Source organism: Oncorhynchus keta, chromosome 28 (genome assembly GCF_023373465.1).
Source record: "Oncorhynchus keta strain PuntledgeMale-10-30-2019 chromosome 28, Oket_V2, whole genome shotgun sequence".
In the NCBI taxonomy this organism is placed as follows: domain Eukaryota; kingdom Metazoa; phylum Chordata; class Actinopteri; order Salmoniformes; family Salmonidae; genus Oncorhynchus; species Oncorhynchus keta.
The window spans coordinates 394,646-466,734 of NC_068448.1; the positions used below are offsets into that span (position 1 = coordinate 394,646).

The 72,089-nt window shown below is 43.1% G+C and overlaps 1 protein-coding gene and 1 long non-coding RNA gene across 10 annotated transcripts; one reads left to right on the forward strand and one right to left on the reverse strand.

Annotated features, from left to right (window-relative positions):
- The first annotated feature begins 17,043 nt into the window (after positions 1 to 17,043).
- On the forward strand, positions 17,044 to 22,266 carry LOC127913044 (uncharacterized). Of its 9 annotated transcripts, none has more exons than XR_008084430.1 (6): positions 17,044 to 17,747; positions 17,892 to 18,272; positions 18,366 to 18,596; positions 19,210 to 19,401; positions 21,446 to 21,685; positions 21,878 to 22,266. It is a non-coding gene; the product is annotated as an uncharacterized LOC127913044 (long non-coding RNA). The 9 variants fall into 9 exon arrangements; XR_008084433.1 differs by having other exon boundaries at positions 19,258 to 19,401; XR_008084435.1 differs by having other exon boundaries at positions 19,306 to 19,401.
- A 2,945-nt stretch (positions 22,267 to 25,211) lies between these two features.
- LOC118376551 (potassium voltage-gated channel subfamily A member 3) lies at positions 25,212 to 59,682 on the reverse strand. Its single transcript, XM_035763260.2, has 4 exons — positions 59,217 to 59,682; positions 42,477 to 42,720; positions 26,501 to 26,968; positions 25,212 to 26,051 (listed from the first exon to the last, which is right to left on the reverse strand). The coding sequence occupies exons 1-4, from the start codon at positions 59,558 to 59,560 to the stop codon at positions 25,446 to 25,448; spliced, it is 1,662 nt and encodes a 553-aa protein (XP_035619153.1). The 5' UTR covers positions 59,561 to 59,682; the 3' UTR covers positions 25,212 to 25,445.
- Between the last annotated feature and the right edge of the window lie 12,407 nt (positions 59,683 to 72,089).

The window sequence follows — 72,089 nt, forward strand, 5'->3', positions numbered from 1 at the left end:
TCTGTCTGTCTCCTCTCTCCAACAGTTCTCTGTCTGTCTCTTCTCTCCAGCAGTTCTCTGTCTGTCTCCTCTCTCCAGCAGTTCTCTGTCTGTCTCCTCTCTCCAGCAGTTCTCTGTCTGTCTCTTCTCTCCAGCAGTTCTCTGTCTGTCTCTTCTCTCTAGCAGTTCTCTGTCTGTCTCTTCTCTCCAGCAGTTCTCTGTCTGTCTCTTCTCTCCAGCAGTTCTCTATCTGTCTCTTCTCTCCAGCAGTTCTCTGTCTGTCTCCTCTCTCCAACAGTTCTCTGTCTGTCTCTTCTCTCCAGCAGTTCTCTGTCTGTCTCCTCTCTCCAGCAGTTCTCTGTCTGTCTCCTCTCTCCAGCAGTTCTCTGTCTGTCTCTTCTCTCCAGCAGTTCTCTGTCTGTCTCTTCTCTCTAGCAGTTCTCTGTCTGTCTCTTCTCTCCAGCAGTTCTCTGTCTGTCTCTTCTCTCCAGCAGTTCTCTGTCTGTCTCTTCTCTCCAGCAGTTCTCTGTCTGTCTCCTCTCTCCAGCAGTTCTCTGTCTGTCTCTTCTCTCCAGCAGTTCACCTGTCTGTCTCTTCTCTCCAGCAGTTCTCTGTCTGTCTCTTCTCTCCAGCAATTCTCTGTCTGTCTCCTCTCTCCAACAGTTCTCTGTCTGTCTCTTCTCTCCAGCAGTTCACCTGTCTGTCTCTTCTCTCCAGCAGTTCTCTGTCTGTCTCTTCTCTCCAGCAGTTCTCTGTCTGTCTCCTCTCTCCAGCAGTTCACCTGTCTGTCTCTTCTCTCCAGCAGTTCTCTGTCTGTCTCTTCTCTCCAGCAGTTCTCTGTCTGTCTCCTCTCTCCAGCAGTTCACCTGTCTGTCTCTTCTCTCCAGCAGTTCTCTGTCTGTCTCTTCTCTCCAGCAGTTCACCTGTCTGTCTCTTCTCTCCAGCAGTTCTCTGTCTGTCTCTTCTCTCCAGCAGTTCTCTGTCTGTCTCCTCTCTCCAGCAGTTCACCTGTCTGTCTCCTCTCTCCAGCAGTTCACCTGTCTGTCTCTTCTCTCCAGCAGTTCTCTGTCTGTCTCTTCTCTCCAGCAGTTCTCTGTCTGTCTCCTCTCTCCAGCAGTTCACCTGTCTGTCTCTTCTCTCCAGCAGTTCTCTGTCTGTCTCTTCTCTCCAGCAGTTCTCTGTCTGTCTCCTCTCTCCAGCAGTTCACCTGTCTGTCTCTTCTCTCCAGCAGTTCTCTGTCTGTCTCCTCTCTCCAGCAGTTCACCTGTCTGTCTCCTCTCTCCAGCAGTTCACCTGTCTGTCTCTTCTCTCCAGCAGTTCTCTGTCTGTCTCCTCTCTCCAGCAGTTCACCTGTCTGTCTCTTCTCTCCAGCAGTTCTCTGTCTGTCTCCTCTCTCCAGCAGTTCTCTGTCTGTCTCTTCTCTCCAGCAGTTCTCTGTCTGTCTCTTCTCTCCAGCAATTCTCTGTCTGTCTCCTCTCTCCAACAGTTCTCTGTCTGTCTCTTCTCTCCAGCAGTTCACCTGTCTGTCTCTTCTCTCCAGCAGTTCTCTGTCTGTCTCTTCTCTCCAGCAGTTCTCTGTCTGTCTCCTCTCTCCAGCAGTTCACCTGTCTGTCTCTTCTCTCCAGCAGTTCTCTGTCTGTCTCTTCTCTCTAGCAGTTCTCTGTCTGTCTCCTCTCTCCAGCAGTTCTCTGTCTGTCTCTTCTCTCCAGCAGTTCTCTGTCTGTCTCTTCTCTCCAGCAGTTCTCTGTCTGTCTCCTCTCTCCAGCAGTTCACCTGTCTGTCTCTTCTCTCCAGCAGTTCTCTGTCTGTCTCTTCTCTCCAGCAGTTCTCTGTCTGTCTCTTCTCTCCAGCAGTTCTCTGTCTGTCTCTTCTCTCCAGCAGTTCACCTGTCTGTCTCTTCTCTCCAGCAGTTCTCCTGTCTGTCTCTTCTCTCCAGCAGTTCTCTGTCTGTCTCTTCTCTCCAGCAGTTCACCTGTCTGTCTTTTGCTTCAAGAACGTCTGTCACTACATTGTTTTTCTCCGTATCACTGAAAGCCATCTTATAGCCTTGAGTGAGCAGCAAGCTGTGTGTTATCAGTCCTCCTCCATTGTCTCCTGCTTCTAGATGGATACAGGTGTAGAACTGTGTCATCACTGTGAGACTATATGAGAGAGGACATTAAAATGTTGAGGCTGGTTACCTCCAAGTCCCAGGCCATCTGGAAGGTTACCCAGGAAACAGTAGTGCCATGGCAACCGTGGCTGGGGTTACCCAGGAAACGACCGACCGTTGCCAAGGAGACTGCTTCACGGCGGGCAAACGGCGGGCAATATTGGAGGCATCCAGCGGAAGCCGTGTTCCGTCTCTGATCTCGGCTGTGTGTGTGTGTGTGTGTGTGTGTGTGTGTGTGTGTGTGTGTGTGTGTGTGTGTGTGTGTGTGTGTGTGTGTGTGTGTGTGTGTGTGTGTGTGTGTGTGTGTGTATCCTCTACGTTATGCTAAATCTCATACAGTAGGTCTCTCCTGATCTGATTCTAGTCCACATAATAAAAGCATCGCTTCTATAGGATTCTATTCCCTTTGGGTGTTTAGTACACAGCTATAGAACAGCAGGAGAACAGCAGGAGAACAGCAGCAGAACAGCAGGAGAACAGCAGGAGAACAGCAGGAGAACAGCAGCAGAACAGCAGGAGAACAGCAGGAGAACAGCAGGAGAACAGCAGCAGAACAGCAGGAGAACAGCAGGAGAACAGCAGGAGAACAGCAGGAGAATAGCTACTGAACAGCAGGAGAACAGCAGGAGAACAGCAGCAGAACAGCAGGAGAACAGCAGGAGAACAGCAGGAGAACAGCAGGAGAACAGCAGCAGAACAGCAGGAGAACAGCAGGAGAACAGCAGGAGAATAGCTACTGAACAGCAGGAGAACAGCAGGAGAACAGCAGCAGAACAGCAGGAGAACAGCAGGAGAACAGCAGGAGAACAGCAGGAGAACAGCAGGAGAACAGCAGCAGAACAGCAGGAGAACAGCAGGAGAACAGCAGGAGAACAGCAGCAGAACAGCAGGAGAACAGCAGGAGAACAGCAGGAGAACAGCAGGAGAACAGCAGGAGAACAGCAGCAGAACAGCAGGAGAACAGCAGGAGAACAGCAGGAGAACAGCAAGAGAACAGCAGGAGAACAGCAGCAGAACAGCAGGAGAACAGCAGGAGAACAGCAGGAGAACAGCAGGAGAACAGCAGGAGAACAGCAGGAGAACAGCAGGAGAACAGCAGCAGAACAGCAGGAGAACAGCCACTGAACAGCAGGAGAACAGCAGGAGAACAGCAGGAGAACAGCAGGAGAACAGCAGGAGAACAGCAGGAGAACAGCAGGAGAACAGCAGCAGAACAGCAGGAGAACAGCAGGAGAACAGCAGGAGAACAGCAGGAGAACAGCAGGAGAACAGCAGGAGAACGGCTACTGAACAGCAGGAGAACAGCGGGAGAACAGCAGGAGAACAGCAGGAGAACAGCAGGAGAGCAGCAGGAGAACAGCAGGAGAACAGCAGGAGAGCAGCAGGAGAACGGCTACTGAACAGCAGGAGAACAGCAGGAGAACAGCAGGAGAGCAGCAGGAGAACAGCAGCAGAACAGCAGGAGAACAGCAGGAGAACAGCAGCAGAACAGCAGGAGAACAGCAGGAGAACAGCAGGAGAACAGCAGCAGAACAGCAGTAGAACAGCAAGAGAACAGCAGGAGAACGGCTACTGAACAGCAGGAGAACAGCAGGAGAACAGCAGGAGAACAGCAGGAGAACAGCAGGAGAACAGCAGGAGAACAGCAGGAGAATAGCTCCTGAACAGCAGGAGAACAGCAGGAGAACAGCAGGAGAACAGCTCCTGAACAGCAGCAGAACAGCAGGAGAACAGCAGGAGAACAGTAGGAGAACAGCAGGAGAACAGCTCCTGAACAGCAGCAGAACAGCAGGAGAACAGCAGCAGAACAGCAGGAGAACAGCTCCTGAACAGCAGCAGAACAGCAGGAGAACAGCAGGAGAACAGTAGGAGAACAGCAGAAGAACAGCAGCAGAACAGCAGGAGAACAGCAGGAGAACAGCAGGAGAACAGCTCCTGAACAGCAGCAGAACAGCAGGAGAACAGCAGGAGAACAGTAGGAGAACAGCTCCTGAACAGCAGGAGAACAGCAGGAGAACAGCAGGAGAACAGCTCCTGAACAGCAGCAGAACAGCAGGAGAACAGCAGGAGAACAGTAGGAGAACAGCAGAAGAACAGCAGCAGAACAGCAGGAGAACAGTAGGAGAACAGCAGGAGAACAGCTCCTGAACAGCAGGAGAACAGCAGGAGAACAGCAGGAGAACAGCAGGAGAACAGCAGGAGAACAGCAGGAGAACAGCAACAGAACAGCAGGACAACAGCAGCAGAACAGTAGGAGAACAGCAGGAGAACAGCAGGACAACAGCAGCAGAACAGTAGGAGAACAGCAGGAGAACAGCAGGAGAACAGCAGGAGAACAGCAGGAGAACAGCAGGAGAACAGCAGCAGAAAAGCAGGAGAACAGCAGGAGAATAGCAGGAGAACAGCAGGAGAACAGCAGGAGAATAGCAGGAGAACAGCAGGAGAACAGCAGGAGAACAGCAGGAGAACAGCAGGAGAACAGCAGGAGAACAGCAGGAGAACAGCAGGAGAACAGCAGGAGAACAGCAGGAGAACAGCAGGAGAACAGCAGGAGAACAGCAGGAGAACAGCAGGAGAACAGCAGGAGAACAGCAGGAGAACAGCAGGAGAACAGCAGGAGAACAGCTACTGAACAGCAGGAGAACAGCAGGAGAACAGCAGCAGAACAGCAGGAGAATAGCAGGAGAACAGCAGGAGAACAGCAGCAGAACAGCAGGAGAACAGCAGGAGAACAGCAGGAGAACAGCAGCAGAACAGCAGGAGAACAGCAGGAGAACAGCAGCAGAACAGCAGGAGAACAGCAGGAGAACAGCAGGAGAACAGCAGCAGAACAGCAGGAGAACAGCAGGAGAACAGCAGGAGAACAGCAGCAGAACAGCAGGAGAACAGCAGGAGAACAGCAGGAGAATAGCCACTGAACAGCAGGAGAACAGCAGGAGAACAGCAGGAGAACAGCAGCAGAACAGCAGGAGAACAGCTGGAGAACAGCCACTGAACAGCAGGAGAATAGCAGGAGAATAGCAGGAGAACAGCAGGAGAACAGCAGGAGAACAGCTACTGGACAGCAGGAGAACAGCAGGAGAACGGCTGCTGAACAGCAGGAGAACAGCAGGAGAATAGCAGGAGAACAGTAGGAGAACAGCAGGAGAACAGCAGGAGAACAGCAGGAGAATAGCAGGAGAACAGCAGGAGAACAGTAGGAGAATAGCAGGAGAACAGCAGGAGAATAGCAGGAGAACAGCAGGAGAACAGCAGGAGAATAGCAGGAGAACAGCAGGAGAACAGCAGGAGAATAGCAGGAGAACAGCAGGAGAACAGCAGGAGAACAGCAGGAGAATAGCAGGAGAACAGCAGGAGAATAGCAGGAAAACAGCAGGAGAACAGTAGGAGAACAGCAGGAGAATAGCAGGAGAACAGCAGGAGAATAGCAGGAGAACAGCAGGAGAACAGCAGGAGAACAGCAGGAGAATAGCAGGAGAACAGCAGGAGAACAGCAGGAGAACAGCAGGAGAACAGCAGGAGAATAGCAGGAGAACAGCAGGAGAATAGCAGGAAAACAGCAGGAGAACAGCAGAGAACAGCAGGAGAACAGCAGGAGAACAGCAGGAAAACAGCAGGAGAACAGCAGCAGAACAGCAGGAGAACAGCAGGAGAACGGCAGGAGAATAGCAGGAGAACAGCAGGAGAACAGCAGGAGAATAGCAGGAGAACAGCAGGAGAATAGCAGGAGAACAGCAGGAGAACAGCAGGAGAATAGCAGGAGAACAGCAGGAGAACAGCAGGAGAATAGCAGGAGAACAGCAGGAGAACAGCAGGAGAACAGCCATAGAACAACAGCAGTACAACAGCAGGAGAACAGCAGGAGAACAGCAGGAGAATAGCTACTGAACAGCAGGAGAACAGCAGGAGAACAGCAGGAGAATAGCTACTGAACAGCAGGAGAACAGCAGGAGAACAGCAGCAGAACAGCAGGAGAACAGCAGGAGAACAGCAGGAGAACGGCTACTGAACAGCAGGAGAACAGCAGGAGAACAGCAGGAGAACAGCAGCAGAACAGCAGGAGAACAGCAGGAGAACAGCAGGAGAACAGCAGCAGAACAGCAGGAGAACAGCAGGAGAACAGCAGCAGAACAGCAGGAGAACAGCAGGAGAACAGCAGGAGAACAGCTACTGAACAGCAGGAGAACAGCAGGAGAACAGCAGCAGAACAGCAGGAGAACAGCAGGAGAACAGCAGGAGAACAGCAGGAGAACAGCAGCAGAACAGCAGGAGAACAGCAGGAGAACAGCAGGAGAACAGCAGGAGAACAGCAGGAGAACAGCAGGAGAACAGCAGGAGAATAGCTACTGAACAGCAGGAGAACAGCAGGAGAACAGCAGCAGAACAGCAGGAGAACAGCAGGAGAACAGCAGGAGAACAGCAGGAGAACAGCAGGAGAACAGCAGGAGAACAGCAGGAGAATAGCTACTGAACAGCAGGAGAACAGCAGGAGAACAGCAGGAGAATAGCTACTGAACAGCAGGAGAACAGCAGGAGAACAGCAGCAGAACAGCAGGAGAACAGCAGGAGAACAGCAGGAGAACAGCAGCAGAACAGCAGGAGAACAGCAGGAGAACAGCAGGAGAACAGCTACTGAACAGCAGGAGAACAGCAGGAGAACAGCAGGAGAACAGCTACTGAACAGCAGGAGAACAGCAGGAGAACAGCAGGAGAACAGCAGGAGAACAGCTACTGAACAGCAGGAGAACAGCAGGAGAACAGCAGCAGAACAGCAGGAGAACAGCAGGAGAACAGCAGGAGAACAGCAGGAGAACAGCAGGAGAACAGCAGGAGAACAGCTACTGAACAGCAGGAGAACAGCAGGAGAACGGCTACTGAACAGCAGGAGAACAGCAGGAGAACAGCAGGAGAACAGCAGGAGAACAGCAGGAGAACAGCAGGAGAACAGCAGGAGAACAGCAGCAGAACAGCAGGAGAACAGCAGGAGAACAGCAGGAGAACGGCTACTGAACAGCAGGAGAACAGCAGGAGAACAGCAGGAGAACAGCAGGAGAACAGCAGGAGAACAGCAGGAGAACAGCAGGAGAACAGCAGCAGAACAGCAGGAGAACAGCAGGAGAACAGCAGGAGAACAGCAGGAGAACAGCAGCAGAACAGCAGGAGAACAGCAGGAGAACAGCAGGAGAACAGCAGCAGAACAGCAGCAGAACAGCAGGAGAACAGCAGGAGAACAGCAGGAGAACAGCAGGAGAACGGCTACTGAACAGCAGGAGAACAGCAGGAGAACAGCAGGAGAACAGCAGGAGAACAGCAGGAGAACAGCAGGAGAACAGCAGGAGAACAGCATTCATCTAATCAGAAACATCTATTGTTATCTATATTATATATTTATATATTTTTTTAAATGTAAAGGATGGTGTTACAGATCATGATCAGTGTGTGATCAGTGTGTGTGTGTGTGTGTGTGTGTGTGTGTGTGTGTGTGTGTGTGTGTGTGTGTGTGTGTGTGTGTGTGTGTGTGTGTGTGTGTGTGTGTGTGTGTGTGTGTGTGTGTGTGTGTGTGTGTGTGTGTGTGTGTGTGTGTGTGTGTGTGTGTGTGTGTGTGATCAGTGCAGTGTGTGTGATCAGTGTGTGTGTGTGTGTGTGCGTGTGTGTGATCAGTGTGTGTGTGTGATCAGTAAGGAGCTACACTGAATGCTCTTCCCTTTGCAGATGTTTATTGGTACACAGATTAGCAGATGTTATATCAGGTGCAGTGAAATGTTCCCACCTCCAACAGCGCTGTAACACCTAACAATACACACATCATCAAAACAGAGTTAAATAAATACATGAAGAAATATCAGAAGGAGCAAAGTCCAGAATATAAATCTATATAATGGTAGTGGCATAGACAGGATGGACAGTAGTTAAACAGGATCAAATCAAATCAAATTCTATTTGTCACATACACATGGTTAGCAGATGTTAATGGTCACATGGTTAGCAGATGTTAATGGTCACATGGTTAGCAGGTGTTAATGGTCACATGGTTAGCAGGTGTTAATGGTCACATGGTTAGCAGGTGTTAATGGTCACATGGTTAGCAGATGTTAATGGTCACATGGTTAGCAGGTGTTAATGGTCACATACACATGGTTAGCAGATGGTATTGGTCCTCATACATATGGTTAGCAGATGTTAATGGTCACATACACATGGTTAGCAGGTGTTAATGGTCACATACACATGGTTAGCAGATGTTAATGGTCACATACACATGGTTAGCAGGTGTTAATGGTCACATACACATGGTTAGCAGATGTTAATGCGAGTGTAGCGAAATGCTTTGTGCTTCTAGTTCCGACAATGCAGTGATGACCAACAAGTAATCTAGGTAACAATTCCAAAACTACTACCTTATAGACACAAGTGTAAGGGGATAAAGAATATGTACATAAGGATATATGAATGAGTGATGGTACAGAGAAGCATACAGTAGATGGTATCGAGTACAGTATATACATATGAGATGAGTAATGTAGGGTATGTAAACAGTATAGTGTGCATTGTTTAAAGTGGCTAGTGATACATGTATTACATAAGGATGCAGTAGATGATATAGAGTACAGTATATACATATACATATGAGATGAGTAATGTAGGGTATGTAAACATGATATTAGGTAGCATTGTTTAAAGTGGCTAGTGATATATTTTACATCATATTTTACATCATTTCCCATCAATTCCCATTATTAAAGTGGCTGGAGTTGAGTCAGTGTGTTGGCAGCAGCCACTCAATGCCCAGTCTGTGGACCTATTTGGGCGGTAAGCAAATTGGAGTGGGTCTCGGGTGTCAGGTAGGGTGGAGGTGATATGGTCCTTGACTAGTCTCTCAAAGCACTTCATGATGACGGAAGTGAGTGCTACGGGGCGGTAGTCGTTTAGCTCAGTTACCTTAGCTTTCTTGGGAACAGGAACAATGGTGGCCCTCTTGAAGCACGTGGGAACAGCAGACTGGTATAGGGATTGATTGAATATGTCCGTAAACACATTAGCCAGCTGGTCTGCGCATGCTCTGAGGGCGCGGCTGGGGATGCCGTCTGGGCCTGCAGCCTTGCGAGGGTTAACACGTTTAAATGTCTTACTCACCTCGGCTGCAGTGAAGGAGAGACCGCACAAGTTATTTAGTCTGCCTGGGAGCAAGACATCCTGGTCCGTGACGGGGCTGGTTTTCTTCTTGTAGTCCGTGATTGACTGTAGACCCTGCCACATGCCTCTTGTGTCTGAGCCGTTGAACTGAGATTCTACTTTGTCTCTGTACTGACGCTTAGCTTGTTTGATTGCCTTGCGGAGGGAATGGTGTGTATAGACAGTAGTTATAAAGGATGGTGTGTATAGACAGTAGTTATATAGGATGGTGTGTATAGACAGTATAGACAGTAGTTATATAGGATGGTGTGTATAGACAGTATAGACAGTAGTTATATATGATGGTGTGTATAGACAGTAGTTATATAGGATGGTGTGTATAGACAGTAGTTATATAGGATGGTGTGTATAGACAGTAGTTATATAGGATGGTGTGTATAGACAGTAGTTATATAGGATGGTGTGTATAGACAGTAGTTATATAGGATGGTGTGTATAGACAGTAGATATATAGGATGGTGTGTATAGACAGTAGTTATATAGGATGGTGTGTATAGACAGTAGTTATATAGGCTGGTTTGTATAGACAGTAGTTACATAGGATGGTGTGTATAGACAGTAGTTATATAGGATGGTGTGTATAGACAGTATAGACAGTAGTTACATAGGATGGTGTGTATAGACAGTAGTTATATAGGATGGTGTGTATAGACAGTAGTTATATAGGATGGTGTGTATAGACAGTAGTTATACAGGATGGTGTGTATAGACAGTATAGACAGTAGTTACATAGGATGGTGTGTATAGACAGTAGTTATATAGGATGGTGTGTATAGACAGTATAGACAGTAGTTACATAGGATGGTGTGTATAGACAGTATAGACAGTAGTTACATAGGATGGTGTGTATAGACAGTATAGACAGTAGTTACATAGGATGGTTTGTATAGACAGTAGTTATATAGGATGGTGTGTATAGACAGTAGTTATACAGGATGCTGTGTATTGATAGTAGTTATATAGGATGGTGTGTATAGACAGTAGTTATATAGGATGGTGTGTATAGACAGTATAGACAGTAGTTATATAGGATAGTGTGTATAGACAGTAGTTATACAGGATGGTGTGTATAGACAGTAGTTATATAGGATGGTGTGTATAGACAGTAGTTATATAGGATGGTGTGTATAGACAGTATAGACAGTAGTTACATAGGATGGTTTGTATAGACAGTAGTTATATAGGATGGTGTGTATAGACAGTAGTTATACAGGATGATGGTGGTAGACAGTATAGACAGTAGTTATATAGGATGGTGTGTATAGACAGTAGTTACATGGTGTGTATAGGATGGTTATATAGTGTATAGACAGTATAGACAGTAGTTACATAGGATGGTTTGTATAGACAGTAGTTATATAGGATGGTGTGTATAGACAGTAGTTACATAGGATGGTGTGTATAGACAGTATAGACAGTAGTTACATAGGATGGTTTGTATAGACAGTAGTTATACAGGATGGTGTGTATAGACAGTAGTTATATAGGATAGTGTGTATAGACAGTAGTTATACAGGATGGTGTGTATAGACAGTAGTTATATAGGATGGTGTGTATAGACAGTAGTTACATAGGATGGTGTGTATAGACAGTATAGACAGTAGTTACATAGGATGGTTTGTATAGACAGTAGTTATATAGGATGGTGTGTATAGACAGTAGTTATACAGGATGGTGTGTATAGACAGTATAGACAGTAGTTATATAGGGTGGTGTGTATGGGCAGTAGTTATATAGGATGGTGTGTATAGACAGTAGTTACATAGGATGGTGTGTATAGACAGTAGTTACATAGGATGGTGTGTATAGACAGTAGTTATATAGGATGGTGTGTATAGACAGTAGTTATATAGGATGGTGTATAGACAGTATAGACAGTAGTTACATAGGATGGTGTGTATAGACAGTAGTTATATAGGATGGTGTGTATAGACAGTAGTTATATAGGATGGTGTGTATAGACAGTAGTTATATAGGATGGTGTGTGTATAGACAGTAGTTACATAGGATGGTGTGTATAGACAGTAGTTATATAGGATGGTGTGTATAGACAGTAGTTATATAGGATGGTGTGTATAGACAGTAGTTATATGTTATATAGGATGGTGTGTATAGACAGTATAGACAGTAGTTATATAGGATGGTGTGTATAGACAGTATAGACAGTAGTTATATGTTATATAGGATGGTGTGTATAGACAGTATAGACAGTAGTTTTATAGGTGTGTATAGACAGTAGTTATATAGGATGGTTTGTATAGACAGTAGTTATATAGGATGGTGTGTATAGACAGTAGTTATATGTTATATAGGATGGTGTGTATAGACAGTATAGACAGTAGTTATATAGGATGGTGTGTATAGACAGTATAGACAGTAGTTATATGGATGGTGTGTATAGACAGTAGTTATATAGGATGGTGTGTATAGACAGTAGTTTTATAGGTGTGTATAGACAGTAGTTATATAGGATGGTTTGTATAGACAGTAGTTATATAGGATGGTGTGTATAGACAGTATAGTTATATATATAGGATGGTGTGTATAGACAGTAGTTATATAGGATGGTGTGTATAGACAGTATAGACAGTAGTTATAGGGGATGGTGTGTATAGACAGTAGTTATATATGATGGTGTGTATAGACAGTATAGATGGTGTGTATAGACAGTAGTTATATGTTATATAGGATGGTGTGTATAGACAGTAGTTATATAGGATGGTGTGTATAGACAGTATAGACAGTAGTTATATGTTATATAGGATGGTGTGTATAGACAGTAGTTATATAGGATGGTGTGTATAGACAGTATAGACAGTAGTTATAGGGGATGGTGTGTATAGACAGTAGTTATATAGGATGGTGTGTATAGACAGTATAGACAGTAGTTATATAGGATGGTGTGTATAGCCAGTAGTTATATAGGATGGTGTGTATAGACAGTATAGACAGTAGTTATATAGGTGGTGTGTATAGACAGTAGTTATATAGGATGGTGTGTATAGACAGTAGTTATATAGGATGGTGTGTATAGACAGTAGTTATATAGAATGGTGTGTATAGACAGTAGTTATATAGGATGGTGTGTGTATAGACAGTAGTTATATAGGATGGTGTGTATAGACAGTAGTTATATAGGATGGTGTGTATAGACAGTAGTTATATAGGATGGTGTGTATAGACAGTAGTTATATAGGATGGTGTGTATAGACAGTAGTTATATAGGATTGTGTGTATAGACAGTAGTTATATAGGATGGTGTGTATAGACAGTAGTTATATAGGATGGTGTGTGTATAGACAGTAGTTATATAGGATGGTGTGTATAGACAGTAGTTATAACAGGATGGTGTGTATAGACAGTAGTTATATAGGATGGTGTGTATAGACAGTAGTTATATAGGATTGTGTGTATAGACAGTATAGACAGTAGTTATATAGGTGGTGTGTATAGACAGTAGTTATATAGGATGGTGTGTATAGACAGTAGTTATACAGGATGGTGTGTATAGACAGTAGTTATATAGGATGGTGTGTATAGACAGTAGTTATATAGGATGGTGTGTATAGACAGTAGTTATATAGGATGGTGTGTATAGACAGTAGTTATATAGGATGGTGTGTATAGATAGTAGTTATATAGGATGGTGTGTATAGACAGTAGTTATATAGGATGGTGTGTGTATAGACAGTAGTTATATAGGATGGTGTGTATAGACAGTAGTTATTATAGGATGGTGTGTATAGACAGTATAGACAGTAGTTATATAGGATGGTAGTTATATAGTGTATAGACAGTATAGACAGTAGTTATATAGGATGGTGTGTATAGACAGTAGTTATATAGGATGGTGTGTATAGACAGTAGTTATATAGGATGGTGTGTATAGACAGTAGTTATATAGGATGGTGTGTATAGACAGTAGTTATATAGGATGGTGTGTATAGAAAGTAGTTATATAGGATGGTGTGTATAGACAGTAGTTATATAGGATGGTGTGTATAGACAGTAGTTATATAGGATGGTGTGTATAGACAGTAGTTATATAGGATGGTGTGTATAGACAGTAGTTATATAGGATGGTGTGTGTATAGACAGTAGTTATATAGGATGGTGTGTATAGACAGTAGTTATATAGGATGGTGTGTATAGACAGTAGTTATATAGGATGGTGTGTATAGACAGTAGTTATATAGGATGGTGTGTCTATAGACAGTAGTTATATAGGATGGTGTGTATAGACAGTAGTTATATAGGATGGTGTGTATAGATAGTAGTTATATAGGATGGTGTGTATAGACAGTAGTTATATAGGATGGTGTGTATAGACAGTAGTTATATAGGATGGTGTGTATAGACAGTAGTTATATAGGATGGTGTGTATAGACAGTAGTTATATAGGATGGTGTATATAGACAGTAGTTATATAGGATGGTGTGTATAGACAGTAGTTATATAGGATGGTGTGTATAGACAGTAGTTATATAGGATGGTGTGTATAGACAGTAGTTATATAGGATGGTGTGTATAGACAGTAGTTATATAGGATGGTGTGTCCATAGACAGTAGTTATATAGGATGGTGTGTATAGACAGTAGTTATATAGGATGGTGTGTATAGATAGTAGTTATATAGGATGGTGTGTATAGACAGTAGTTATATAGGATGGTGTGTATAGACAGTAGTTATATAGGATGGTGTGTCTATAGACAGTAGTTATATAGGATGGTGTGTATAGACAGTAGTTATATAGGATGGTGTGTCTATAGACAGTAGTTATATAGGATGGTGCGTATAGACAGTATAGACAGTAGATATATAGGATGGTGTGTAGGATGGTGTGTATAGACCGTAGTTATATAGGATGGTGTGTATAGACAGTAGTTATATAGGATGGTGTGTATAGACAGTAGTTATATAGGATGGTGTGTATAGACAGTAGTTATATAGGATGGTGTGTATAGACAGTAGTTATATAGGATGGTGTGTATAGACAGTAGTTATATAGGATGGTGTGTATAGACAGTAGTTATATAGGATGGTGTGTATAGACAGTAGTTATATAGGATAGTGTGTATAGACAGTAGTTATATAGGATGGTGTGTATAGACAGTATAGACAGTAGTTATATAGGATGGTGTGTATAGACAGTAGTTATACAGGATGGTGTGTATAGACAGTAGTTATATAGGATGGTGTGTATAGACAGTAGTTATATAGGATAGTGTTTATAGACAGTAGTTATATAGGATGGTGTGTATAGACAGTAGTTATAGGGGATGGTGTGTATAGACAGTAGTTATATAGGATGGTGTGTATAGACAGTATAGACAGTAGTTATATAGGATGGTGTGTATAGCCAGTAGTTATATAGGATGGTGTGTATAGACAGTATAGACAGTAGTTATATAGGTGGTGTGTATAGACAGTAGTTATATAGGATGGTGTGTATAGACAGTAGTTATATAGGATGGTGTGTATAGACAGTAGTTATATAGAATGGTGTGTATAGACAGTAGTTATATAGGATGGTGTGTGTATAGACAGTAGTTATATAGGATGGTGTGTATAGACAGTAGTTATATAGGATGGTGTGTATAGACAGTAGTTATATAGGATGGTGTGTATAGACAGTAGTTATATAGGATGGTGTGTATAGACAGTAGTTATATAGGATTGTGTGTATAGACAGTAGTTATATAGGATGGTGTGTATAGACAGTAGTTATATAGGATGGTGTGTGTATAGACAGTAGTTATATAGGATGGTGTGTATAGACAGTAGTTATAACAGGATGGTGTGTATAGACAGTAGTTATATAGGATGGTGTGTATAGACAGTAGTTATATAGGATTGTGTGTATAGACAGTATAGACAGTAGTTATATAGGTGGTGTGTATAGACAGTAGTTATATAGGATGGTGTGTATAGACAGTAGTATAGACAGTAGTTATATAGGATGGTGTGTGTATAGACAGTAGTTATATAGGATGGTGTGTATAGACAGTAGTTATATAGGATGGTGTGTATAGACAGTAGTTATATAGGATGGTGTGTATAGACAGTAGTTATAACAGGATGGTGTGTATAGACAGTAGTTATATAGGATGGTGTGTATAGACAGTAGTTATATAGGATGGTGTGTGTATAGACAGTAGTTATAACAGGATGGTGTGTATAGACAGTAGTTATATAGGATGGTGTGTATAGACAGTATAGACAGTAGTTACATAGGATGGTGTGTATAGACAGTATAGACAGTAGTTATATAGGATGGTGTGTATAGACAGTAGTTATATAGGATGGTGTGTCTATAGACAGTAGTTATATAGGATGGTGTGTATAGACAGTAGTTATATAGGATGGTGTGTATAGATAGTAGTTATATAGGATGGTGTGTATAGACAGTATAGACAGTAGTTATATTGGATGGTGTGTATAGACAGTAGTTATATAGGATGGTGTGTCTATAGACAGTAGTTATATAGGATGGTGTGTATAGACAGTAGTTATATAGGATGGTGTGTATAGATAGTAGTTATATAGGATGGTGTGTATAGACAGTATAGACAGTAGTTATATAGGATGGTGTGTATAGACAGTAGTTATATAGGATGGTGTGTATAGACAGTAGTTATATAGGATGGTGTCTATAGACAGTAGTTATATAGGATGGTGTGTATAGACAGTAGTTATATAGGATGGTGTGTCTATAGACAGTGGTTATATAGGATGGTGTGTCTATAGACAGTGGTTATATAGGATGGTGTGTATAGACAGTAGTTATATAGGATGGTGTGTATAGACAGTAGTTATATAGGATGGTGTGTATAGACAGTAGTTATATAGGATGGTGTCTATAGACAGTAGTTATATAGGTGGTGTGTATAGACAGTAGTTATATAGGATGGTGTCTATAGACAGTAGTTATATAGGATGGTGCGTATAGACAGTATAGACAGTAGATATATAGGATGGTGTGTAGGATGGTGTGTATAGACAGTAGTTATATAGGATGGTGTGTATAGACAGTAGTTATATAGGATGGTGTGTATAGACAGTAGTTATATAGGATAGTGTTTATAGACAGTAGTTATATAGGATGGTGTGTATAGACAGTATAGACAGTAGTTATATAGGATGGTGTGTGTATAGACAGTAGTTATAACAGGATGGTGTGTATAGACAGTAGTTATATAGGATGGTGTGTATAGACAGTATAGACAGTAGTTATATAGGATAGTGTTTATAGACAGTAGTTATATAGGATGGTGTGTATAGACAGTATAGACAGTAGTTACATAGGATGGTGTGTATAGACAGTATAGACAGTAGTTATATAGGATGGTGTGTATAGACAGTAGTTATATAGCATGGTGTGTATAGACAGTATAGACAGTAGTTATATAGGATGGTGTGTATAGACAGTAGTTATATAGGATGGTGTGTATAGACAGTATAGACAGTAGTTACATAGGATGGTGTGTTTGGACAACATAGACAGTTATATAGGATGGTGTGTATTGACAGTATAGACAGTAGTTATATAGGATGAACCATGACTAGAATACAGTATATACATATGAAGTGGACAGCAGTAGTTATATAGGATGAACCATGACTAGAATACAGTATATACATATGAAGTGGACAGCAGTAGTTATATAGGATTGTGTGTATTGACAGTATAGACAGTAGTTATATAGGATGAACCATGACTAGAATACAGTATATACATATGAAGTGGACAGCAGTAGTTATATAGGATGAACCATGACTAGAATACAGTATATATATATTGTGTAAAACAATACGAAAACATATATAGTATGTGATAGTAACAGTGACTAAGGTTCAGGACAGGGTACTGGGTGGAGGCCGACTAGTAACAGTGACTAAGGTTCAGGGCAGGGTACTGAGTGGAGGCCGACTAGTAACAGTGACTAATGTTCGTGGCAGGGTACTGAGTGGAGGCTGGCTAGTGGTAACTAACGTTTAGGGCAGGGTGCTGGGTGGAGGCCGACTAGTAACAGTGACTAATGTTCGGGGCAGGGTACTGAGTGGAGGCTGGCTAGTGGTAACTAACGTTTAGGGCAGGGTGCTGGGTGGAGGCCGACTAGTAACAGTGACTAAGGTTCAGGGCAGGGTACTGGGTGGAGGCTGGATAGTGACAGTGACTAAGGTTCAGGGCAGGGTACTGGGTGGAGGCCGGATAGTGACAGTGACTAAGGTTCAGGGCAGGGTGCTGGGTGGAGGCTGGATAGTGACAGTGACTAAGGTTCAGGGCAGGGTGCTGGGTGGAGGCTGGATAGTGACAGTGACTAAGGTTCAGGGCAGGGTGCTGGGTGGAGGCTGGATAGTGACAGTGACTAAGGTTCAGGGCAGGGTGCTGGGTGGAGGCTGGATAGTGACAGTGACTAAGGTTCAGGACAGGGTACTGGGTGGAGGCTGGATAGTAACAGTTACTAAGGTTCAGGACAGGGTACTGGGTGGAGGCTGGATAGTAACAGTTACTAAGGTTCAGGACAGGGTGCTGGGTGGAGGCTGGATAGTGACAGTGACTAAGGTTCAGGGCAGGGTGCTGGGTGGAGGCTGGATAGTGACAGTGACTAAGGTTCAGGACATGGTACTGGGTGGAGGCTGGATAGTAACAGTTACTAAGGTTCAGGACAGGGTACTGGGTGGAAGCTGGATAGTAACAGTTACTAAGGTTCAGGGCAGGGTACTGGGTGGAGGCCGACTAGTAACAGTTACTAAGGTTCAGGGCAGGGTACTGAGTGGGAGGCCGACTAGTAACAGTTACTAAGGTTCAGGGCATGGTACTGGGTGGAGGGTAGCTAGAAACAGTGACTAAGGTTCAAGGCGGGGTACTGGTTGGAGGCTGGCTAGTGGTAACTAAGGTTCATGGCAGGGTACTGGTTGGAGGCTGGATAGTAACAGTGCTAAGGTTCAAGGCAGGGTACTGGTTGGAGGGTAGCTAGAAACAGTGACTAAGATTCATGGCAGGGTACTGGGTTGATGCCGGCAAGTGGTGACTAAGGTTCAGGGCAGGGTACTGGTTGGAGGGTAGCTAGAAACAGTAACTAAGGTTCAGGGCAGGGTACTGGGTGGAGGCAGGCTAGTGGTAACTAAGGTTCAGGGCAGGGTACTGGGTGGAGGCTGGCTAGTGGTAACTAAGGTTTAGGGCAGGGTACTGGGTGGAGGCTGGCTAGTGGTAACTAAGGTTTAGGGCAGGGTACTGGGTGGAGGCTGGATAGTGACAGTGACTAAGGTTCAGGGCAGGGTACTGAGTGGAGGAAACCTAGTAACTGTGACTAATGTTCGGGGCAGGGTACTGAGTGGAGGCTGGCTAGTGGTAACTAAGGTTTAGGGCAGGGTACTGGGTGGAGGCTGGATAGTGACAGTGACTAAGGTTCAGGGCAGGGTACTGGGTGGAGGCTGGCTAGTGGTAACTAAGGTTCAGGGCAGGCTACTGGGTGGAGGCAGGCTAGTGGTAACTAAGGTTCAGGGCAGGGTACTGGGTGGGAGGCCGACTAGTAACAGTGACTAAGGTTCAGGGCAGGGTACTGGGTGGAGGCTGGATAGTGACAGTGACTAAGGTTCAGGACAGGGTACTGGGTGGAGGCCGACTAGTAACAGTGACTAAGGTTCAGGGCAGGGTACTGGGTGGAGGCCGACTAGTAACAGTGACTAATGTTCGGGGCAGGGTACTGAGTGGAGGCTGGCTAGTGGTAACTAACGTTTAGGGCAGGGTGCTGGGTGGAGGCCGACTAGTGACAGTGACTAAGGTTCAGGGCAGGGTACTGGGTGGAGGCTGGATAGTGACAGTGACTAAGGTTCAGGGCAGGGTACTGGTTGGAGGCTGGATAGTGACAGTGACTAAGGTTCAGGGCAGGGTGCTGGGTGGAGGCTGGATAGTGACAGTGACTAAGGTTCAGGGCAGGGTGCTGGGTGGAGGCTGGATAGTGACAGTGACTAAGGTTCAGGGCAGGGTGCTGGGTGGAGGCTGGATAGTGACAGTGACTAAGGTTCAGGGCAGGGTGCTGGGTGGAGGCTGGATAGTGACAGTGACTAAGGTTCAGGACAGGGTACTGGGTGGAGGCTGGATAGTAACAGTCACTAAGGTTCAGGACAGGGTACTGGGTGGAGGCTGGATAGTAACAGTTACTAAGGTTCAGGACAGGGTGCTGGGTGGAGGCTGGATAGTGACAGTGACTAAGGTTCAGGGCAGGGTACTGGGTGGAGGCTGGATAGTAACAGTAACTAAGGTTCAGGGCAGGGTACTGGGTGGAGGCTGGATAGTAACAGTTACTAAGGTTCAGGACAGGGTACTGGGTGGAAGCTGGATAGTAACAGTTACTAAGGTTCAGGGCAGGGTACTGAGTGGAGGCCGACGAGTAACAGTGGCTAAGGTTCAGGGCAGTGTACTGAGTGGGAGGCCGACTAGTAACAGTTACTAAGGTTCAGGGCAGGGTACTGGGTGGAGGGTAGCTAGAAACAGTGACTAAGGTTCAAGGCGGGGTACTGGTTGGAGGCTGGCTAGTGGTAACTAAGGTTCATGGCAGGGTACTGGTTGGAGGCTGGATAGTAACAGTGCTAAGGTTCAAGGCAGGGTACTGGTTGGAGGGTAGCTAGAAACAGTGACTAAGATTCATGGCAGGGTACTGGGTTGATGCCGGCAAGTGGTGACTAAGGTTCAGGGCAGGGTACTGGTTGGAGGGTAGCTAGAAACAGTAACTAAGGTTCAGGGCAGGGTACTGGGTGGAGGCAGGCTAGTGGTAACTAAGGTTCAGGGCAGGGTACTGGGTGGAGGCTGGCTAGTGGTAACTAAGGTTTAGGGCAGGGTACTGGGTGGAGGCTGGCTAGTGGTAACTAAGGTTTAGGGCAGGGTACTGGGTGGAGGCTGGATAGTGACAGTGACTAAGGTTCAGGGCAGGGTACTGAGTGGAGGAAACCTAGTAACTGTGACTAATGTTCGGGGCAGGGTACTGAGTGGAGGCTGGCTAGTGGTAACTAAGGTTTAGGGCAGGGTACTGGGTGGAGGCTGGATAGTGACAGTGACTAAGGTTCAGGGCATGGTACTGGGTGGAGGGTAGCTAGAAACAGTGACTAAGGTTCAAGGCGGGGTACTGGTTGGAGGCTGGCTAGTGGTAACTAAGGTTCATGGCAGGGTACTGGTTGGAGGCTGGATAGTAACAGTGCTAAGGTTCAAGGCAGGGTACTGGTTGGAGGGTAGCTAGAAACAGTGACTAAGATTCATGGCAGGGTACTGGGTTGATGCCGGCAAGTGGTGACTAAGGTTCAGGGCAGGGTACTGGTTGGAGGGTAGCTAGAAACAGTAACTAAGGTTCAGGGCAGGGTACTGGGTGGAGGCAGGCTAGTGGTAACTAAGGTTCAGGGCAGGGTACTGGGTGGAGGCTGGCTAGTGGTAACTAAGGTTTAGGGCAGGGTACTGGGTGGAGGCTGGCTAGTGGTAACTAAGGTTTAGGGCAGGGTACTGGGTGGAGGCTGGATAGTGACAGTGACTAAGGTTCAGGGCAGGGTACTGAGTGGAGGAAACCTAGTAACTGTGACTGTGAGGGTAATGTAGTGGTAACTAAGGTTTAGGGCAGGGTACTGGGTGGAGGCTGGCTAGTGACAGTGACTAAGGTTCAGGGCAGGGTACTGGGTGGAGGCTGGCTAGTGGTAACTAAGGTTCAGGGCAGGCTACTGGGTGGAGGCAGGCTAGTGGTAACTAAGGTTTAGGGCAGGGTGCTGGGTGGAGGCCGACTAGTAACAGTGACTAAGGTTCAGGGCAGGGTACTGGGTGGAGGCTGGATAGTGACAGTGACTAAGGTTCAGGACAGGGTACTGGGTGGAGGCCGACTAGTAACAGTTACTAAGGTTCAGGGCAGGGTGCTGGGTGGAGGCCGTCGAGTAACAGTGACTAATGTTCGGGGCAGGGTACTGAGTGGAGGCTGGCTAGTGGTAACTAAGGTTTAGGGCAGGGTACTGGGTGGAGGCCGACTAGTGACAGTGACTAAGGTTCAGGACAGGGTACTGGGTGGAGGCTGGATAGTGACAGTGACTAAGGTTCAGGGCAGGGTACTGGGTGGAGGCTGGATAGTGACAGTGACTAAGGTTCAGGGCAGGGTGCTGGGTGGAGGCTGGATAGTGACAGTGACTAAGGTTCAGGGCAGGGTGCTGGGTGGAGGCTGGATAGTGACAGTGACTAAGGTTCAGGGCAGGGTGCTGGGTGGAGGCTGGATAGTGACAGTGACTAAGGTTCAGGGCAGGGTGCTGGGTGGAGGCTGGATAGTGACAGTGACTAAGGTTCAGGACATGGTACTGGGTGGAGGCTGGATAGTAACAGTTACTAAGGTTCAGGACAGGGTACTGGGTGGAGGCTGGATAGTAACAGTTACTAAGGTTCAGGGCAGGGTGCTGGGTGGAGGCTGGATAGTGACAGTGACTAAGGTTCAGGGCAGGGTGCTGGGTGGAGGCTGGATAGTGACAGTGACTAAGGTTCAGGACAGGGTACTGGGTGGAGGCTGGATAGTAACAGTTACTAAGGTTCAGGACAGGGTACTGGGTGGAAGCTGGATAGTAACAGTTACTAAGGTTCAGGGCAGGGTACTGGGTGGAGGCCGACTAGTAACAGTTACTAAGGTTCAGGGCAGGGTACTGAGTGGGAGGCCGACTAGTAACAGTTACTAAGGTTCAGGGCAGGGTACTGGGTGGAGGGTAGCTAGAAACAGTGACTAAGGTTCACGGAGGGGTACTGGTTGGAGGCTGGCTAGTGGTAACTAAGGTTCATGGCAGGGTACTGGTTGGAGGCTGGATAGTAACAGTGCTAAGGTTCAAGGCAGGGTACTGGTTGGAGGGTAGCTAGAAACAGTAACTAAGGTTCAGGGCAGGGTACTGGGTGGAGGCAGGCTAGTGGTGACTAAGGTTCAGGGCAGGGTACTGGTTGGAGGGTAGCTAGAAACAGTAACTAGGGTTCAGGGCAGGGTACTGTGTGGAGGCAGGCTAGTGGTAACTAAGGTTCAGGGCAGGGTACTGGGTGGAGGCTGGCTAGTGGTAACTAAGGTTTAGGGCAGGGTACTGGGTGGAGGCTGGCTAGTGGTAACTAAGGTTTAGGGCAGGGTACTGGGTGGAGGCTGGATAGTGACAGTGACTAAGGTTCAGGGCAGGGTACTGAGTGGAGGAAACCTAGTAACTGTGACTAATGTTCGGGGCAGGGTACTGAGTGGAGGCTGGCTAGTGGTAACTAAGGTTTAGGGCAGGGTACTGGGTGGAGGCTGGATAGTGACAGTGACTAAGGTTCAGGGCAGGGTACTGGGTGGAGGCTGGCTAGTGGTAACTCAGGTTCAGGGCAGGGTACTGGGTGGAGGCAGGCTAGTGGTAACTAAGGTTCAGGGCAGGGTACTGGGTGGAGGCAGGCTAGTGGTAACTAAGGTTCAGGGCAGGCTACTGGGTGGAGGCAGGCTAGTGGTAACTAAGGTTCAGGGCAGGGTACTGGGTGGAGGCTGGCTAGTGGTAACTAAGGTTCAGGGCAGGGTACTGGGTGGAGGCAGGCTAGTGGTAACTAAGGTTCAGGGCAGGGTACTGGGTGGAGGCTGGATAGTGGTAACTAAGGTTCAGGGCAGGGTACTTGTTGGAGCATGGATAGTGGTAAGTAAGGTTCAGGGCGGGGTAATGGGTGAAGCACGGATAGTGATAGTAACTCATGTTCAGGGCAGGGTACACGGTGGAGGCTGGATAGTTACAGTAACTAAAGTTCAGGACAGGGTACTGGGTGGAGGCTGGATAGTGGTAACTAATGTTCAGGGCAGGGTACTGGGTGGATCCTGGATAGTGACAGTGACTAAGGTTCAGGACAGGGTCCTGGGTGGAGGCTGGATAGTGACAGTGACTAATGTTCAGGGCAGGGTACTGGGTGGAGGCTGGATAGTGGTAACTAATGTTCAGGACAGGGTACTGGGTGGAGGCTGGCTAGTAACAGTGACTAAGGTTCAGGACAGGGTACTGGGTGGAGCCTGGATAGTGACAGTGACTAAGGTTCAGGGCAGGGTACTGGGTGGATGCTGGATAGTGGTAACTAATGTTCAGGACAGGGTACTGGGTGGAGGCTGGATAGTAACAGTGACTAAGGTTCAGGACAGGGTACGGGGTGGAGGCTGGATAGTGGTAACTAATGTTCAGGACAGGGTACTGGGTGGAGGCTGGATAGTGGTAACTAATGTTCTGGACAGGGTACTGGGTGGAGGCTGGATAGTGACAGTGACTAAGGTTCAGGTCAGGGTACTGGGTAGAGGCTGGATAGTGGTAACTAATGTTCAGGGCAAGGTACTGGGTGGAGGCTGGATAGTAACAGTGACTAAGGTTCAGGACAAGGTACTGGGTGGAGGCTGGATAGTAACAGTGACTAATGTTTAGGGCAAGGTACTGGGTGGAGGCTGGATAGTGACAGTGACTAAGGTTCAGGGCAGGGTACTGGGTGGAGGCTAGATAGTGGTAACTAATGTTCAGGACAGGGTACTGGGTGGAGCCTGGATAGTGACAGTGGCTAAGGTTCAGGACAGGGTACTGGGTAGAGGCTGGATAGTGGTAACTAATGTTCAGGGCAGGGTACTGGGTGGAGGCTGGATAGTGACAGTGACTAATGTTCAGGACAGGGTACTGGGTAAAGGCTGGATAGTGACAATGACTAATGTTCAGGACAGGGTACTGGGTGGAGGCTGGATATTGGTGACTGTTTAACACTCTGATGTTAGAATCAGCTGAAGACTTAAAGTCTCTGGTGTTTTATATGTCTCTATCTCTCGCTCCTTCTTCATCCAGACACTGCCATGTGTACAGCCCTGTGGAATGTCCATGTCATCATGGTACACCATTTTAAAGCACACAGCCATGCAATCTCCACAGACAAACATTGGCAGTAGAATGGACTTACTGAAGAGCTCAATGACTTTCAAAGTGGCACTGTCATAGGATTCCACCTTTCCAACAAGTAAGTGTCCAATTTCTACGCTGCTAGAGCTTCCCCGGTCACTTTAAGTGCTGTTATTGTGAAGTGATAAAGTCTAGGAGCAACAACGGCTCACCCGCGAAATGGTAGGTCACACGAGCTCACAGAACACGGGACCACCGAATACTGAACTAGGTAGCGCGTAATAACCGCCTGTCCTCGGGTGCAACACGCCATACCGAGTTCCAAATTGCCTCTGAAAGCAACGTTAACTGTTCGTCGGGATGTTCATGAAATGGTTTTCCATGGCCGAGCAGCCGCACACAAGCCTAAGATCACCATGTGCAATGCCAAGCGTTGGCTGGAGGGGTGTAAAGCTCGCCGCCATTGGACTCGGGAGCAGTGGGAAGGCGATCTCTGGAGTGATGAATCACGCTTACCCATCTGGCAGTACGACAGGCAAATCTGTGTTTGGAGGATGCCAGGAGAACGCTACCTGCCCCAATGCATTGTGCCAACTTTAAAGTTTGGAGGAGGAGGAATAATGGTCTGGGGCTGTTTTTCATGGTTCGGGCCCATTAGTTCCAGTGAAGGGAAATCTTACAATGACATTCTAGACGGTTCTGTGCTTCCAACTTCGTGGCAACAGATTGGGGAAGGGCCTTTCTTGTTTCAGCATGACAATGCCCCTGTGCACAAAGCAAGGTCCATAAGGAAATGGTTTGTCTTGATCGGTGTGGAAGAACTTGACTGGCCTGCACAGAGCCCTGTCCTCAACCCTATCGAACACCTGTGGGATGAATTGGAACGCCGACTGCGAGTCAGGCCTAATCGCCCAACATCAGTGCCCGACATCACTAATGCTCTTTTGGTTGAATGGGAAGCAAGTCCACGCAACAATGTTTCAACATCTAGTGGAAAGCCTTCCCAGAGGCTGTGTAATAGCAGCAAAACGGGGGACCAACTCCATATTTAATTAATCCCCATGATTTTGGGATGAGATGTTGAACAAGCAGCAAGTGTCCACATACTTTTGGTCATGTAGTGTAAATATCCCCATTAGATATGGTCAGCTAGAGGTTCATGGTGGTGATGAGTCTCTTCTCGTTCAACCACATCTGTTAAAGCACTACATACATTGATCCGTGAGTCCGTTATGGCGCCCATAGACTACACGTCAGTGAATATCTTCTTGTTGATGCTGACGCTGTTCACCGTGTGGTTTTGTGTCACGGTTGTCGTCGTGGTAGCGGTGGTTGCCATGGGGAAGTCCTGCTGCTGTTTGAAGGTGCTGCTGTTCATTCCTCTGTGTTCCTCTATCACCAGGTACTCACTCTTGCTGAGCGACGAAGAGCTGCTCCTCTTCCTCACCTCCCCATCCTCCTCCGTCTCGGACGCCAGCGGCTGACAGCTGCCCACGTGGAGGTACTGCGCTTGCTCCTCGCCCTCCGTCTCTCGGTGGTAGAAGTAGTTGAAGTTGGACACGATGACGGGGACGGGCAGGGCGATGGTCAGCACGCCGGCGATGGCGCAGAGAGAGCCCACGATCTTCCCGCCAATGGTTATCGGGTGCATGTCTCCATAGCCGACAGTAGTCATGGTGACCACGGCCCACCAGAAGGCATCAGGGATGGAGCTAAAGCTGGAATCTGGGTCGTCGGCTTCGGCGAAGTAGACGGCACTGGAGAAGAGGATGACTCCGATGAAGAGGAAGAAGATGAGCAGACCCAGCTCCCGCATGCTGGCCTTCAGGGTCTGGCCCAGGATCTGGAGCCCCTACCATAGATAGACAGAGAGAGTTCAGACCTACCATAGATATACAGAGAGAGTTCAGACCTACCATAGACAGACAGAGAGAGTTCAGACCTACCATAGATAGTCAGAGAGAGTTCAGACCTATCATAGATAGACAGAGTTCACTCTAATTAAATCAAATCAAATCAAATGTATTTATATAGCCCTTCTTACATCAGCTGATATCTCAAAGTGCTGTACAGAAACCCAGCCTAAAACCCCAAACCGCAAGCAATGCAGGTGTAGAAGCACGGTGGCTAGGATTTTTTGTTTGTTTATTGTATTAGGGCAATTGGTTTGGTTTAACGCAGCTTCAGCTTGACAGTACACACACACACACAGAGACAGTGAGAGGGAAAGCGATGGCAACAGTGAACATCGAACACATCTTTGGAGGTTTGTGCTATATAGAGATGGTACTACATAGATACCTTGGAGTGCCTGGACAGCTTGAAGATCCTGAACACCCTGACCAGCCTGATGACCCTGAGGATGGCGAGGGACATGGCTTGCTGTCCGTTCCCCTGCTGCTCTGCCAGTTCCGTGCCCAGCGTAATGAAGTAGGGTATGATAGCAACGATATCTATAATGTTCATGATGTTCCTAGAGAAGGTGGCCTTGGAGGGACAGGCGAAGAACCGGACCAGCAGCTCGAAGGAGAACCAGATGATGCACAGCGTCTCCACCACGAAGAACGGGTCGGAGAACGGAGAGGAGAAGTACGGCTCGGTGCCGTTTATAACGGGAGCCAGAGGGACGGGCTCCTTGTGGTCCTCCCTGAACTCCGGTAACGTCTCCAGGCAGAAGATGACGATGGAGATGAGGATGACGAGCACGGATACGATGGCTATACCACGAGCCGGACCACTGCTCTCAGGGTACTCAAACAGCAACCACACCTTTAAGATTAGATATACTGTATTAACCACACCTTTAAGATGATATATACTGTATTAACCACACCTTTAAGAGGAGAGGAGATATACTGTATTAACCTCACCTTTAAGATGATATATACTGTATTAACCACACCTTTAAGAGGAGATGAGAAATACTGTATTAACCACACCTTTAAGAGGAGATATACTGTATTAACCACACCTTTAAGATGATATATACTGTATTAACCACACCTTTAAGATGATATATACTGTATTAACCATACCTTTAAGATGATATATACTGTATTAACCACACCTTTAAGATGATATATACTGTATTAACCACACCTTTAAGAGGAGATATACTGTATTAACCACACCTTTAAGAGGATATATACTGTATTAACCACACCTTTAAGAGGAGATATACTGTATTAACCACACCTTTAAGAGGAGATATACTGTATTAACCACACCTTTAAGAGGAGATATACTGTATTAACCACACCTTTAAGAGGAGATATACTGTATTAACCACACCTTTAAGAGGAGATATACTGTATTAACCACACCTTTAAGAGGAGATATACTGTATTAACCACACCTTTAAGAGGAGATATACTGTATTAACCACACCTTTAAGATTAGATATACTGTATTAACCACACCTTTAAGATTAGATATACTGTATTAACCACACCTTTAAGAGGAGATATACTGTATTAACCACACCTTTAAGAGGAGAGGAGATATACTGTATTAACCTCACCTTTAAGAGGAGAGGAGATATACTGTATTAACCACACCTTTAAGAGGAGAGGAGATATACTGTATTAACCACACCTTTAAGAGGAGATATACTGTATTAACCACACCTTTAAGATGATATATACTGTATTAACCACACCTTTAAGAGGAGAGGAGATATTCTGTATTAACCTCACATTTAAGATGATATATACTGTATTAACCACACCTTTAAGAGGAGAGGAGAAATACTGTATTAACCACACCTTTAAGAGGAGATATACTGTATTAACCTCACCTTTAAGATTAGATATACTGTATTAACCACACCTTTAAGATTAGATATACTGTATTAACCACACCTTTAAGAGGAGATATACTGTATTAACCACACCTTTAAGAGTAGAGGAGATATACTGTATTAACCTCACCTTTAAGAGGAGAGGAGATATACTGTATTAACCACACCTTTAAGATGAGATATACTGTATTAACCACATCTTTAAGATGAGAGGAGATATACTGTATTAACCTCACCTTTAAGAGGATATATACTGTATTAACCACACCTTTAAGATGAGATATACTGTATTAACCACACCTTTAAGATGAGATATACTGTATTAACCACACCTTTAAGAGGAGAGGATATATACTGTATTAACCACACCTTTAAGAGGAGATATACTGTATTAACCACACCTTTAAGATGAGATATACTGTATTAACCACACCTTTAAGAGTCGATATACTGTATTAACCACACCTTTAAGAGGAGAGGACATATACTGTATTAACCTCACCTTTAAGATTAGATATACTGTATTAACCACACCTTTAAGATGAGATATACAGTATTAACCACACCTTTAAGAGGAGAGGAGATATACTGTATTAACCACACCTTTAAGATGAGATATACTGTATTAACCACACCTTTAAGAGGAGATATAATGTATTAACCACACCTTTAAGAGGAGATATACTGTATTAACCACACCTTTAAGAGGAGATATACTGTATTAACCTCACCTTTAAGAGGAGATATACAGTATTAACCACACCTTTAAGAGGAGAGGAGATATACTGTATTAACCACACCTTTAAGATGAGATATACTGTATTAACCACACCTTTAAGAGGAGATATAATGTATTAACCACACCTTTAAGAGGAGATATACTGTATTAACCACACCTTTAAGAGGAGATATACTGTATTAACCTCACCTTTAAGAGGATATATACTGTATTAACCACACCTTTAAGATTAGATATACTGTATTAACCACACCTTTAAGAGGAGAGGAGATATACTGTATTAACCACACCTTTAAGATGAGATATACAGTATTAACCACACCTTTAAGATTAGATATACTGTATTAACCACACCTAACCTGTTAGTCCTATAGGGGCAGTATTTCATTTTTGGATAAAAAGACGTGCCCGTTTTAAGCGCAATATTTTGTCACGAAAAGATGCTCGACTATGCTTGGAATTGATCGTTTTGGAAAGAAGACACTCTGCCGTTTCCAGAACTGCAAAGATTTTCACTGTGAGTGCCATAGAACAAAATCTACAGGCAAAACCAAGATGTTTGAGTGACCAGGAAATCAACAGGATTTCTGAAGGCACGTTTTCCATGATCTCCTTATATGGCTGTGAATGCGACAGGAATGAACGGACACTTCCTATCGTTTCCCCTTTCCCAGGTGTCTGCAGCATTGTGACGTATTTGTAGGCATATCATTGGAAGATTGACCATAAGAGCCTACAATTACCAAGTGTCCCGCACGGTGTCTGCGTGGAAATTGGTGCGCAAAAGTCAGGTACCAGTATTTTTCCATCCGAATCAGAGAAGAATGCACGATACCAGGGAAGGCATTTCAATGAAGAGATATATGACAAAACACCTTGAGGATTGATTCAAACAACGTTTTCCATGTTTCAGTCGATATTATGGAGTTAATTCGGAAAAAGTTATATATATATATACTGTATTAACCTCACCTTTAAGAGGAGATATACTGTATTAACCTCACCTTTAAGATGAGATATACTATATTAACCACACCTTTAAGATTAGATATACTGTATTAACCACACCTTTAAGAGGAGATATACTGTATTAACCACACCTTTAAGATTAGATATACTGTATTAACCACACCTTTAAGATTAGATATACTGTATTAACCACACCTTTAAGATTAGATATACTGTATTAACCACATCTTTAAGAGGAGAGGAGATATACTGTATTAACCACATCTTTAAGAGGAGAGGAGATATACTGTATTAACCTCACCTTTAAGATGAGATATACTGTATTAACCACACCTTTAAGATGAGATATACTGTATTAACCTCACCTTTAAGAGGATATATACTGTATTAACCTCACCTTTAAGAGGAGATATACTGTATTAACCTCACCTTTAAGAGGAGATATACTGTATTAACCTCACCTTTAAGAGGAGATATACTGTATTAACCACATCTTTAAGAGGAGAGGAGATATACTGTATTAACCTCACCTTTAAGAGGAGATATACTGTATTAACCTCACCTTTAAGAGGAGATATACTGTATTAACCTCACCTTTAAGAGTAGATATACTGTATTAACCACACCTTTAAGATGAGAGGAGATATACTGTATTAACCACACCTTTAAGAGGATATATACTGTATTAACCACACCTTTAAGAGGATAGGAGATATACTGTATTAACCACACCTTTAAGAGGAGATATACTGTATTAACCACACCTTTAAGAGGAGATATACTGTATTAACCACACCTTTAAGATGAGATATACTGTATTAACCTCACCTTTAAGAGGAGATATACTGGATTAACCACACCTTTAAGAGGATATATACTGTATTAACCACACCTTTAAGATGAGAGGAGATATACTGTATTAACCACACCTTTAAGAGGATATATACTGTATTAACCACACCTTTAAGAGGAGAGGAGATATACTGTATTAACCAAAACCTTTAAGATGAGATATACTGTATTAACCACACCTTTAAGAGGATATACTGTATTAACCACACCTTTAAGAGGAGATATATACTGTATTAACCACACCTTTAAGAGGATAGAGATATACTGTATTAACCTCACCTTTAAGATGAGATATACTGTATTAACCACACCTTTAAGAGGATATATACTGTATTAACCACACCTTTAAGATGAGATATACTGTATTAACCACACCTTTAAGAGGAGAGGAGATATACTGTATTAACCACACCTTTAAGAGGAGAGGAGATATACTGTATTAACCACACCTTTAAGATGAGATATACTGTATTAACCTCACCTTTAAGAGGAGAGGAGATATACTGTATTAACCACACCTTTAAGAGGAGAGGAGATATACTGTATTAACCACACCTTTAAGAGGAGAGGAGATATACTGTATTAACCTCACCTTTAAGAGGAGAGGAGATATACTGTATTAACCTCACCTTTAAGAGGAGATGAGATATACTGTATTAACCACACCTTTAAGATGAGATATACTGTATTAACCTCACCTTTAAGATGAGATATACTATATTAACCACACCTTTAAGAGGAGAGGATATATACTGTATTAACCACACCTTTAAGATGAGATATACTGTATTAACCACACCTTTAAGAGGAGATGAGATATACTGTATTAACCACACCTTTAAGAGGAGATATACTGTATTAACCACACCTTTAAGAGGAGATGATATATACTGTATTAACCACACCTTTAAGAGGAGAGGAGAAATACTGTATTAACCACACCTTTAAGAGGAGATATACTGTATTAACCTCACCTTTAAGAGGAGATATACTGTATTAACCACACCTTTAAGATGATATAAACTGTATTAACCACACCTTTAAGAGGATATATACTGTATTAACCACACCTTTAAGAGGAGATATACTGTATTAACCACACCTTTAAGAGGATATATACTGTATTAACCACACCTTTAAGAGGAGAGTCGATATACTGTATTAACCACACCTTTAAGAGGAGATATACTGTATTAACCACACCTTTAAGAGGATATATACTGTATTAACCACACCTTTAAGAGGAGAGGAGATATACTGTATTAACCACACCTTTAAGAGGATAGGAGATATACTGTATTAACCTCACCTTTAAGATGAGATATACTGTATTAACCATACCTTTAAGAGGATATATACTGTATTAACCACACCTTTAAGATGAGATATACTGTATTAACCTCACCTTTAAGAGGAGAGGAGATATACTGTATTAACCACACCTTTAAGAGGAGAGGAGATATACTGTATTAACCTCACCTTTAAGAGGAGAGGAGATATACTGTATTAACCACACCTTTAAGAGGAGAGGAGATATACTGTATTAACCACACCTTTAAGAGGAGAGGAGATATACTGTATTAACCTCACCTTTAAGAGGAGAGGAGATATACTGTATTAACCTCACCTTTAAGAGGAGAGGAGATATACTGTATTAACCTCACCTTTAAGAGGAGATGAGATATACTGTATTAACCACACCTTTAAGATGAGATATACTGTATTAACCTCACCTTTAAGATGAGATATACTATATTAACCACACCTTTAAGAGGAGAGGATATATACTGTATTAACCACACCTTTAAGATGAGATATACTGTATTAACCACACCTTTAAGAGGAGATATACTGTATTAACCACACCTTTAAGATGAGATATACTGTATTAACCACACCTTTAAGAGGAGATGAGATATACTGTATTAACCACACCTTTAAGAGGAGATATACTGTATTAACCACACCTTTAAGAGGAGATATACTGTATTAACCACACCTTTAAGAGGAGATATACTGTATTAACCACACCTTTAAGAGGAGAGTCGATATACTGTATTAACCTCACCTTTAAGAGGAGATGAGATATACTGTATTAACCACACCTTTAAGATGAGATATACTGTTTTAACCCCACCTTTAAGATGAGATATACTGTATTAACCACACCTTTAAGAGGAGAGGAGATATACTGTATTAACCACACCTTTAAGAGGAGATATACTGTATTAACCACACCTTAAAGATGAGATATACTGTATTAACCACACCTTTAAGAGGAGATATACTGTATTAACCACACCTTTAAGAGGAGAGGAGATATACTGTATTAACCTCACCTTTAAGAGGAGATATACTGTATTAACCACACCTTTAAGAGGAGATATACTGTATTAACCACACCTTTAAGAGGAGAGGAGATATACTGTATTAACCACACCTTTAAGAGGAGATATACTGTATTAACCACACCTTTAAGATGAGATATACTGTATTAACCACACCTTTAAGAGGAGAGGAGATATACTGTATTAACCACACCTTTAAGAGGAGAGGAGATATACTGTATTAACCTCACCTTTAAGACGAGATATACTGTATTAACCACACCTTTAAGAGGAGATGAGATATACTGTATTAACCACACCTTTAAGAGGAGAGGAGATATACTGTATTAACCACACCTTTAAGAGGAGAGGAGATATACTGTATTAACCTCACCTTTAAGACGAGATATACTGTATTAACCACACCTTTAAGAGGAGATGAGATATACTGTATTAACCACACCTTTAAGAGGAGATGAGATATACTGTATTAACCACACCTTTAAGAGGAGAGGAGATATACTGTATTAACCACACCTTTAAGAGGAGATGAGATATACTGTATTAACCACACCTTTAAGATGAGATATACTGTATTAACCACACCTTTAAGATGAGATATACTGTATTAACCACACCTTTAAGAGGAGAAGAGATATACTGTATTAACCACACCTTTAAGATGAGATATACTGTATTAGCCACACCTTTAAGAGGAGATATACTGTATTAACCACACCTTTAAGATGAGATATACTGTATTAACCACACCTTTAAGAGGAGATGAGATATACTGTATTAACCACACCTTTAAGAGGAGAAGAGATATACTGTATTAACCACACCTTTAAGATGAGATATACTGTATTAGCCACACCTTTAAGAGGAGATATACTGTATTAACCACACCTTTAAGATGATATATACTGTATTAACCACACCTTTAAGAGGAGATGAGATATACTGTATTAACCACACCTTTAAGAGGAGATATACTGTATTAACCACACCTTTGAGAGGAGAGTAGATATACTGTATTAACCACACCTTTAAGAGGAGATATACTGTATTAACCTCACCTTTAAGATGAGATATACTGTATTAACCACACCTTTAAGAGGAGAGGAGATATACTGTATTAACCTCACCTTTAAGAGGAGATATACTGTATTAACCACACCTTTAAGAGGAGATATACTGTATTAACCACACCTTTAAGAGGAGATATACTGTATTAACCACACCTTTAAGATGATATATACTGTATTAACCACACCTTTAAGATGATATATACTGTATTAACCTCACCTTTAAGAGGAGAGGAGATATATTGTATTAACCACATCTTTAAGAGGAGATATAGATATACTGTATTAACCACACCTTTAAGAGGAGAGGATATATACTGTATTAACCTCACCTTTAAGAGGAGAGGAGATATACTGTATTAACCTCACCTTTAAGAGGAGAGGAGATATATTGTATTAACCTCACCTTTAAGAGGAGAGGAGATATACTGTATTAACCTCACCTTTAAGAGGAGAGGATATATACTGTATTAACCACACCTTTAAGAGGAGAGGATATATACTGTATCAACCTCACCTTTAAGAGGAGAGGAGATATAATATATTAACATCACCTTTAAGAGGAGAGGATATATACTGTATTAACCACACCTTTAAGAGGAGAGGAGATATACTGTATTAACCTCACCTTTAAGAGGAGAGGATATATACTGTATTAACCTCACCTTTAAGAGGAGAGGAGATATACTGTATTAACCTCACCTTTAAGAGGAGAGGATATATACTGTATTAACCACACCTTTAAGAGGAGAGGAGATATACTGTATTAACCTCACCTTTAAGAGGAGATATACTGTATTAACCACACCTTTAAGATGAGATATACTGTATTAACCACACCTTTAAGAGGAGAGGAGATATACTGTATTAACCACACCTTTAAGAGGAGAGGAGATATACTGTATTAACCACACCTTTAAGAGGAGATATACTGTATTAACCACACCTTTAAGAGGAGATATACTGTATTAACCACACCTTTAAGATGATATATACTGTATTAACCACACCTTTAAGATGATATATACTGTATTAACCACACCTTTAAGATGATATATACTGTATTAACCACACCTTTAAGAGGAGAGGAGATATACTGTATTAACCACATCTTTAAGAGGAGAGGAGATATACTGTATTAACCACACCTTTAAGAGGAGAGGATATATACTGTATTAACCTCACCTTTAAGAGGAGAGGAGATATACTGTATTAACCTCACCTTTAAGAGGAGAGGAGATATACTGTATTAACCTCACCTTTAAGAGGAGAGGATATATACTGTATTAACCACACCTTTAAGATGATATATACTGTATTAACCTCACCTTTAAGAGGAGAGGAGATATACTGTATTAACCACATCTTTAAGAGGAGAGGAGATATACTGTATTAACCTCACCTTTAAGATGAGATATACTGTATTAACCACACCTTTAAGAGGAGAGGAGATATACTGTATTAACCTCACCTTTAAGAGGAGATATACTGTATTAACCACACCTTTAAGAGGAGATATACTGTATTAACCACACCTTTAAGAGGAGATATACTGTATTAACCACACCTTTAAGATGATATATACTGTATTAACCACACCTTTAAGATGATATATACTGTATTAACCTCACCTTTAAGAGGAGAGGAGATATATTGTATTAACCACATCTTTAAGAGGAGAGGAGATATACTGTATTAACCACACCTTTAAGAGGAGAGGATATATACTGTATTAACCTCACCTTTAAGAGGAGAGGAGATATACTGTATTAACCTCACCTTTAAGAGGAGAGGAGATATATTGTATTAACCTCACCTTTAAGAGGAGAGGATATATACTGTATTAACCACACCTTTAAGAGGAGAGGAGATATACTGTATTAACCTCACCTTTAAGAGGAGAGGAGATATACTGTATTAACCTCACCTTTAAGAGGAGAGGAGATATACTGTATTAACCTCACCTTTAAGAGGAGAGGAGATATACTGTATTAACCTCACCTTTAAGAGGAGAGGATATATACTGTATTAACCACACCTTTAAGAGGAGAGGAGATATACTGTATTAACCTCACCTTTAAGATGAGATATACTGTATTAACCACACCTTTAAGAGGAGAGGAGATATATTGTATTAACCTCACCTTTAAGAGGAGAGGATATATACTGTATTAACCACACCTTTAAGAGGAGAGGAGATATACCTTATTAACATCACCTTTAAGAGGAGAGGATATATACTGTATTAACCACACCTTTAAGAGGAGAGGAGATATACTGTATTAACCTCACCTTTAAGAGGAGAGGATATATACTGTATTAACCTCACCTTTAAGAGGAGAGGAGATATACTGTATTAACCTCACCTTTAAGAGGAGAGGATATATACTGTATTAACCACACCTTTAAGAGGAGAGGAGATATACTGTATTAACCTCACCTTTAAGAGGAGAGGATATATACTGTATTAACCACACCTTTAAGATGAGATATACTGTATTAACCACACCTTTAAGAGGAGAGGAGATATACTGTAATAACCACACCTTTAAGATGAGATATACTGTATTAACCACACCTTTAAGAGGATATATACTGTATTAACCACACCTTTAAGAGGAGAGGAGATATACTGTATTAACCTCACCTTTAAGATGATATACACTGTATTAACCACACCTTTAAGATGAGATATACTGTATTAACCACACCTTTAAGATGATATATACTGTATTAACCACACCTTTAAGAGGAGAGGAGATATACTGTATTAACCACATCTTTAAGAGGAGAGGAGATATACTGTATTAACCACACCTTTAAGAGGAGAGGATATATACTGTATTAACCTCACCTTTAAGAGGAGAGGAGATATACTGTATTAACCTCACCTTTAAGAGGAGAGGAGATATACTGTATTAACCTCACCTTTAAGAGGAGAGGATATATACTGTATTAACCACACCTTTAAGAGGAGAGGATATATACTGTATTAACCTCACCTTTAAGAGGAGAGGATATATACTGTATTAACCTCACCTTTATGAGGAGAGGAGATATACTGTATTAACCTCACCTTTAAGAGGAGAGGATATATACTGTATTAACCACACCTTTAAGAGGAGAGGAGATATACTGTATTAACCTCACCTTTAAGAGGAGAGGATATATACTGTATTAACCACACCTTTAAGAGGAGAGGAGATATACTGTATTAACCTCACCTTTAAGATGAGATATACTGTATTAACCACACCTTTAAGATGAGATATACTGTATTAACCACACCTTTAAGAGGAGAGGAGATATACTGTAATAACCACACCTTTAAGAGGAGAGGAGATATACTGTATCAACCTCACCTTTAAGAGGAGAGGAGATATAATATATTAACCTCACCTTTAAGAGGAGAGGATATATACTGTATTAACCACACCTTTAAGAGGAGAGGAGATATACTGTATTAACCTCACCTTTAAGAGGAGAGGATATATACTGTATTAACCTCACCTTTAAGAGGAGAGGAGATATACTGTATTAACCTCACCTTTAAGAGGAGAGGATATATACTGTATTAACCACACCTTTAAGAGGAGAGGAGATATACTGTATTAACCTCACCTTTAAGAGGAGAGTCGATATACTGTATTAACCACACCTTTAAGAGGAGAGGAGATATACTGTATTAACCTCACCTTTAAGAGGAGATATACTGTATTAACCACACCTTTAAGATGAGATATACTGTATTAACCACACCTTTAAGAGGAGAGGAGATATACTGTATTAACCACACCTTTAAGAGGAGAGGAGATATACTGTATTAACCACACCTTTAAGAGGAGATATACTGTATTAACCTCACCTTTAAGAGGAGATATACTGTATTAACCACACCTTTAAGAGGAGATATACTGTATTAACCACATCTTTAAGAGGAGATATACTGTATTAACCACACCTTTAAGATGATATATACTGTATTAACCACACCTTTAAGATTAGATATACTGTATTAACCACATCTTTAAGAGGAGAGGAGATATACTGTATTAACCACACCTTTAAGAGGAGAGGATATATACTGTATTAACCTCACCTTTAAGAGGAGAGGAGATATACTGTATTAACCTCACCTTTAAGAGGAGAGGAGATATACTGTATTAACCTCACCTTTAAGAGGAGAGGATATATACTGTATTAACCACACCTTTAAGAGGAGAGGAGATATACTGTATTAACCTCACCTTTAAGAGGAGAGGATATATACTGTATTAACCTCACCTTTAAGAGGAGAGGAGATATACTGTATTAACCACACCTTTAAGAGGAGAGGATATATACTGTATTAACCTCACCTTTAAGAGGAGAGGATATATACTGTATTAACCACACCTTTAAGAGGAGAGGAGATATACTGTATTAACCTCACCTTTAAGAGGAGAGGAGATATACTGTATTAACCTCACCTTTAAGAGGAGAGGATATCTACTGTATTAACCACACCTTTAAGAGGAGAGGAGATATACTGTATTAACCTCACCTTTAAGAGGAGAGGATATATACTGTATTAACCACACCTTTTAGAGGAGAGGAGATATACTGTATTAACCTCACCTTTAAGAGGAGAGTCGATATACTGTATTAACCACACCTTTAAGAGGAGATATACTGTATTAACCACACCTTTAAGAGGATATATACTGTATTAACCACACCTTTAAGAGGAGATATACTGTATTAACCACACCTTTAAGATGAGATATACTGTATTAACCACACCTTTAAGAGGAGAGGAGATATACTGTATTAACCACACCTTTAAGATGAGATATACTGTATTAACCACACCTTTAAGATGAGATATACTGTATTAACCACACCTTTAAGAGGAGAGGAGATATACTGTATTAACCACACCTTTAAGATGAGATATACTGTATTAACCACACCTTTAAGATGAGATATACTGTATTAACCACACCTCTAAGAGGAGATATACTGTATTAACCACGCCTTTAAGAGGAGAGGATATATACTGTATTAACCTCACCTTTAAGAGGAGAGGAGATATACTGTATTAACCTCACCTTTAAGAGGAGAGGATATATGCTGTATTAACCACACCTTTAAGAGGAGAGGAGATATACTGTATTAACCTCACCTTTAAGAGGAGAGGAGATATACTGTATTAACCTCACCTTTAAGAGGAGAGGATATATACTGTATTAACCACACCTTTAAGAGGAGAGGAGATATACTGTATTAACCTCACCTTTAAGATGAGATATACTGTATTAACCACACCTTTAAGATGAGATATACTGTATTAACCTCACCTTTAAGAGGACAGGATATATACTGTATTAACCACACCTTTAAGAGGAGATATACTGTATTAACCACACCTTTAAGAGGAGATATACTGTATTAACCACACCTTTAAGATGAGATATACTGTATTAACCACACCTTTAAGAGGAGAGGAGATATACTGTATTAACCACACCTTTAAGATGAGATATACTGTATTAACCTCACCTTTAAGAGGAGAGGATATATACTGTATTAACCACACCTTTAAGATGAGATATACTGTATTAACCACACCTTTAAGATGAGATATACTGTATTAACCACACCTTTAAGATGAGATATACTGTATTAACCTCACCTTTAAGAGGAGAGGAGATATACTGTATTAACCACACCTTTAAGAGGAGAGGAGATATACTGTATTAACCACACCTTTAAGAGGAGAGGAGATATACTGTATTAACCTCACCTTTAAGAGGAGAGGATATATACTGTATTAACCACACCTTTAAGAGGAGAGGAGATATACTGTATTAACCTCACCTTTAAGAGGAGAGGATATATACTGTATTAACCTCACCTTTAAGAGGAGAGGAGATATACTGTATTAACCACACCTTTAAGAGGAGAGGAGATATACTGTATTAACCTCACCTTTAAGAGGAGAGGATATATACTGTATTAACCACACCTTTAAGAGGAGAGGAGATATACTGTATTAACCTCACCTTTAAGAGGAGAGGATATATACTGTATTAACCTCACCTTTAAGAGGAGAGGATATATACTGTATTAACCACACCTTTAAGAGGAGAGGAGATATACTGTATTAACCTCACCTTTAAGAGGAGAGGATATATACTGTATTAACCACACCTTTAAGAGGAGAGGAGATATACTGTATTAACCTCACCTTTAAGATGAGATATACTGTATTAACCACACCTTTAAGAGGAGATATACTGTATTAACCACACCTTTAAGAGGATATATACTGTATTAACCACACCTTTAAGAGGAGATATACTGTATTAACCACACCTTTAAGAGGAGAGGAGATATACTGTATTAACCACACCTTTAAGAGGAGAGGAGATATACTGTATTAACCACACCTTTAAGATGAGATATACTGTATTAACCACACCTTTAAGAGGAGAGGAGATATACTGTATTAACCACACCTTTAAGAGGAGAGGAGATATACTGTATTAACCTCACCTTTAAGATGAGATATACTGTATTAACCACACCTTTAAGATGAGATATACTGTATTAACCACACCTCTAAGAGGAGATATACTGTATTAACCACGCCTTTAAGAGGAGAGGATATATACTGTATTAACCTCACCTTTAAGAGGAGAGGAGATATACTGTATTAACCTCACCTTTAAGAGGAGAGGATATATGCTGTATTAACCACACCTTTAAGAGGAGAGGAGATATACTGTATTAACCTCACCTTTAAGAGGAGAGGAGATATACTGTATTAACCTCACCTTTAAGAGGAGAGGATATATACTGTATTAACCACACCTTTAAGAGGAGAGGAGATATACTGTATTAACCTCACCTTTAAGATGAGATATACTGTATTAACCACACCTTTAAGATGAGATATACTGTATTAACCTCACCTTTAAGAGGACAGGATATATACTGTATTAACCACACCATTAAGAGGAGAGGAGATATACTGTATTAACCTCACCTTTAAGATGAGATATACTGTATTAACCACACCTTTAAGAAGAGATATACTGTATTAACCACACCTTTAAGAGGAGAGGAGATATACTGTATTAACCACACCTTTAAGATGAGATATACTGTATTAACCTCACCTTTAAGAGGAGATATACTGTATTAACCACACCTTTAAGAGGAGATGAGATATACTGTATTAACCACACCTTTAAGAGGAGATATACTGTATTAACCACACCTTTAAGATGAGATATACTGTATTAACCTCACCTTTAAGAGGAGAGGAGATATACTGTATTAACCACACCTTTAAGATGAGATATACTGTATTAACCACACCTTTAAGAGGAGAGGAGATATACTGTATTAACCACACCTTTAAGAGGAGAGGAGATATACTGTATTAACCACACCTTTAAGATGAGATATACTGTATTAACCACACCTTTAAGAGGAGATATACTGTATTAACCACACCTTTAAGAGGAGAGGAGATATACTGTATTAACCACACCTTTAAGAGGAGAGGAGATATACTGTATTAACCACACCTTTAAGAGGAGAGGATATATACTGTATTAACCTCACCTTTAAGAGGAGAGGAGATATACTGTATTAACCACACCTTTAAGATGAGATATACTGTATTAACCTCACCTTTAAGAGGAGAGGATATATACTGTATTAACCACACCTTTAAGATGAGATATACTGTATTAACCACACCTTTAAGATGAGATATACTGTATTAACCTCACCTTTAAGAGGAGATATACTGTATTAACCACACATTTAAGATGATATATACTGTATTAACCACACCTTTAAGATGAGATATACTGTATTAACCTCACCTTTAAGATGAGAGGAGATATACTGTATTAACCACACCTTTAAGATGAGATATACTGTATTAACCACACCTTTAAGAGGAGATATACTGTATTAACCACACCTTTAAGATGAGATATACTGTATTAACCTCACCTTTAAGATGAGAGGAGATATACTGTATTAACCACACCTTTAAGATGAGATATACTGTATTAACCACACCTTTAAGAGGAGATATACTGTATTAACCACACCTTTAAGATGAGATATAACCACACATTTTAAGAGATATTCTGTATTAGATCACCCATGATGGACATTTTTTTTTTCATCTGTATTTTAAATTCATTGCTCAAGGGAGCATCAACATTTTACATTTACATAATGTAGCAGACGCCCTTATCCAGAGTAACTGGATACTGGTCGCCCGTTGGAATCCGAACCACAACCCTGGCTCTACCAACTGAGACACTCAGGGTAACCAGAAGAAGAAAGGGAAGCGCTAGAAGGTTCTCTTTGGTAAAGGTGTAAATGTAAATTAAAAGAAAAATCCAGGATTATTGTTACGGCATGAACAAACATTTGTAAAGTAATTTCTAAACTCTGACGTGTTTTGTCAGAGTTTGTCTGTGTTCAACCATACCTGCCTCTGCAGCTCATTGTCAGGCAGTGGTCTCTCCTCTTCTTTAATAAAACCCTCATCCTCTCTGAACTTCTCCATGGCCTCTTCTCCCAGCTCGTAGAAGCGGATCTCCTCAGAGAAGATGTCTATGGGCACGTTGACAGGTCTCCTGATACGCCCACCTGACTGGTAGTAGTAGAGGATGGCGTCGAAGCTGGGCCGGTTCCTGTCGAAGAAATACTCGTTCCTCAGAGGGTCAAAGTACCTGGAGAAAGAGAGGGGGGGGATAGAGAGAGGCCGATACATATGCAGTAATACTTCATTTACAGACAGACAGAGACAAACACAGAGACAGACAGACAAATAGACATGCAGACAGACAGAGACAGAGAGGCAGACAGGGAGACAGAGAGGCAGACAGGGGGACAGGCAGACAGGCAGACAGACAGACAGACAGACAGACAGACAGACAGACAGACAGACAGACAGACAGACAGACAGACAGACAGACAGACAGACAGACAGACAGACAGACAGAGAGGCAGACAGGCAGACAGGCAGGCAGGCAGGCAGAGACAAACACAGTGACAGACAGACATATAGGCAGACAGAGATATAATTGATATATTGATAGTTAATTGATTAATTGTCAGCAGAAGACATGACGTGTTAAGACAATAACCAGTAGAGAGTATGTCCTTCTGTACCTCATCCTGGTCAAGGTTAGAGTTACCATAAAGTACAATACAATAAATAGTCAACAGTTAAAGTACCTCATAACAAATCGGGTCAATATCAGGGGATATCTTTATTTCAACTAGATCTCACAGTCTCACGTCACAATTAGATGTTCATCCATGTTTCTCAAACATTACATTTCAAAGTTGTTCCAAATGTTGTACCAAACGAAGTGTTTAGGGTGAAGTTTAGACATTAACACCACATTTTTAAGGTTAGGTTAAAGGTTAAACATTTGTCTCAGAAATCTCAAGGTTAGACATTAACTCAGAGTGGTTAAAGTAAAGGATAAGGTTTAAAACAAAAATATCAAGAACACTATGACTGGATTCGAACTTGCAACCAGAGGCAGATGCTTAAGCCCATCCCCAACTCCCTCGAGAAACCTACTTGAAGGTAACATCGCTTACTGCTGCCCCTAGTGGTCAAATTCCACTTCATCTCCTGACATCCTCAGGCGTGGACGGACATCAAATAGTGACTTGTATCACAGGTGACCCGGCTGATTTATATTTACTGACAACAAGGTTGATGAAATCCGAGCAAGGGTAGCATTCCAGAGGGACATCAGAGACTGTAACGTTCTCTGCTTCACGGAAACATGGCTCACTGGAGAGACGCTATCGGAATCGGTGCAGCCAGCTGGTTTCTCCACGCATCGCGCCGACAGAAACAAACATCTTTCTGGTAAGAAGAGGGGCGGGGGCGTATGCTTCATGGTTAACGTGATGTGGTGTTGCCACAACAACATACAGGAACTCAAGTCCTTCTGTTCACACAATCAAATGTCGATTATCTACCAAGGAAATTCTCTTCGATTATAATCACAGCCGTATATATTCCCCGAACAGACACATCGATGGCTCTGAACGAACTTTATTTGACTATTTGCAAACTGGAATCCATATATCCGGAGGCTGCATTCATTGATGGGGATTTTAACAAGGCTAATCTGAAAACAAGACTCCCTAAATTTTATCAGCATATCGATTGAACCAGGGCTGGAAAACCTTGGATCATTGTTACTCTAACTTCCGCGACGCATATAAGGCCCTGCTCCGCCCCCTGGAAAAGCTGACCACGACTCCATTTTGCTGATCCCTGCCTACAGACAGAAACTAAAAGAAGAAGCTCCCGCGCTGAGGTCTGTTCAACGCTGGTCAGACTAAGCTGACTCCACACTCCAAGACTGCTTCCATCACGTGGACTGGGATATGATCCGTATTGCGTCAGACGACAACATTCACGAATACGCTGATTCGGTGAGCGAGTTCATTAGAACGTGCGTTGAAGATGTCGTTCCCATAGCAACGATTAAAACATTCCCAAACCAGAAACCGTGGATTGATGGCAGCATTCGTGTGAAACTGAAAGCGAACCACTGCTTTTAGTCAGGGCAAGGTGACCATGACCGAATGCTTTTAATCAGGGCAAGGACAAAGTGACTGGAAACATGACCGAATACAAAAAGAAAACAGTGTAGGAAAACATTTAAACTGACACGGCCCGCAACTAAAACATGCGGACCCTCCTTCACTGCAGCCGAGGCGTGTCAACGCGGCTGCATCCCCAGCCGCGCCCTCAGAGCATGCGCAGACCAGCTGGCTGGTGTGTTTACGGACATATTCAATCAATCCCTATCCCAGTCTGTTGTTCCCACATGCTTCAAGAGGGCCACCATTGTTCCAGTTCCCAAGAAAGCTAAGGTAACTGAGCTAAACGACTACCGCCCCGTAGCACTCACTTCCGTCATCATGAAGTGCTTTGAGAGACTAGTCAAGGACCATATCACCTCCATCCTACCTGACACCCTAGACCCACTCCAATTTGCTTACCGCCCAAATAGGTCCACAGACGATGCAATCTCAACCACACTGCACACTGCCCTAACCCATCTGGACAAGAGGAATACCTATGTGAGAATGCTGTTCATCGACTACAGCTCGGAATTTAACACCATAGTGCCCTCCAAGCTCGTCATCAAGCTCGAGACCCTGCGTCTCGACCCCACCCTGTTCAACTGGGTACTGGACTTCCTGACGGGCCGCCCCCAGGTGGTGAGGGTAGGTAACAACATCTCCACCCCGCTGATCCTCAACACTGGGGCCCCACAAGGGTGCGTTCTGAGCCCTCTCCTGTACTCCCTGTTCACCCACGACTGCGTGGCCACGCACGCCTCCAAATCAATCATCAAAGTTTGCGGACGACACAGCAGTGGTAGGCTTGATTACCAACAACGACGAGACGGCCTACAGGGAGGAGGTGAGGGCCCTCGGAGTGTGGTGTCAGGAAAATAACCTCACACTCAACGTCAACAAAACTAAGGAGATGATTGTGGACTTCAGGAAACAGCAGAGGGAACACCCCCTATCCACATCGATGGAACAGTAGTGGAGAGGGTAGTAAGTTAAGTTCTTCGGCGTACACTTCACAGACAAACTGAATTGGTCCACCCACACAGACAGCATCGTAAAGAAGGCGCAGCAGCGCCTCTTCAACCTCAGTAGGCTGAAGAAATTCGGCTTGTCACCAAAAGCACTCACAAACTTCTACACAATCGAGAGCATTCTGTTGGGCTGTATCACCGCCTGGTACGGCAACTGCTCCGCCCACAACCGTAAGGCTCTCCAGAGGGTAGTGAGGTTTGCACAACGCATCACCGGGAGCAAACTACCTGCCCTCCAGGACACCTACACCACCCGATGTCACAGGAAGGCCATAAAGATCATCAAGGACAACAACCACCCGAGCCACTGCCTGTTCACCCCGCTATCATCCAGAAGGCGAGGTCAGTACAGGTGCATCAAAGCTGGGACCGAGAGACTGAAAAACAGCTTCTATCTCAAGGCCATCAGACTGTTAAACAGCCACCACAAACATTGAGTGGCTGCTGCCAACACACTGACTCAACTCCAGCCACTTTAATAATGGGAATTGATGGGAAATGATGTAAATATATCACTAGCCACATTAAACAATGCTACCTAATATAATGTTTACATACCCTACATTATTCATCTCATATGTATACGTATATACTGTACTCTATATCATCTACTGCATCCTTATGTAATACATGTATCACTAGCCACTTGAACTATGCCACTTTGTTTAAATACTCATCTCATATGTATATACTGCACTCAATACCATCTACTGCATCTTGCCTATGCCGCTCTGTACCATCACTCATTCATATATCTTTATGTACATATTCTTTATCCCCTTACACTTGTGTCTATAAGGTAGTAGTTTTGGAATTGTTAGCTAGATTACTTGTTGGTTATTACTGCATTGTCGGAACTAGAAGGACAAGCATTTCACTACACTCGCACTAACATCTGCTAACCATGTGTATGTGACCATTAACATCTGCTAACCATGTGACCATTAACATCTGCTAACCATGTGTATGTGACAAATAACATCTGCTAACCATGTGTATGTGACAAATAAAATTTGATTTGATTTGGATTTGATTTGATATCTTATTTTATGCGATATAAGGAGTATTTGGTATTTTATGAGGATCCCCATTAGCTGTTGCAAAAGCAACAGCTACTCTTCCTGGGGTCCAAACAAAACATGAATCATGACACAATACAGAACATTAATAGATAAGAACAGCTCAAGGACGGAACTACGTAAAAAAAATTGGAGGCACACGTAGCCTACATATCAATACACACAAACTATCATCAAATATGGGAGAGGCGTTGTGCTGTGAGGTGTTGCTTTATCAGTTTTTTGAAACCAGGTTTGTTGTTTATTTGATCAATATGAGATGGAAGGAAGTTCCGATAAAAAAAACTCTATAAAATGCTGCATGTTTTCTTGAATTTGTTCTGGATTTGGGGACTGTGAAAAGCCCCCAGGTGGCATGTCTGGTGGGATAAGTGTGTGTGTCAGAGCTGTGTGTAAGTTGACGAAGCAAAACATGTGGGATTTTCAACACATCAACACATGCATGTTTCCTATAAAAAGAAGTGATGCAGTCAGTCTGAATGTGGAACATCACATCATTGGCATATACAGTTGAAGTCGGAAGTTTGCACAAACCTTAGCCAAGTACATTTAAACTCAGTTTTTCACAATTCCTGACATTTAATCCTAGTAAAAATCTCCTGTATTAGGTCAGTTAGGATCACCACTTCATTTTAAGAATGTGAAATGTCAGAATAATAGTAGAGAGAATTATTTATTTCAGCTTTCATTTCTTTCATCACATTCCCAGTGGGTCAGAAGTTTACATACACTCAATTAGTATTTGGTAGCATTGCCTTAAAATTGTTTAACTTGGGTCAAATGTTACGGGTAGCCTTCCACAAGCTTCCCACAATAAGTTGGGTGAATTTTGACCCATTTCTCCTGACAGAGCTGGTGTAACTGAGTCAGGTTTGTAGGCCTCCTTGCTTGCACACGCTTTTTCAGTTCTGCCCACAAATGTTCTATAGGATTGAGGTCAGGGCTTTGTGATGGCCACTCCAATACCTTGACTTTGTTGTCCTTAAGCCATTTTGCCACAACTTTGGAAGGATGCTTGGGGTCATTGTTCCTTTGGAAGACCCATTTGGGGATTTAACTTCCTGACTGATGTCTTGAGATGTTGCTTCAATATATCCACATCATTTTCCTCATCATGGTACCATCTATTTTGTGAAGTGCACCAGTCCCTCCTGCAGCAAAGCAGCCCCACAACATGATGCTGCCACCCCCATGCTTCACGGTTGGGGTGGTGTTCTTCGAAGCCTCCTCCCTTTGTCCTCCAAACATAACAATGGTCATTATGGCAAAACAGTTATATTTGTGTTTCATCAGACCAGAGGACATTTGTCCAAAAAAGTACGATCTTTATCCCCATGGTAGCTGCAAACCATAGTCTGGCTTGGTTCTGGCAGTTTTGGAGCAGTGGCTTCTTCCTTGCGGAGCGGCCTTTCAGGTTATGTCGATATAGGACTCGTTTTACTGTGGATATAGATACTTTTGTACCAGTTCCTCCAGCATCTTCACAAGGTCCTTTGCTGTTGTTCTGAGATTGATTTTCACTTTTCACACCAAAGTACGTTCATCTCTAGGAGCCAAAACTCGTCTCTTTCCTGAGCGGTATGACAGCTGCGTGTTTACACTCGCATACTATTGTTAGTACAGATTAAAGTGGCACCTTCAGGCGTTTGGAATTTGCTCCCAAGCGTGAGTCAGTCTTGTGTAGGTCTACAGTGTTTTATCCTGAGGTCTAGCTGATTTCTTTTGATTTTCCCATGATGTCAAGCAAAGAGGCACTGGGTTTGAAGGTAGTTCTTGAAATACATCCATAGGTATACCTCCAATTGACTCAAATGATCACAATTAGCCTATCAGAAGCTTCTAAAGCCATGACATCATTTTCTGGAATTTTCCAAGCTGTTTAAAGGCACAGTCAACTTAGTGTATGTAAACTTCTGACCCACTGGAATTGTGATACAATGAATTATAAGTGAAATAATCTGTCTGTAAACAATTGTTGGAAAAATGACTAGTGTCCTGCACAAGGTAGATGTCCTAACCGACTTGCCAAAACTATAGTTTGTTAACACGACATTTATGGAGCGGTTTATTTTATTTTTTATTTCACCTTTATTTAACCAGGTTGGCCAGTTGAGAACACCTTTATTTAACCAGGTAGGCTAGTTAACACCTTTATTTAACCAGGTAGGCTAGTTGAGAACACCTTTATTTAACCAGGTTGGCTAGTTAAGAACAGGTTCTCATTTACAATTGCGACCTGGCCAAGATAAAGCAAAGCAGTTCGACACATACAACGACACAGAGTTACACATGGAGTAAAACAAACATACAGTCAATAATACAGTATAAACAAGTCTATATACAATGTGAGTAAATGAGGTGAGATAAGGGAGGTAAAGGCAAAAAAGGCCATGGTGGAAAAGTAAATACAATATAGCAAGTAAAACACTGAAATGGTAGATTTGCAGTGGAAGAAGGTGCAAAGGAGCTAAATGTATAAATAAATAAATACAGTAGGGAAAGAGGTTGTTGTTTGGGATAAATTATAGATGGGCTGTCTACAGGTGCACCAGCTGCTCTGACAGCTGGTGCTTAAAGCTAGTGAGGGAGATAAGTGTTTCCAGTTTCAGAGATTTTTTGTAGTTCGTTCCAGTCATTGGCAGCAGAGAACTGGAAGGAGAGGCAGCCAAAGGAATAATTGGTTTTGGGGGTGACCAGAGAGATATACCTGCTGGAGCGCGTGCTACAGGTGGGTGCTGTTATAATGACCAGCGAGCTGAGATAAGGGGGGACCTTGCAGGGTCTTGCAGATTACCTGGAGCCAGTGGGTTTGGCGACGAGTATGAAGCGAGGGCCAGCCAACAAGAGCGTACAGGTCGCAGTGGTGGGTAGTATATGGGGCTTTGGTGACAAAACGGATTGCACTGTGATAGACTGCATCCAGTTTATTGAGTGGAGTGTTGGAGGCTATTTTGTAAATGACATCGCCAAAGTCGAGGATCAGTAGGATGGTCAGTTTTACAAGGGTATGTTTGGCAACATGAGTGAAGGATGCTTTGTTGCAAAATAGGAAGCCAATTCTTGATTTAACTTTGGATTAGAGATGTTTGATGTGAGTCTGGAAGGAGAGTTTACAGTCTATCCAGACACCTAGGTATTTGTAGTTGTCCACATATTCTAAGTCAGAGCCATCCAGAGGAGTGATGTTGGACGGGCGGGCAGGTGCAGGCAGCGATCGGTTGAAGGGCATGCATTTAGTTTTACTTGTATTTAAGAGCAATTGGAGGCCACGGAAGGAGAGTTGTATGGCATTGAAGCTCGTCTGGAAGGCTGTTAACTTCTTATGGTATAAGGGACGCTTGCGTCACACCTGGCCAAAACCAGGGAAAATGCAGCGCGGCAAATTAAAATAAACGTTCATTAAATCACACATGTAAGATACTAAATTAAAGCTACACTCGTTGTGAATCCAGCCGACGTGTCAGATTTTGAAAAGGCGCTTCGGCGAAAGCATAAGAAGCTATTATCTGATGATAGCACAACAGTAAACAAAGAGAGTAGCATATTTCAACCCTGCAGGCGCTATACAAAACGCAGAAATAAAATATAAAACATAACTTACCTTTAACGAGCTTCTTTTGTTGGCACTCCAATATGTCCCATAAACATCATAATTGGTCATTTTGTTCGATTCATTCCGTCCATATATATCCAAAATGTCAATTTATTTGGCGGGTTTGATCCAGAAAAAACAGCTTCCAAATTGCGCAACGTGACTACAAAATATTTCAAAAGTTACCTGTAAACTTTGCCAAAACATTTCAAACTACTTTTGTAATACAAGTTTAGGTATTTCTAAACATTAATAATCGATCAAATTGAAAACGGGTCTATCTGTTTTCAATAGAGGACAAGAGGAAACTAACGCTACTGTTCAAGTCTTGCACAACTCTCAACAGTGTTACCCATTTCCTAGTTGGCCCTACTTCTTCATTGCACAAAGGAATAACCTCAATCAAATTCTAAAGACTGGTGACATCCAGTGGAAGCGGTGGGAACTGAAAAGAAGTTCAAAAGAAATATCGCATCCCAAGGAGAGCTCACTGAACAGACAAATCTGAACGGTGAGGGCCAGAAGTATACAGAATGGTGTCATCTGCGTAGAGGTGGATCAGAGAATCACCAGCAGCAAGAGAGATAGGTCAGTAGCAGTTAGGGTCAAGAGTGTCCCCCCCTTTGAAGAGGGGGATGACCGCAGCTGCTTTCCAATCTTTGGAAATCTGAGATGACACGAAAGAGAGGTTGAACAGGCTAGTAATAGGGGTTGCAACAATTTCTGCAGATAATTTTTAGAAAGAAAGGGTCCAGATTGTCTAGTCCGGCTGATTTGTAGGGCTCCAGATTTTGCAGCTCTTTCGGAACATCACCTGACTGGATTTGGGAGAAGGAGAAATGGAGAAGGCTTGGGAGAGTTGCTGTGGGGGGTGCAGAGCTGTTGACCGGGGTAGGGGTAGCCAGGTGGAAAGCGTGGCCAGCTGTAGAAAAATGCTTCTTGAAATTCTCAATTGTATTGGATTTATCGGTGGTGACAGTGTTTCCTATCCTCAGTGCAGTGGGCAGCTGGGAGGAGGTGTTCTTATTCTCCATGGACTTTACAGTGTCCCAGAACTTTTTTGAGTTTGTGTTGCAGGAAGCAAATTTCTGCTTGAAAAAGCTCACCTTGGCTTTTCTAACTGCCTATGTATATTGGTTTCTAGCTTCCCTGAAAAGTTGCATATCACGGGGGCTGTTTGATGCTAATGCAGAACGCCATAGGATGTTTTTGTGTTGGTTAAGGGCAGTCAGGTCTGGGGAGAACCAAGGGCTATATCTGTTCCTGGTTCTACATTTCTTGAATGGGGCATGCTTATTTAAGATGGTAAGGAAGTAATTTAAAAAAATAATAACCAGGCATCCTCTACTGTCGGGATGAGATCAATATCCTTCCAGGATACCCCGGCCAGGTCGATTAGAAAGGCCTGCTCGCTGAAGTGTTTCAGGGAGTGTTTGACAGTGATGAGTGGAGGTCGTTTGACCGCTGACCCATTACGGATGCAGGCAATGAGGCAGTGATCGCTGAGATTTTGGTTGAAAACAGCAGAGGTGTATTCAATACAGAAGGGTTCATTGATAATTGTGTGAGATTGAGGGCATCGAGCTTAGATTGTAGGATCGCTAGGGTGTTACGCCTTTTCCAGTTTCGGTCCCCTAGCAGCACGAGCTCTGAAGATAGATGGGGGGCAATCAGTTCACATATGGTGTCCAGAGCACAGCTGGGGGAAGAGGGTGGTCTATAGCAGGCGGCAACGGTGAGAGACTTGTTTTTAGAGAGGTGGATTTTTAAAATTAGAAGTTCACATTTTTGGGGTAGAGACCTGGATAGTAGGACAGAACTCCTACTACCCCCTTTGGACACTCTATCTTGTCTAAAAATGTTGTAGTTAGGAATGGAGATTTCCGAATTTTTGGTAGTCTTCCTATGCCAGGATTCAGACACGGCTAGAATATCCGGGTTGGCAGAGTGTGCTAAAGCAGTGAATAAAACAAACTTAGGGAGGAGGCTTCTAATGTTAACATGCAGGAAACCAAGGCTATTACGGTTACAGAAGTCATCAAAAGAGAGGGCCTGGGGAGTTGGAGTGGAGCTAGGCACTGCAGGGCCTGGATTCACCTCTACATCACCAGAGGAACAGGAGTAGGATAAGGGTAAGGCTAAAAGCTATGATAATTGGTCTTCTAGAACGTCCGGAACAGAGAGTAAAAGGAGGTTTCTGGGGGTGATAATATAGCTTCAAGGTATAATGTACAGACAAAGGTATGGTAGGATGTGAATACAGTGGAGGTAAACCGAGGCATTGAGTGATGATGAGAGAGATATTGTCTCTAGAAACATCATTGAAACCAGGTGATGTCATCGTATGTGTGTGAGGTGGAACTGAAAGGTTGGATAAGGTATAATGAGCAGGGCTAGAGGTTCTACAGTGAAATAAGCCAATAAACACTAACCAGGACAGCAAGGGACAAGGCATATAGACATTAAGGAGAGGCATGCTTCGTCGAGTGATCATAAGGGTCCAGTGAGTAGTGAGGTTGGTTGGGGTCACGGCGATTCAGACAGCTAGCCGGGCCATCGGTAGCAAGCTAGCATAGGATGGAGGTTTGTTTTTAGCCACCTCGTGCGTTTCCATCAGTAGATTTGTGGGGTTCCGTGTGGCAGAGGGGACCAATCCAATTGTCAAAATAGATATAGTTGTAGTGACCCAAGAAAAATTGTCCGATAGACGTATTCAGATAGCAGTCGTTAAGACAGCTAACGATTAGCGGGCCGCAGATGGGCGTTCAGGTAACGTTGCGATGGAGGAGCCAGCCGGATAACTCCCTCGGGCAGATAACATCGGTAGTCCAGTTGTGAAGGGCCGGTGGAGCTCCGCATCGGCAGTAAAACGGGTCCGGATAGGTGGTTGTAGCCCAGGAGTGACTGATGGAACTCTTCAGCTGGCTAGCTCCGGAACAATTGATGTATTACTCCGGGATCGACGTAAGCCAATAGTCACACGGATAGCAGCTAGCTAGCTGCGAGATCCAGGTGTAAATGTCCAGAGTTAGCGGATTAAATCCGGGGATATGGAGAGAAAAATAGGTCCGGTATGTTCTGGTCTGAGTCACGTTGCACAAAACTGGCGATAGCTTTTCGAGCTAAAGGATAGCTGATGACCACAAACCGTGGTTAGCTCAATACTAACTTTAGCCAGTAAACTGGCTAGCTTCTGGCTAGCTTCTGGTTAGCTTCTGGTTAGCTTCTAGCTAGCTTCTAGCTAGCTTCTGGTTAGCTGGTGGTTAGCTTCTGGTTGGCTTCTGGTTAGCTTCTGGCTAGCTGCTGCAGGAGTACTTCTCCTGTCCTATTCGGTGTCCTGTGTGAATCTAAGTGTGCGTTCTCTAATTCTCTCCTTCTCTCTTTCTTTCTCTCTCTCGGAGGACCTGAGCCCTAGGACCATGCCCCAGGACTACCTGACATGATGACTCCTTGCTGTCCCCAGTCCACCTGGCCATGCTGCTGCTCCAGTTTCAACTGGCCTGGGCCCTAGGACCATGTCCCAGGACTACCTGACATGAGGACTCCTTGCTGTCCCCAGTCCACCTGGCCATGCTCCTGCTCCAGTTTCAACTGTTCTGCCTTATTATTATTCAACCATGCTGGTCATTTATGAACATTTGAACATCTTGGCCACGTTCTGTTATAATCTCCACCCGGCACAGCCAGAAGAGGACTGGCCACCCCACATATGCTCTCTCTAATTCTCTCTTTCTTTCTCTCTCTCGGAGGACCTGAGCCCTAGGACCGTGCCCCAGGACTACCTGACATGATGGCTCCTTGCTGTCCCCAGTCCACCTGACTGTGCTGCTGCTCCAGTTTCAACTGTTCTGCCTTATTATTATTCGACCATGCTGGTCATTTATGAACATTTGAACATCTTGGTCATGTTCTGTTATAATCTCTACCCGGCACAGCCAGAAGAGGACTGGCCACCCCACATAGCCCGGTTCCTCTCTAGGTTTCTTCCTAGGTTTTGGCCTTTCTAGGGAGTTTTTCCTAGCCACTGTGCTTTTACACCTGCATTGTTTGCTGTTTGGGGTTTTAGGCTGGGTTTCTGTACAGCACTTTGAGATATCAGCTGATGTACGAAGGGCTATATAAATAAATTTGATTTGATTTGATTTTGATTTGCTGGTTGGCTTCTGGCTAGCTTCTATGGATTTCAGATTTGAGGTAAATAATAATAATAATAATAATATATATTTGTTCTTTTTTTTAGTTAAACTAGTTAATGACTCCAACCTAAGTGTAAACTTACGATCTCAACTGTATATGGCTGTATGATCTCTGTGGTTACTTGTATCTGTATAGGGTGAACTCTATATGCAAAAAGGTTAAATGGTCCTCTTAGGAATTCTGTCTTATTTACATTGGTCTCGTCCCATACACAATCCTCTAAATGCTGTGACACCCTGTGGACATTGGGCCTGGGAGTGTTTATGTTACTGTAAACTTAGTGTGGTTTAATTGGTCAATGGTGGTTCGTTTTGGGTTCAAAGGTTACACGTTCAGATGTCACAAATGGATTTGAATGTATTATCCTTGTATCCAGTACACGGAGGAAGGTTGTATCATCAATTCTCATTTCTTAGTCTTCTAGGCTTCGTAAGCGTCTCTTTGTTCCTGCTTTGTCCTGTACGTTAACCTTAGGATCTATACGCTTGGAATAATGCCTTGTAATGTCTGTTAATGCTTTGTAACTTAAGCTTGATGCCTTGTCTGTGAATCCATTACTTTTACAATGTTAATTAAATGTCTGCCTTTGATATAGACAATTCTCAGACTAATTCTCGCTAAGGTCAACTCATCAAGTATATTTTAATTATCTTTATGGAGTCAGATAAATAAGTTATTTTCTTCGTTTTATTATGAGTCACAAGTGAGGTATTTATACTATCATATAAACTGTATGCACGTCAAATATTACTGTCCTCTACAACAGCATAGTAATCTACAGTGGAAGAAACAGTATAGTAATCTACAGTAGAAGAAACAGTATAGTAATCTACAGTAGAAGAAACAGTATAGTAATCTACAGTAGAAGAAACAGTATAGTAATCTACAGTAGAAGAAACAGTATAGTAATCTACAGTAGAAGAAACAGTATAGTAATCTACAGTAGAAGAAACAGTATAGTAATCTACAGTAGAAGAAACAGTATAGTAATCTACAGTAGAAGAAACAGTATAGTAATCTACTCTACAGTAGAAGAAACAGTATAGTAATCTACAATAGAAGAAACAGTGTAGTAATCTACAGTAGAAGAAACAGTATAGTAATCTACAGTAGAAGAAACAGTATAGTAATCTACAGTAGAAGAAACAGGATAGTAATCTACAGTAGAAGAAACAGTATAGTAATCTACAGTAGAAGAAACAGTATAGTAATCTACAGTAGAAGAAACAGTATAGTAATCTACAGTAGAAGAAACAGTATAGTAATCTACAGTAGAAGAAACAGTATAGTAATCTACAGTAGAAGAAACAGTATAGTAATCTACAGTAGAAGAAACAGTGTAGTAATCTACAGTAGAAGAAACAGTATAGTAATCTACAGTAGAAGAAACAGTATAGTAATCTACAGTAGAAGAAACAGGATAGTAATCTACAGTAGAAGAAACAGTATAGTAATCTACAGTAGAAGAAACAGTATAGTAATCTACAGTAGAAGAAACAGTATAGTAATCTACAGTAGAAGAAACAGTATAGTAATCTACAGTAGAAGAAACAGTATAGTAATCTACAGTAGAAGAAACAGTATAGTAATCTACAGTAGAAGAAACAGTATAGTAATCTACAGTAGAAGAAACAGTATAGTAATCTACAGTAGAAGAAACAGTATAGTAATCTACAGTAGAAGAAACAGTATAGTAATCTACAGTAGAAGAAACAGTATAGTAATCTACTCTACAGTAGAAGAAACAGTATAGTAATCTACAGTAGAAGAAACAGTATAGTAATGTCAGTAGAAGAAACAGTATAGTAATCTACAGTAGAAGAAACAGTATAGTAATCTACAGTAGAAGAAACAGTATAGTAATCTACAGTAGAAGAAACAGTATAGTAATCTACAGTAGAAGAAACAGTATAGTAATCTACAGTAGAAGAAACAGTATAGTAATCTACAGTAGAAGAAACAGTGTAGTAATCTACAGTAGAAGAAACAGTATAGTAATCTACAGTAGAAGAAACAGGATAGTAATCTACAGTAGAAGAAACAGTATAGTAATCTACAGTAGAAGAAACAGTGTAGTAATCTACAGTAGAAGAAACAGTATAGTAATCTACAGTAGAAGAAACAGTATAGTAATCTACAGTAGAAGAAAAAGGATAGTAATCTACAGTAGAAGAAACAGTATAGTAATCTACAGTAGAAGAAACAGTATAGTAATCTACAGTAGAAGAAACAGTATACTAATCTACAGTAGAAGAAACAGTATAGTAATCTACAGTAGAAGAAACAGTATAGTAATCTACAGTAGAAGAAACAGTATAGTAATCTACAGTAGAAGAAACAGTATGTGAACCCTTTGGAGTTAACTGGATTTCTACATAAATTGGGGCGGCAGGGTGGCCTAGTGGTTGTAGTGTATAGGCGGCAGCGTAGCCTAGTGGTTAGAGCGTTGGACTAGTAACCGGAAGGTTGCAAGTTCAAACCCCCGAGCCGACAAGGTACAAATCTGTCGTTCTGCCCCTGAACAGGCAGTTAACCCGCTGTTCCTAGGCCGTTATTGAAAATAAGAATTTTTTCTTAACTGACTTGCCTGGTTAAATAAAGGTAAAAATAAAATGTTATCTGATCTTCACAACAATAGACAAACACAGTGCGCTTAAACAAAGAACTAATATTATATTTTTCTTGTCTACATTGATAATTGACATCATTTAAAACATTCACAGTGTAGGTTGTGAATGTATGTGAACCCCCCAAGGCTAATGACTTCTCCAAAAGATAACTGGAGTCAGGAGTCAGCTAACCTGGAGTCCAATCAATGAGATGAGATTGGAGATGTTGGTTAGAGCTGCCTTGCCCTATAAAAAACACTCACAACATTTGAGTTTGCTATTCACAAGAAGCATTGCCTGATGTGAACCATGCCTCGAGCAAAAGAGATCTCAGAAGACATAATATTAAGAATGGTTGACTTGCATAAAGCTGGAAAGGGTTACAAAAGTATCTCTAAAAGCCTTGATGTTCATCAACTCACGGTAAGACAAATTGTCTCGTAAAACACTAAACAAGAATGATGTTCATGGGAGGACACCACGGTAGAATCCACTGCTGTCCAAAAAAAACATTGCTGCATGTCTGAAGTTCGCAAAAGAGCACCTGGATGTTCCACAGCGCTACTGGCAAAATATTCTGTGGACAGATGAAACTACAGTTGAGTTGTTTGGAAGGAACACACAACACTGTGTGGAGAAAAAAAAGGCACAGCACACCAACATCAAAAACTCATCCCAACTGTAAAGTCTGGTGAAGGAAGCATCATGGTTTGGGGCTGCTTTGCTGCCTCAGGGCCTGGACAACTTGCTATCATCGACGGAAAAATGAATTCACAAGTTTATCAAGACATTTTGCAGGAGAATGTAAGGCTATCTCTCTGCCAATCGAAGCTTAACAGAAGTTGGGTGATGCAACAGGACAACGACCCAAAACACAGAAGTAAATCAACAGATGGGCTTCAACAGAAGAAAATATGCCTTCTGGAATGGCCCAGTCAGAGTCCTGACCTCAACCCGATTGAGATGCAGTGTCCTGACCTCAACCCGATTGAGATGCAGTGTCCTGACCTCAACCCGATTGAGATACTGTGGGATGACCTCAAGAGAGCGGATCACACCAGACACCCCAAGAATATTGCTGAACTGAAACAGTTTTGTAAAGAGGAACGGTCCAACATTCCTCCTGATCATTGTGCCGGTCTAATCCGCAATTACAGAAAACGTTTGGTTGAGGTTATTGCTGCCATAGTAGTCAACCATTTATTAAATACAAGGGTTCACATACTTTTTCCACCCTGCACTTTGAATGTTTACCTGGTGTGTTAAATAAATACATTAAACATATAATTGTTTGTGTGTTATCAGTTTAAGAAGACTGTGTTTGTCTATTGTGAAGATCAGATACAAGTTTATGACCAATTTATGCAGAAATCAAGTTATTTCCAAAAGGTTCACATACTTTTTCTTGCCACTGTGTCGAAGTACTAAAGTTATCTCATTCTCTTTGAGGAGTTAACATACAGTATAACCAATATTACTAAATTACTATAGTCACCTCATTCTCTTCTAGGAGTTAACATACAGTATAACCAATATTACTAAATTACTATAGTCACCTCATTCTCTTCTAGGAGTTAACATACAGTATAACCAATATTACTAAATTACTATAGTCACCTCATTCTCTTCTAGAAGTTAACATACAGTATAACCAATATTACTAAATTACTATAGTCACCTCATTCTCTTCTTGAAGTTATATTATAACCAATATTACTAAAGGACTATAGTCACCTCATTCTCTTTGAGGAGTTAACATACAGTATAACCAATATTACTAAATTACTATAGTCACCTCATTCTCTTCTAGGAGTTAACATACAGTATAACCAATATTACTAAATTACTATAGTCACCTCATTCTCTTCTAGGAGTTAACATACAGTATAACCAATATTACTAAATTACTATAGTCACCTCATTCTCTTCTTGAAGTTAACATACAGTATAACCAATATTACTAAAGGACTATAGTCACCTCATTCTCTTCTAGGAGTTAACATACAGTATAACCAATATTACTAAAGGACTATAGTCACCTCATTCTCTTCTAGGAGTTAACATACAGTATAACCAATATTACTAAAGTACTATAGTCACCTCATTCTCTTCTTGGGGTCCCCCAGCAGGGTCTCAGGGAACTGGGAGAGGGTCTTCAGTTGAGTCTCGAAGCGCAGCCCAGAGATGTTGACGACCACGCGCTCACAGCACTCGTGGTCCGGTTGATTCCGTTCATACCGGTCCAGAGAGTGGTGACCTGGTAGAGTCACCAACTCCTCCAACATGTTGTCTCCACCGCACGCCACCACCGTCATCACATCGATGTCTGTCTCTGTGTAGCCGTGGTTTACGAGGGTGTCGCGGTCTCGGTGGTCGGCGTGGTCCTGGTGGGTCTTGGTAATGGAAGACGGTGGGGATTGAAGGAGACTGAGGTGGTCGTCCATGTGCACGCCGAGATAGACAGACGGAGACACATGCAGGGGCACCAGCTGTTCCCCCTCCGCGAGCCCCTGTTAGCCTGCCACCACCGCGGCTTCCCCTCCTCCGTCTCCTCTCTCTCGCTCTCTCCCTGTCTGTCTGCTCTTCTCACTCAGTCTGTCTATCTCCAATTGGTGTTCACTCCCACGACGCGAGAGCTGTGGTTTATAAACATGGGAGCACTACCCCAGTCCCTGGCAGGCAACCCCCTCTCTCTCTCTCTCTCTCTCTCTCTCTCTCTCCTCTCTTTCTCTCCTCTCTTTCTCTCCTCTCTCTCCTATCAGAGCGTGGACAGACATAAACACTGAGTATCAGACGCGTCACAACCCGACTCTTTGGGTCATGAACAACATGAATTATGAATGAAACGACAAGCAGGACGGCACCTTTTGATCAAGGTGACCGAGGACATTATTGGGTAGATAATTGGGTTAATAGTGTTTAATCAAAGGGGCTGAAAATCATTAAAAATATGACCTTTGTGGGAGTCTATGGACAACGTTTGACTCAACTACTCCATGGACAGATGTCCTCAACTACTCCATGGGCACATCTTCCCATGGAGTAGTTGAGGACGTGTGACAACACCGAGTATCCGATTGTTTCCCTGGCACTGTTCTTTCCAAATGGTAAAGTTTGTCGCAAAAAATTACATCCAAGTCTTACCGATATTAGCATGTTTCACAAATCATGTTTAGATCATCTACAAGTGCTTCACAATCAATTCTAAATACTTTCGGATTCAACTAAACACACTTATCCATAATAATAGTAATACATGGGATTTAAAGCACAAAAATTAATCTGGCATTTAAAAAAGGCAATTTAAATGGACAAATGTCCTCAACTACCTCATGGGCAGTTGTCCTCAACTACTCCATGGGAGGATGTCCTCAACTACTCCATGGGAAGATGTCCTCAACTACTCCATGGGAGGATGTCCTCAACTACTCCATGGGCAGTTGTCCTCAACTACTCCATGGGAGGATGTCCTCAACTACTCCATGGGAAGATGTCCTCAACTACTCCATGGGAGGATGTCCTCAACTACTCCATGGGCAGTTGTCCTCAACTACTCCATGGACAGTTGTCCTCAACTACTCCATGGACAGTTGTCCTCAACTACTCCATGGACAGTTGTCCTCAACTACTCCATGGGCAGTTGTCCTCAACTACTCCATGGGAAGATGTCCTCAACTACTCCATGGACAGTTGTCCTCAACTACTCCATGGACAGTTGTCCTCAACTACTCCATGGACAGTTGTCCTCAACTACTCCATGGGAGGATGTCCTCAACTACTCCATGGGAAGATGTCCTCAACTACACCATGGGCAGTTGTCCTCAACTACACCATGGACAGTTGTCCTCAACTACTCCATGGGCAGTTGTCCTCAACTACTCCATGGACAGTTGTCCTCAACTACTCCATGGGCAGATGTCCTCAACTACTCCATGGGCAGTTGTCCTCAACTACTCCATGGACAGATGTCCTCAACTACTCCATGGGCAGATGTCCTCAACTACCCCATGGACAAATGTCCTCAACTACTCCATGGACAGTTGTCCTCAACTACTCCATGGACAGATGTCCTCAACTACTCCATGGACAGTTGTCCTCAACTACTCCATGGACAGATGTCCTCAACTACTCCATGGACAGATGTCCTCAACTACTCCATGGGCAGATGTCCTCAACTACTCCATGGACAGTTGTCCTCAACTACTCCATGGACAGATGTCCTCAACTACTCCATGGGCAGATGTCCTCAACTACACCATGGACAAATGTCCTCAACTACTCCATGGACAGTTGTCCTCAACTACTCCATGGACAGATGTCCTCAACTACTCCATGGACAGTTGTCCTCAACTACTCCATGGACAGTTGTCCTCAACTACTCCATGGGAAGATGTCCTCAACTACTCCATGGACAGTTGTCCTCAACTACTCCATGGACAGTTGTCCTCAACTACACCATGGACAGTTGTCCTCAACTACTCCATGGGCAGTTGTCCTCAACTACTCCATGGACAGTTGTCCTCAACTACTCCATGGACAGTTGTCCTCAACTACTCCATGGACAGTTGTCCTCAACTACTCCATGGACAGTTGTCCTCAACTACTCCATGGACAGTTGTCCTCAACTACTCCATGGACAGTTGTCCTCAACTACTCCATGGACAGTTGTCCTCAACTACTCCATGGACAGTTGTCCTCAACTACTCCATGGGAAGATGTCCTCAACTACTCCATGGACAGTTGTCCTCAACTACTCCATGGACAGTTGTCCTCAACTACTCCATGGACAGTTGTCCTCAACTACTCCATGGACAGTTGTCCTCAACTACTCCATGGACAGTTGTCCTCAACTACTCCATGGACAGTTGTCCTCAACTACACCATGGACAGTTGTCCTCAACTACTCCATGGGCAGTTGTCCTCAACTACTCCATGGGAAGATGTCCTCAACTACTCCATGGACAGTTGTCCTCAACTACTCCATGGGAAGATGTCCTCAACTACACCATGGGCAGTTGTCCTCAACTACACCATGGACAGTTGTCCTCAACTACTCCATGGGCAGTTGTCCTCAACTACTCCATGGACAGTTGTCCTCAACTACTCCATGGGCAGATGTCCTCAACTACTCCATGGGCAGTTGTCCTCAACTACTCCATGGACAGATGTCCTCAACTACTCCATGGGCAGATGTCCTCAACTACCCCATGGACAAATGTCCTCAACTACTCCATGGACAGTTGTCCTCAACTACTCCATGGACAGATGTCCTCAACTACTCCATGGACAGTTGTCCTCAACTACTCCATGGACAGATGTCCTCAACTACTCCATGGACAGATGTCCTCAACTACTCCATGGGCAGATGTCCTCAACTACTCCATGGACAGTTGTCCTCAACTACTCCATGGACAGATGTCCTCAACTACTCCATGGGCAGTTGTCCTCAACTACACCATGGACAAATGTCCTAACTACTCCATGGACAGTTGTCCTCAACTACTCCATGGACAGATGTCCTCAACTACTCCATGGACAGTTGTCCTCAACTACTCCATGGACAGTTGTCCTCAACTACTCCATGGGAAGATGTCCTCAACTACTCCATGGACAGTTGTCCTCAACTACTCCATGGACAGTTGTCCTCAACTACACCATGGACAGTTGTCCTCAACTACTCCATGGACAGTTGTCCTCAACTACTCCATGGACAGTTGTCCTCAACTTGTCCTCACTCCATGGACAGTTGTCCTCAACTACTCCATGGACAGTTGTCCTCAACTACTCCATGGACAGTTGTCCTCAACTACTCCATGGGAAGATGTCAGGACAGTTGTCCTCAACTACTCCATGGAAGATGTCCTCAACTACTCCATGGACAGTTGTCCTCAACTACTCCATGGACAGTTGTCCTCAACTACTCCATGGACAGTTGTCCTCAACTACTCCATGGACAGATGTCCTCAACTACTCCATGGGCAGATGTGTCCTCAACTACTCCATGGACAGTTGTCCTCAACTACTCCATGGACAGATGTCCTCAACTACTCCATGGACAGTTGTCCTCAACTACTCCATGGACAGATGTCCTCAACTACTCCATGGACAGATGTCCTCAACTACTCCATGGGCAGATGTCCTCAACTACTCCATGGACAGTTGTCCTCAACTACTCCATGGACAGATGTCCTCAACTACTCCATGGGCAGATGTCCTCAACTACACCATGGACAAATGTCCTCAACTACTCCATGGACAGTTGTCCTCAACTACTCCATGGACAGATGTCCTCAACTACTCCATGGACAGTTGTCCTCAACTACTCCATGGACAGTTGTCCTCAACTACTCCATGGGAAGATGTCCTCAACTACTCCATGGACAGTTGTCCTCAACTACTCCATGGACAGTTGTCCTCAACTACACCATGGACAGTTGTCCTCAACTACTCCATGGGCAGTTGTCCTCAACTACTCCATGGACAGTTGTCCTCAACTACTCCATGGACAGTTGTCCTCAACTACTCCATGGACAGTTGTCCTCAACTACTCCATGGACAGTTGTCCTCAACTACTCCATGGGAAGATGTCCTCAACTACTCCATGGACAGTTGTCCTCAACTACTCCATGGACAGTTGTCCTCAACTACTCCATGGACAGTTGTCCTCAACTACTCCATGGACAGTTGTCCTCAACTACTCCATGGACAGTTGTCCTCAACTACTCCATGGACAGTTGTCCTCAACTACACCATGGACAGTTGTCCTCAACTACTCCATGGGCAGTTGTCCTCAACTACTCCATGGGAAGATGTCCTCAACTACTCCATGGACAGTTGTCCTCAACTACTCCATGGGCAGTTGTCCTCAACTACTCCATGGGAAGATGTCCTCAACTACTCCATGGGCAGTTGTCCTCAACTACTCCATGGGAAGATGTCCTCAACTACTCCATGGACAGATGTCCTCAACTACTCCATGGACAGATGTCCTCAACTACTCCATGGACAGTTGTCCTCAACTACTCCATGGACAGATGTCCTCAACTACTCCATGGACAGATGTCCTCAACTACTCCATGGACAGTTGTCCTCAACTACTCCATGGACAGATGTCCTCAACTACTCCATGGACAGATGTCCTCAACTACTCCATGGACAGATGTCCTCAACTACTCCATGGACAGATGTCCTCAACTACTCCATGGACAGTTGTCCTCAACTACTCCATGGACAGATGTCCTCAACTACTCCATGGGCAGATGTCCTCAACTACACCATGGACAAATGTCCTCAACTACTCCATGGACAGTTGTCCTCAACTACTCCATGGACAGATGTCCTCAACTACTCCATGGACAGTTGTCCTCAACTACTCCATGGACAGTTGTCCTCAACTACTCCATGGGAAGATGTCCTCAACTACTCCATGGACAGTTGTCCTCAACTACTCCATGGACAGTTGTCCTCAACTACACCATGGACAGTTGTCCTCAACTACTCCATGGGCAGTTGTCCTCAACTACTCCATGGACAGTTGTCCTCAACTACTCCATGGACAGTTGTCCTCAACTACTCCATGGACAGTTGTCCTCAACTACTCCATGGACAGTTGTCCTCAACTACTCCATGGACAGTTGTCCTCAACTACTCCATGGGAAGATGTCCTCAACTACTCCATGGACAGTTGTCCTCAACTACTCCATGGACAGTTGTCCTCAACTACTCCATGGACAGTTGTCCTCAACTACTCCATGGACAGTTGTCCTCAACTACTCCATGGACAGTTGTCCTCAACTACTCCATGGACAGTTGTCCTCAACTACACCATGGACAGTTGTCCTCAACTACTCCATGGACAGATGTCCTCAACTACTCCATGGACAGTTGTCCTCAACTACTCCATGGACAGTTGTCCTCAACTACACCATGGACAGTTGTCCTCAACTACTCCATGGGAAGATGTCCTCAACTACTCCATGGGTGGATATTTTTTTGTCTGGGTTACATGGTTGCCATGACGTATCCTAATCAGAGGTAAAAATTGTACATATGTTGTTATTTGTAAGTGAGGGATTTTTGTGAAATTTTTTAAAAAGTGTTTTGTGTTTTTACTGCTCCAGGGTTTGATCACTATATCCCGTGGTCTTGACTCTCAGAGCTGCAGGATCCTGATGAAAAGTATATGTTTTGGCTTCATTAGCTAGCTGAATGTTCGGATTCAAATAATCTGCTTGGAAGTATTACACAAAAGAATGTTAAGATGTAGAAGAGGAAGTTCAATGAAGGACCAGTACCAGAGGAGAGGCTCTAATGGAGGACCAGTACCAGAGGAGAGGCTCCAATGGAGGACCAGTACCAGAGGAGAGGCTCTAATGGAGGACCAGTACCAGAGGAGAGGCTCTAATGGAGGACCAGTACCAGAGGAGAGGCTCCTATGGAGGACCAGTACCAGAGGAGAGGCTCCTATGGAGGACCAGTACCAGAGGAGAGGCTCTAATGGAGGACCAGTACCAGAGGAGAGGCTCTAATGGAGGACCAGTACCAGAGGAGAGGCTCTAATGGAGGACCAGTACCAGAGGAGAGGCTCTAATGGAGGACCAGTACCAGAGGAGAGGCTCCAATGGAGGACCAGTACCAGAGGAGAGGCTCTAATGGAGGACCAGTACCAGAGGAGAGGCTCTAATGGAGGACCAGTACCAGAGGAGAGGCTCTAATGGAGGACCAGTACCAGAGGAGAGGCTCCAATGGAGGACCAGTACCAGAGGAGAGGCTCCAATGGAGGACCAGTACCAGAGGAGAGGCTCCTATGGAGGACCAGTACCAGAGGAGAGGCTCCAATGGAGGACCAGTACCAGAGGAGAGGCTCTAATGGAGGACCAGTACCAGAGGAGAGGCTCCTATGGAGGACCAGTACCAGAGGAGAGGCTCCAATGGAGGACCAGTACCAGAGGAGAGGCTCCAATGGAGGACCAGTACCAGAGGAGAGGCTCCAATGGAGGACCAGTACCAGAGGAGAGGCTCCTATGGAGGACCAGTACCAGAGGAGAGGCTCTAATGGAGGACCAGTACCAGAGGAGAGGCTCTAATGGAGGACCAGTACCAGAGGAGAGGCTCCTATGGAGGACCAGTACCAGAGGAGAAGCTCCTATGGAGGACCAGTACCAGAGGAGAGGCTCCTATGGAGGACCAGTACCAGAGAAGAGGCTCTAATGGAGGACCAGTACCAGAGGAGAGGCTCCAATGGAGGACCAGTACCAGAGGAGAGGCTCCTATGGAGGACCAGTACCAGAGGAGAGGCTCCTATGGAGGACCAGTACCAGAGGAGAAGCTCCTATGGAGGACCAGTACCAGAGGAGAGGCTCCAATGGAGGACCAGTACCAGAGGAGAGGCTCCTATGGAGGACCAGTACCAGAGAAGAGGCTCTAATGTAGTGACTGACCAGAGAAGAGGCTCTAATGTGGTGACTGACCAGAGGAGAGGCTCCAATGTAGTGACTGACCAGAGGAGAGGCTCTAATGTAGTGACTGACCAGAGAAGAGGCTCTAATGTAGTGACTGACCAGAGAAGAGGCTCTAATGTAGTGACTGACCATAGAAGAGGCTCTAATGTAGTGACTGACCAGAGAAGAGGCTCTAATGTAGTGACTGACCAGAGAAGAGGCTCTAATGTAGTGACTGACCAGAGAAGAGGCTCTAATGTAGTGACTGACCAGAGAAGAGGCTCCAATGTAGTGACTGACCATTCAGAGAAGAGGCTCTAATGTAGTGACTGACCAGAGAAGAGGCTCTAATGTAGTGACTGACCAGAGAAGAGGCCAATGTAGTGACTGACCAGAGGAGAGGCTCTAATGTAGTGACTGACCAGAGAAGAGGCTCCATTGTAGTGACTGCCCATTCAGAGAAGAGGCTCTAATGTAGTGACTGACCAGAGAAGAGGCTCTAATGTAGTGACTGACCAGAGAAGAGGCTCTAATGTAGTGACTGACCAGAGAAGAGGCTCTAATGTAGTGACTGACCAGAGAAGAGGCTCTAATGTAGTGACTGACCAGAGAAGAGGCTCTAATGTAGTGACTGACCAGAGGAGAGGCTCCAATGTAGTGACTGACCAGAGAAGAGGCTCTAATGTAGTGACTGACCAGAGAAGAGGCTCTAATGTAGTGACTGACCAGAGAAGAGGCTCTAATGTAGTGACTGACCAGAGGAGAGGCTCTAATGTAGTGACTGACCATTCAGAGAAGATGCTCTAATGTAGTGACTGACCAGAGAAGAGGCTCTAATGTAGTGACTGACCAGAGAAGAGGCTCTAATGTAGTGACTGACCAGAGAAGAGGCTCCAATGTAGTGACTGACCAGAGAAGAGGCTCTAATGTAGTGACTGACCAGAGAAGAGGCTCTAATAGTGACTGACCAGAGGAGAGGCTCTAATGTAGTGACTGACCAGAGAAGAGGCTCTAATGTAGTGACTGACCAGAGAAGAGGCTCTAATGTAGTGACTGACCAGAGAAGAGGCTCTAATGTAGTGACTGACCAGAGAAGAGGCTCTAATGTAGTGACTGACCAGAGAAGAGGCTCTAATGTAGTGACTGACCAGAGAATAGGCTCTAATGTAGTGACTGACCAGAGAAGAGGCTCTAATGTAGTGACTGACCAGAGAAGAGACTCTAATGTAGTGACTGACCAGAGAAGAGGCTCTAATGTAGTGACTGACCAGAGAAGAGGCTCTAATGTAGTGACTGACCAGAGAAGAGGCTCCAATGTAGTGACTGACCAGAGAAGAGGCTCTAATGTAGTGACTGACCAGAGAAGAGGCTCTAATGTAGTGACTGACCAGAGAATAGGCTCTAATGTAGTGACTGACCAGAGAAGAGACTCTAATGTAGTGACTGACCAGAGAAGAGGCTCTAATGTAGTGACTGACCAGAGAAGAGGCTCTAATGTAGTGACTGACCAGAGAAGAGGCTCCAATGTAGTGACTGACCAGAGAAGAGGCTCTAATGTAGTGACTGACCAGAGAAGAGACTCTAATGTAGTGACTGACCAGAGAAGAGGCTCCAATGTAGTGACTGACCAGAGAAGAGGCTCTAATGTAGTGACTGACCAGAGAAGAGGCTCTAATAGTGACTGACCAGAGGAGAGGCTCTAATGTAGTGACTGACCAGAGAAGAGGCTCTAATGTAGTGACTGACCAGAGAAGAGGCTCTAATGTAGTGACTGACCAGAGAAGAGGCTCTAATGTAGTGACTGACCAGAGAAGAGGCTCTAATGTAGTGACTGACCAGAGAAGAGGCTCTAATGTAGTGACTGACCAGAGAAGAGGCTCTAATGTAGTGACTGACCAGAGAAGAGGCTCTAATGTAGTGACTGACCAGAGAATAGGCTCTAATGTAGTGACTGACCAGAGAAGAGACTCTAATGTAGTGACTGACCAGAGAAGAGGCTCTAATGTAGTGACTGACCAGAGAAGAGGCTCTAATGTAGTGACTGACCAGAGAAGAGGCTCCAATGTAGTGACTGACCAGAGAAGAGGCTCTAATGTAGTGACTGACCAGAGAAGAGGCTCTAATGTAGTGACTGACCAGAGAATAGTCTCTAATGTAGTGACTGACCAGAGAAGAGACTCTAATGTAGTGACTGACCAGAGAAGAGGCTCTAATGTAGTGACTGACCAGAGAAGAGACTCTAATGTAGTGACTGACCAGAGAAGAGGCTCTAATGTAGTGACTGACCAGAGAAGAGGCTCTAATGTAGTGACTGACCAGAGAAGAGGCTCTAATGTAGTGACTGACCAGAGAAGAGGCTCTAATGTAGTGACTGACCAGAGAAGAGGCTCTAATGTAGTGACTGACCATTCAGAGAAGAGGCTCCAATGTAGTGACTGACCATTCAGAGAGAGTTTATTTTGTTGGCACCACACTGCCAGGTCACTGACCTCCTCCTTTTAGATTTTCTCCGGTGATCAGGCATACCACCGTTGTGTCATCAGCAAACTTGATGATGGTGTTGGAGCCGTCGTAGCAACACAGTCGTGGGTGAACGGGGAGTACAGAAGGGGACTAAGCACACACCCCTGTGGTGCCCCTGTGTTGATGGTCAGCGTGCACATTTAAAACACATTTTTCCGAAATATCCCCAACATGTAGCCTGCCCCACAAGAGGAAACAATGTGTTGGACCATGTATATACAAACATCTGTGACGTTGTACCAAGCCATGAACAGAGATACCCGAATGCCGAGAACCCGCACCGCTTTATCAACGTCAGTTGAACGAACGCCGATTACTGCACAACGCGTACAAGGCAAGCAGGATGCAAAGACAATACAGACTATGACTTGAATTGATGTTCGACAACTCAGACTCGTGTCGCATGTGGACTACAGATTATCACAGAATACAGCTGTGTGGTGCCCACTACCAGATGAGCTTAAGACAATGATGAGCTTGAAGGGCACTATGGTGTTGAAGGCTGAGCCGTAGTCAATGAACAGAATTCTTCCTTTTTGTCCAGATGTCATAGGGCAGTGTGCAGTGCGATGGCGATTGCGTCATCTGTGGATTGGTATGCAAATTGAGAGAGACAGAAATATAAATAGAAACAGAGACAGAAATAGAAACAGAGACGGACAGAAATCGAGACGAAGACAGAAACAGAAACAGAAATAGAAACGGAAACAGAGACAGAGACAGAGACAGAGACAGAAACAGAGACAGAGACAGAAACAGAAATAGACACAGAAACAGAGACAGAGACAGAGACAGAGACAGAGACAGAGACAGAAATAGAAACAGAGACAGAGACAGAGACAGAGACAGAGACAGAGACAGAAATAGAAACAGAAACAGAGATAGAGACAGAAATAGACACAGACAGAAACAGGGACAGAAAAAGAAAGAGACATAAACAGAGACATAAACAGAGACAGAGACAGAGACAGAGACATAAACAGAGACAGAGACATAAACAGAGATATAAACAGAGAGAGAGACATAAACAGAGACAGAGACAGAGATATAAACAGAGACATAAACAGAGACATAAACAGAGACAGAGAGAGAGACAGAGACAGAGACATAAACAGAGACAGAGACATAAACAGAGATATAAACAGAGACATAAACAGAGACATAAACAGAGAGAGAGACAGAGACAGAGACATAAACAGAGACATAAACAGAGACATAAACAGAAACATAAACAGATACAGAGACAGAGACAGAAATAGAAACAGAGACAGAGACAGAGACAGAGACAGAGACAGAGACAGAGACAGAGACAGAAACAGAGACAGAAACAGAGACAGAGACAGAGACAGAGACAGAGACAGAGACAGAAACAGAAACAGAAACAGAGACAGAAACAGAGACAGAAATAGACACAGACACAGACAGAAACAGGGACAGAAAAAGAAAGAGACATAAACAGAGACATAAACAGAGACAGAGACAGAGACAGAGACATAAACAGAGACAGAGACATAAACAGAGATATAAACAGAGAGAGAGACATAAACAGAGACAGAGACAGAGATATAAACAGAGACATAAACAGAGACATAAACAGAGACAGAGAGAGAGACAGAGACAGAGACATAAACAGAGACAGAGACATAAACAGAGATATAAACAGAGATATAAACAGAGACATAAACAGAGACATAAACAGAGAGAGAGACAGAGACAGAGACATAAACAGAGACAGAGACATAAACAGAGACATAAACACAGACAGAGACAGAGACATAAACAGAGAGAGACAGAGACAGAGACATAAACAGAGACAGAGACATAAACAGAGACATAAACAGAGACAGAGACATAAACAGAGACATAAACAGAGACAGAGACATAAACAGAGACATAAACAGAGACATAAACAGAGACAGAGACAGAGACAGAGACATAAACAGAGACATAAACAGAGACAGAGTCATAAACAGAGACATAAACAGAGACAGAGACATGTGGACTACATATTATCACAGAATACAGCTGTGTGGTGCCCACTCCCAGATGAGCTTAAGACAATGATGAGCTTGAAGGGCACTATGGTGTTGAAGGCTGAGCCGTAGTCAATGAACAGAATTCTTCCTTTTTGTCCAGATGTCATAGGGCAGTGTGCAGTGCGATGGCGATTGCGTCATCTGTGGATTGGTATGCAAATTGAGAGAGACAGAAATATAAATAGAAACAGAGACAGAAATAGAAACAGAGACGGACAGAAATCGAGACGAAGACAGAAACAGAAACAGAAATAGAAACGGAAACAGAGACAGAGACAGAAACAGAGACAGAGACAGAAACAGAGACAGAGACAGAAATAGACACAGAAACAGAGACAGAGACAGAGACAGAGACAGAGACAGAGACAGAAATAGAAACAGAGACAGAGACAGAGACAGAGACAGAGACAGAGACAGAAACAGAGACAGAGACAGAGACAGAGACAGAGACATAAACAGAGACAGAGACAGAGTCATAAACAGAGACATAAACAGAGACAGAGACATAAACAGAGACATAAACAGAGACAGAGACAGAGTCATAAACAGAGACATAAACAGAGACATAAACAGAGACAGAGACAGAGACATAAACAGAGACAGAGACAGAGACATAAACAGAGACATAAACAGAGACAGAGACATAAACAGAGACATAAACAGAGACATAAACAGAGACAGAGACATAAACAGAGACATAAACAGAGAGAGAGACAGAGACAGAGACAGAGACATAAACAGAGACATAAACAGAGACAGAGACATAAACAGAGACATAAACAGAGAGAGAGACAGAGACAGAGACATAAAGAGAGACATAAACAGAGACAGAGACATAAACAGAGACATAAACAGAGACAGAGACATAAACAGAGACATAAACAGAGACAGAGACAGAGACATAAACAGAGACATAAACATAGACATAAACAGAGACAGAGACATAAACAGAGAGAGAGACAGAGACAGAGACA

Coding starts and splice junctions, on each gene's coding strand:
- LOC118376551 (XM_035763260.2), bottom strand. CDS start 59,560: ATGGACGACCACCTCAGTCTCCTTCAATCCCCACCGTCTTCCATTACC. Junction 26,969..42,476: donor ACAATGAGCTGCAGAGGCAG/GTATGGTTGAAC, acceptor CTAATCTTAAAG/GTGTGGTTGCTGTTTGAGTA. Junction 26,052..26,500: donor AGCTGTCCAGGCACTCCAAG/GTATCTATGTAG, acceptor TATCTATGGTAG/GGGCTCCAGATCCTGGGCCA.